Source organism: Muscardinus avellanarius (assembly GCF_963383645.1).
Source record: "Muscardinus avellanarius genome assembly, chromosome: 10".
Classification (NCBI taxonomy): Eukaryota; Metazoa; Chordata; class Mammalia; order Rodentia; family Gliridae; genus Muscardinus; species Muscardinus avellanarius.
In genome coordinates, this window is record NC_137796.1 from 53,750,743 (window position 1) to 53,822,831 (window position 72,089).

General features: G+C 41.1%; 2 protein-coding genes and 1 pseudogene across 4 annotated transcripts; 1 reads left to right on the top strand and 2 right to left on the bottom strand.

Moving 5' to 3' along the window:
- Positions 1-17,853: 17,853 nt before the first annotated feature.
- On the top strand, positions 17,854-24,353 carry LOC308268082 (cytochrome P450 2A13; the record flags this gene model as incomplete). 2 transcript variants are annotated; one of them, XM_080703128.1, is made up of 9 exons in its annotated part: positions 17,854-18,033; positions 18,277-18,439; positions 19,277-19,426; positions 19,650-19,810; positions 20,871-21,047; positions 22,052-22,193; positions 22,666-22,853; positions 23,492-23,633; positions 24,172-24,353. In XM_080703128.1, the coding sequence occupies 9 exons, from the start codon at positions 17,854-17,856 to the stop codon at positions 24,351-24,353; spliced, it is 1,485 nt and encodes a 494-aa protein (XP_080559254.1). The 2 variants fall into 2 exon arrangements, with proteins under 2 accessions (XP_080559254.1, XP_080559255.1); XM_080703129.1 differs by lacking the exon at positions 18,277-18,439 and having other exon boundaries at positions 17,854-18,046.
- Positions 24,354-25,304: 951 nt separating this feature from the next.
- LOC308268471 (double-stranded RNA-binding protein Staufen homolog 1-like) lies at positions 25,305-37,824 on the bottom strand (annotated as a pseudogene). The gene is made up of 6 exons: positions 37,815-37,824; positions 30,442-31,053; positions 29,336-30,044; positions 26,343-26,358; positions 26,027-26,136; positions 25,305-25,365 (listed from the first exon to the last, which is right to left on the bottom strand). The product of its transcript is annotated as a double-stranded RNA-binding protein Staufen homolog 1-like (transcript).
- An 804-nt stretch (positions 37,825-38,628) lies between these two features.
- LOC308268472 (cytochrome P450 2G1) lies at positions 38,629-47,974 on the bottom strand (the record flags this gene model as incomplete). Its single annotated transcript, XM_080703596.1, has 9 exons — positions 38,629-38,810; positions 39,921-40,062; positions 40,279-40,466; positions 40,751-40,892; positions 43,496-43,672; positions 43,916-44,076; positions 45,273-45,422; positions 47,043-47,205; positions 47,795-47,974. The coding sequence occupies 9 exons, from the start codon at positions 47,972-47,974 to the stop codon at positions 38,629-38,631; spliced, it is 1,485 nt and encodes a 494-aa protein (XP_080559722.1).
- Between the last annotated feature and the right edge of the window lie 24,115 nt (positions 47,975-72,089).

The window sequence follows — 72,089 nt, forward strand, 5'->3', positions numbered from 1 at the left end:
CTCCATAGTGGCTGAACTATTTTTTGCTCCCACCAACAGTGTAAAAGAGTTTGAATTTACCCACATCCTCACCAACATTTGTTATTTGACTTCTTTATGATTATCACTCTGATTGGGGTTATATGGAATCTCAGTGTAGTTTTGATTTGCATCTCCCTGGTTGCTAATGCTGTTGAAATATTTTTCATGTATCTATTGGCCATTTGTATCTCTTCTTTTGTGAAGTGTCTATTCAATTCAAGTGCCCATTTTTATTGAGTTATTTGTTTTTCTAGTTTAATGCCTTTTAAGTTCTTTATATATTGTGGATATTAGTCCTCTATTAGAGAGATAGTTAGTAAAGATCTTCTACCATTCTGTAGGCATTTTCTTTAGACTCTTGATGATTTCCTGTGATGAGCATAAACTTTTCAATTTGATGCTATCCCATTTGTTAATTTTTTTTTTGGGTGTACTGGGGTTCTTGGAAGCCCTTCTACCTTTGGGCTACACTCCCAGAGCTATTTCTTTTACATTTTTATTTGGAAACAGGGTCTCCTAAGCCAGCGCACGCAGCTGGCTTTAAACCTGCGCGATCATCCTTTCTCTGCCTCTCAAGCGCGGGGATTACAAGCGTGCGCCACCACGCCCGGCCCATTTTTTAATTCTTGTTTTAATTCCCTAAGCTTTGGGGATCTTGTTGAGGAAGTTACTAGTTTTGCATATATGTTGGAATGTTGAACCTATGCTCTATTCTAATAGCTTCAGTCTCTGGTTTAAATTTCAGGTCTTTGTTCCATCTTGAGTTGACTCCTATGCAAGGTGATGATAGATAGGGATTTAGTTTTATCTTTCTACAAATGGATAGCCAGTTCTCCCAGCACCATTTGTTGAAAAGGCTGCCTTTTCTCCAGCGTATGAGTTTGGCGCCTTTGCCAAAGATCAATTGACTAAGTGTGTGGATTTGTTTCTGTATCTTCTATTCTGTTCCATTGGTCTGTGTGACAGCTTTTGTGCCAGTACCATACTCTTTTACTGTAGCTCTATAATATAATTTAAAGTCAGAAATTTTGATGCCTCCTGCATGGTTCTTATTGCTTAGAATTGTGTTGGCTATTCTGGGTCTTTTGTTTCTTCATATAAAATTCATGACTGGCCGGGTGTGGAGGCGCACGCTTGTAATCCCCACGCTTGGGAGGTGGAGAAAGGAGGATCACGCAGGTTTGAAGCCAGCCTCGCTGGCTTAAGAGACCCTGTTTCCAAATAAAATATTAAAAAATAGGTATGGAAGTGTAGCCCAGAGGTAAAAGGGTTCCATCACCAGTACCACACACACACAAAAAAAAATCCTGACTGATTTTTCTGGGTCCATGAAGAATGGCATTGGTATTTTGATAGGGATCGCATTGATTCTGTAAATTACTTTTGTCAGACTAGTTTTTGTGTTTGTGTGGTACTGGGGGTGGAACCCAGGGACTTTTCTACCTCCGGGATATACCCTCAGACCTATTTTATACTTTATTTGGAAACAGGGTCTCACTAAGTTGCTGAGAGCCTGATTAAGTAGCTGAGGCTGGCTTTAAACCTGCGTGATTCTCATGTCTTAGCCTCCCAAGCACTGAGATTACAAGCATGCACCACCATGCCCAGCTCCAGAATAGTTATTTTGATGATATTTATTCTGCCTATCTATGAGCAAGCGAGATCTTTCCATCTTCCAAGGTATTCTTCAATTATTTTCTTTAGTGTTTTATAGTTTTCATTGTAGAGGTCTTCTACCTCTTTGGTTAGGTTTATTCCTAAGTATTTTATTGATTTTTAGGTTATTGTGAATGGAATTTTCTCTATTTCTCTGTGGACTTATGATTGACAAATAGAATTGTTACTGATTTATCTAAGTTGATTTTGTATTCTGCTACTTTGCTGAATTTATTCATCAGTTTCAGTTGTCTTTTGGGTGAGAGTTTTGGGTCTTTTAGATATAGAATCATGTCATGTGCAAAAAAAGATAATTTTAACTCTTTGTTTCCTTTTTGAATATCTTTGATATCTTTCTTTTTTCTTATTGCTTTGGCAAGAGTCTTGAGGACTATATTTTTAAAAAGTGATGATAGTGGGCATTTTTTTCTTGTTCCTGATTTTAGAGGGAATTCTTGCAGTTTTTTCTCATTCAGTATTGTATTGGCTTAAACTTTATTGTATATTGCCTTAATAATGTTGAGATATGTTCCTTCTATTCTGATTTTCTGCAGTGTTTTTAAAGTGAATGGGTGTTGAATCTTGTCAAATGCATTTTCAGCATATATTGATATGATATGTGGTTTTATTCTAAGTTCTATTTATGTGGTTAGTAACATATATTGATTTGTGTATATTGAATCAACCTTGCTTTCTTGGGATAAAACCAACTTGGTCATGGTGTACAATTTTCTTGATATGGTTTTAAATGCACATAGCTAGTATTTTGTTTAGAATGTTTGCATCTATGTTCATCAGTGATATTGGTATATAATTTTTTTCTTGGGGTTTTGGTATTGATGTGATCTGGCCTCATAGAAGGAGTTTGGGAGACAAGTTGTGGAGAGTTGGGTTTAATTGTCTAAAAGTTTTGTAAATTCATCTGGAAACTCCTCTGAGCCTGGGCTTTTATTTGATGCAGAATTTATATTGCTGTTTGTATTTCTTTACTTGCTATTGGTTGGTTTGGGTTTTCTACATCCTCTGGGTTAATTTAGGTAGGTTATATGTGCTTAAAAATATGCCAATTTCTTTCATATTTTTCAATGTATTAAAGTATACATTTTCAAAATAGTTTTTCATAATCCTCTGAATTTGCCCACTGTCTGTAATGGTGTCTTCCTTTTTCATTTCTGATTTTAATAATTTGAGTTGATTCTTTCTTTTGGTTAGGTTGGCTAGGGGTTTTTGATCTTGCTAATTTTTTCAAAGAACCAGATTTTGTCTTGTAAATCTTTTGTATTGTTTTTGATTCTCTATTTCATTTATTTTCTTCTGATTTAAATTATTTCCTAACTTCTGCTGGCTTTGGGATTAGTCTGTTGCTATTTTTCTAGGCAACTTTCTGTTTTTCTTATGTGGACACTCAATACTATAAAAGTTTCTTTACAACTGCCTTCAAAGTGGAACCCCAAAGCCAGTAGTAGACAGGAAATTATTAAAATTAGAGCAGAAATTAATGAAATAGAGAATTAAAAAATAAAGAAAATCAACAAAACCAAAAGCTGGTTTCTTTAAAAAATTAACAAGATTGATAAACCACTAGCCATCCTAACTAAAAGAAAGAGAGAATCAACCCTAATTATGAAGATAAGAGATGAAAAAGGAGACATTACTACTGACAGTGTAGAAATCCAGAGGATTTCAAAAACTACTTTGAAAAACTACTCCAACAAAAATGGAAAATCTGGAAGAAACCGACAAATTCCTAGATAAATACAACCTTCCTTAACTGCATCAAGAAGATATAGAACACTTAAATCAACCAATAACAATCAAAGAGATTGAAACAGCAATACAGACCTTATCATCAAAGAAAAGCCCAGGACCAGATGGTTTCCCAAGTGAATTCTATAAAACCTTTATAGAAGAGCTAACCCCAATACTACTCAAACTATTTCGTGAAATAGAAAAAACCAGGACTCTCCCAAATACATTCTATGAAGCCAACATCACACTAATACCCAAACAGAATAAAGACAGTTCAAGGAAGGAAAACTACAGGCCTATATCTCTGATAAACTTGGATGCAAAACTACTAAACAAAATACTAGCAACACACATCAAAAACCACATCAAGAAAATTATACACCATGACCAGGTAGGGTTCATCCCAGGGATGGAAGGCTGGTTCAACATATGAAAATCAATCCATGTAATTCATCATATAAACAGAATCAAAGACAATAATCACATGATCTTCCAATAGATGCCGGAAAAGCATTTGATAAAATCCAATATCCATTTATGATAAAAAAAAACACTGCCAAGAATTGGAATAGAAGGAACATATCTCAACATTATGAAACCAATCTAAAATAAGCCCGCCAGCAACATCATATTAAATGGGGAAAAACTTCAAGAATTCCCCCTAAAAACAGGAATGAGACAAGGATGTCCACTATCACTACTTCTCTTCAATATAGTACTAGAGACTCTAGCCAGAGCAATAAGGCAAGAAAAGGAAATCAAAGGCATACAAGTAGTTACAGAAGAACTCAAACTTTCACTATTTGCAGATGACATGATACTATATTTAGAAAACCCAACAAACTTAACCAAAAAGCTTATAGAACTGATCAACAAATTCAGCAAAGTATCTGGATACAAAATCAATCTTAAAAATTCAGAAGCTTTCCTGTACACCAACCATAAATCCACTGAAAAAGAAATTCAGAAAACACTTCCACTCTGGATCTCCCACAAAAAATAAAATACCTAGGAATAAACTTGACCAAGGATTGAAAAGATCTCTACAAAGAAAATTATAAAACCCTGACAAAAGAAATCAAAGAAGATCTTAGAAGATGGAAGGATCTTCCATGTTCATGGATTGGCAGAATAAATATCATTAAAATTGCCATCCTTCCAAAAGTGATCTACAGATTTTACGCAATGCCCATTAAACTACCAAGATCATTCCTCAAAGACATAGAAAAATCAGTTCTTAAATTTATCTGGAATAACAAAAAGCCCAGAATAGCCAAGGTAGTTCTCAGCAACAAAAACCATGCAGGAGGAATCACAATACCTGACTTTAAACTGTACTACAACGCCATTGTAATAAAAAAAAAAACAGCATGGTACTGGCAAAAAACAGATACATAGAACAATGGAGCAGAATAGAAGACCCAGAAATAAGTCCACACACTTTCAGTCAATTGATTTTTGGCAAAGGGGCCAAAAACATACACTGGAGAAAAGATAGCCTCCTCAACAAATGGTGTTGGCAAAACTGGTTAGCCATATGCAGAAAATTGGAAATTAATCCCACTTTCTCACCCTGTACAAAAGTCAACTCACGATGGATCAAAGACTTGGAAATTAAACCAGAGACCTTGAAGCTCCTTGAAGGGGGCATAGGTCCAACACTGCAACACAGAAGCACAAATAAACACTTTCTCAACAAGACCCCAAAGACACAACAAATTAAAAGAAGAATCAATACATGGGATTGCATGAAACTGAAGAGCTTCTGTTCAGCAAAGGAAACTGTCAAGAACCTCAATCGAGAGCCAACAGAGTGGGAGAAGATTTTTGCCACCTACACCACCGATAGAGGACTAATATCTAGAATATACAGAGAACTCAAGAAACTCAACACTAAGAAAACAAAGCATCCAATAACAAAATGGGCAAGTGAACTGAATAGACACTTCACAAAAGAAGAAATTCAAACAGCCAATAAATGCATGAAAAAATTTTCAACATCATTGGCAATCAGAGAGATGCAAATCAAACTACCCTTAGATTACACCTAACCCCAACTAGAATGGCCATCATTCACAACACTAACAACAAATACTGACCAGGATGTGGAGAGGTGGGAACTCTAAAACATTGTTGGTGGGATTGCAAATTAGTGCAACCACTTTGGAAAACAGTATGGAGAATCCTCAGAAAAATGGGAACAAATCTACCATTTGATCCAGCAATACCACTTCTGGGTATCTACTTAAAGGATAGGAAACCAAACTACCAAACTAATGCATGTGTATCTATGTTCACAGCTGCACAATTCACCATAGCCAAACTATGGAACCAGCTAAGATGTCCATCAACACATGAATGGATTACAAAACAGTGGGATATGTACACAATGGAATTTTACTCAGCCATTAAAAAAGCTCAATTATATCATTTTCAGGGAAATGGATGGAACTGGAGGACATTATGCTAAGTGAGATTAGTCAGTCACAAAAAATAAGAAATCAGATGCTTTCCAAAATATGTGAGAGTTAGGGAGAAATGGGTCATAGGAGGAACTCTAGATGAAAAAGAATATTCTATAGAGGAGCAAACAAGACAACCTAAAGGAGGAGAAATAAGGGGAGGAGAGGAAAATCTCTAAAACACACAATGTACTTAAGCATATCAAATTCAACCACTAAGCCAAGCAAGGGAAGGAGGGATGGGGAGGGAATGGGGTGGGAATTGGGTAGGGGTTAAATCAGTGATGTGTATATGTATGTACACATAGGGGTTTTTTTACCCCAATATTATGTATGAATATAGTACACTAATAAAAAATTTAAAAATATAGGGCTGGGGGTTAGCTCTGAGGTAGAATTCCCCTGGTTCCCTCCCCAGTACAAAAGTGTATTGAAAAACTTAATATTGTTAAAATGGCCATAGTATTGAAAGTGATCCACAGTCCAATGCAATCCCCATCAAAATACCAGTAACATTCTCCTTTGAACTAGAAAAACACCCTAAAATTTATATGGAAGCACAAAAGACTCCAAATAGCCAAAGCAATCCTGAGTGGAAAGAGCAATTCTGGAGGTATTGCAATATCTACTTTGAAAATATACCACAGAGCTATAGTAAAAAAAAATGCATATTGTCATAAAAATAGACCCGTAGATCAGTGGAATAAGCTAGAGGCCCTAGAAATAAACCCACATACATACAACCAACTTGTTCCTGACAAAGACACCAAAAATATGTATTGGAGAAAAGGCAGCTTATTCAATAGATAATTCTGGGAAAACTGGATAACCACATTTAGAAGACTAAAACTAGACCCCTATCTCTCACCCTTTACAAAAATCAACTAACAATAGGCCAAAAAACTTAAATGTAAAACTTGAAGCTTTCAACTACTAGAAACAGCATAGATGAAACACTTCAGGATAGATACAGGCAACAATTTCCTGAACAGGATTCTGATATCTCAGGAAGAATAGAATCAAAGATTGATAAATAGTATTATATCATATTAAATTGTTCTGCAAAGTAAAGGAAATGTCAACAGAGTGAAGATACAACTTACAGAATGAGAGAAAACGTTTGCCAGCTAGCCATCTGACAGAGGACTAATATCAGAATACAGAAAAAGCTTAAAAAAAAAAACTCAAAGAAAAAGGAACAAATTATCCAATAAAAATCTGGAAAATGACCAGGAAACTTCTCAAAAGAAGTACAGTTGGACAGAAAATATATGAAAAATGCTCAATATACCTAGCCATTGGAGAAATGTAAATAAATAGAGATAAATAAATAAATTGATATTCCACTTCACCCCAGTCAGAAGGGCTGGAGAATATCATCCCACATGAGATTAGTTGTTCTCAGAAAGTCAAAGGTGGCATGTTTCCTCTTCCATGTGGAACATAAAGAGAAAATAGGAAACATAAAGAATTTTAAATAATGTAGAGATCTGTAGGGTAGTTGAAGAAGGTTAGAGAATAGAGTTAGAAAGGGAAAGAGGGAGTATTGAAGAAGAAAACAGGTCAAACAATACTATGGCAATATATGAAGATATTACCAATCTCATTAATGTGTGGAGAGAAAGAAGGAGTATTGTGGTGGGGGTGGGGGGGTGAAGGAAAATATACAAAGAGACATCCTTGTCTTGTTTCTGTTTTTAGGAGGAATTCTTGCAGTTTCCCCCCATTTTATATGGTGTTGGCTGTGGGCCTATTGTATATTTCCTTTATGATGTTGAGGTATGTTCCTTCTATTTCAATTCATTTCAGTGCTTTTAGCATAAATATGTGCTAGATTTTGTCAAATGTTTAGCAGTTTTGTATCTAAGTTCAATGATATATGCCTGTAGTTTTCTTTCATTGAGTTGTCTTTATTTGGTTTTGGTATTAATGTGATGTTGGTTTCATAGAATGTATTTCCACTCTTCATAGGAGAGTCCTGTTTCTTTCTATTTCACAAAATAGATTGAGGAGTGTTGAAATTAGTTCCTCTCTAAAGGATTTTTTCATTTTTTATAAAATTTGTTTGGGAAACCATCTGCTTCTGGGCCTTTTGTTTGTTTGGTTGGTTTGGTTTGTACAATCTGGGCTTTTGTTTGATGGTAGGCTCTTTATTGTTAGTTCAATCTTTTTATTGATATTGACAGCTTTAAATTTTCTATATATTCTTAACTCATTTTAGGAAGGTTGTATTTATCTATAAAGTTGTCAATTTCTTCCAGTTTTTCATTTTGTTGGAATATAGTTTTTCAAAGTAGTTTCTGATAATTCTCTGGATTTCTACACTGTCAGTGATAATATCTCCTTTTTCATCTCTCATCTTGATAATTTGGGTCAATTCTCTCTTTTTTGTTAAGTTGGGCTAATGGTTTAACCATATTTTTAATTTTTTCAAGAAACCAGCTTTTGGTTTTAATGATTTTCTGTATTTTTTTAATTCTCTACTTCATTGATTTCTGCTGTGATTTTAATAATTTTCTGTCTTCTACTGGCTTTGGGGTTAGACTGTTCCTGTTTTTCAAGGGCTTTGAGGTATATCACTAAGTTATTTACTTGGTGATTTTCTATTCTTCTTATTTGAGCACTCAGTGCTATAAATTTTCCTCTTACTACTCTCTCCCAGGTGTTCCAGAGGTTTTTACTATTTTTTATTTTTTAAAAATTTTTATTGGTGGATTATAGTCATAGCTCTTAATGAGCTACAAGATGGTGGAAGCACCCAATTAGCCCTTATTCGATTCCTGTCCCCCTCCTTCCTCCTCCCTCCTTTTCATGTTTGGCTTAGTGATGATAAATTTGTTAATGTACATTCCCAGAGGTTTTGATATATTGTATCTTTTTTGTTTCTAGGAATTTCTTAATTTTATCCCTTACTTCTTCTATGACCCATTCCTCATTCAGCAGTTTGGTGTTCAGTCTCCACATGTTTATGCAATTACTCTGGGTCTTCTTATAGTTGATTTATAGTTTCATTCCATCATGGTCTGTAAAGATGTAGAGGAGCATGTCATATTTTTTTAATTTGTTAGTGCTCACTTTGAGGCCCAGGAAATGATCTATTTTGGAGAAGGTTCTGTGAGCAACTGAGAAAAAGGTGAACTTCACTGTAGTTGGGTGGAATATTTTGTATGTGTCTAATAGGCCCACTTGGTTTATGGTGTTTCTTAGGCCTTTACTGACCTTTTGTCTAGAAGATTGGCCCAGTAGTGTGAGAGGAGTGTTGAAGTCTTCCAGTTACTTTATTGGGACTTATGTGTGACCCAGTGTCACAATGTGTTTGTTTTATGAAAGTAGCTGCCCCTATGTTTGAGGCATATATGTTGTCTATCATTATTTTCTTTTGTTGGATTGTTCCTTTTACCAGTTAAAAATGTTCTACTTTGTCTCTTTTAATAATATTGGCTTGAAGTCCAACTTTCCTGATATAGTTGCTACTCCACTTGTCTTCAAGTTCTGTTGGCATGGATTACCTTGTTCCAGCCATTTACCTTTAGTTTGTTACTATCTTTACTTGTAAGGCGTGTTTCTTGTAGGCAGAAGATAGATAGATTCTGTTTTTTATTCCATTTTTCCACCTATGTCTTTTGATTGGGGAGTTGAGGCCATTTATGTTCAGTGTGATTATTGAGAGATGACTTTTATTTCTTAACATTTTTAGTTTTAACTTCTATTTAAGGTAGTTTGTTCTATGCTTAGTTCTTTGCTTGATGAAAATTCTTGTTTCTCTGGTTCTGGCATGTATTACTTATTTATTGTTGGCAGGTAATCTCTTTGAGTATTTTCTCTAGTGCTGGTTTGAAAAACATAAGCTCTTTCAGCTTCTGTTTGTCATGGAAGATTTTTATTTCCTTATCAATTTGAGATAACGTTTTGCTGGGTAGGAAATTTGGGGTTGCAAGCTGTTTTCTTTTAGAGTTTGGAATATGCTACTTTAGGCCCTTCTGGCTTTCATGACTTGGTTTGGGAAACCGGGAGTGATTCTAATTAGTTTGCCTCTGAATGTTACTTGGTCGTTTCTTTTTGTTGCCTTTAAGATTCTTTCTTTCGCTTCTATGTAGGTCAGTTTGACTCTATGTGGTGTGGTGAATCTTTTGTCTGATATTATCTAAAGGGGGTTCTATAAATTCCATGTACCTGTGTATTGATCTCTTTTTCTATGTTTGGAACATTTTCAAATATTACTTCTTTGAAAAGGTTGTTGATCCCTTTGTTTTCAGCTTTTATTCCCTCTTCTATGCCTATATATTATTCTTAGTTTAGCTCTTTTAAAATGGCTCCATATCTCTCCAATGTCCAATTCATGCTGCTGAATTGTTTTTTCTAAAATGTCTACTATGTGTTCATATTTGGAGTGATCATCTTCTAAGAGCAAGACTTTATTCTTTATGTGGTCTAATCTATTGTTTATAGTTTGTAGTGATGCCTTCACTTCAGTGATTGCATCCTTTATTTCTTTCAGGTTCTCTAAATTCTTTCAGAAATCATTTATCATTTCTACTTTTAAATTTCTGATCTGTCCTTCTGGTACTCTCTGCAATTCTGTGTTGTCAGGTTCTGTTATTGTGGGGTTGTGAAAGCTCATCGCTTCCTTGTTATTTCTTTTTCTCATAATTTCACAATTCTTAAGTTTCTATCTTTGTTGCTTTTGATAGATTTCTCTCAACTTCTAGGTGTCAGCTGGTATGTACAAGGGCATGTTGTGTTGTATTCAATGATGAAGGTTGAGTCAGGAGGAAAGTGATAAAGTCATAAATGCAAGAATAAAGTAAAGTTGCAGATAGGATTGAATAGGATGAGAGTATGCCTTTGGTAAGGTAATATATAATAGAAATTAGAGATGGTGAATATGTAGTAGGATTCTAGTAACCAATGTATAGTATTTAGTGTAGTGCTATGAAGTGGATTTAATACAAGGAAAAGAAAAGAAAGAATAAAGGATGGAGAGAAGCGAGTAGAAGAGGCTTAGAAAGGGGTGGGGAAGAGAGCAAACAAACACACAAATACAATAAAATAACAACAAACACAATAGAACAACAACAAAACAATCAACCTTACAAATATATGAATACTGATCAGACTTGTATCCTGCAGTCCTCCTGGGTCTGTGTATTTTTTTCAGTCATTTAAGGTTCACATTCTTGAACATGTTCCAAGCACTCTCATTTTCTCTGTAACCTATAAGTAATTATGTCAGTTTATAGCTCTGCTTTTTGATCTCCTTCAATAATTCAGACTAGGGCCTGATGTCTCTCTCTGTGTAGGTGTCGAGTGCCACTGGCACCTTTCCAGCCATAGCCTGGGTCTCTGAGACTCTCTCAGCCTATGCAGGCAGCCGGTATCAATGGGGCTGGACCTAATGTTAAGCACAGGTCCCCATGCTTTCCACTGATTCTGAGTCCGAGTCTCTCCCTGCCTGCATAGGTGGCAAGTGGCACTGGGACCAGACCCAGTATATATGTAGGAGTCTCTGTTCTCCACATCTAGGGCTGGGTTATTCTGATAACCATGATTACATGGTCTGTAGTGATCTCCCGAGATTGTAATAGGGTTCTGAGCCCTGTGGACTGTGGGTCCTTTTTGCTTGATTGGCCCTGGGAGCTATCTGCTAATCTACACCTCTGCTATGTCTGACTACAAAATCTCAGACCCTGCAAGACTATCACTGGCTACATGAGTCCCTGAAGCCATGCTGGGTAATCTCCTGTGCGGATGGCTGGTTCACTTACAGTGTTGTTGAGCACTGCTCTGAATCTCTGGAAAGCACTGTGAGCTCAGATGCCAGTGCTGCGAGTCATAGCCGGGGTCCATGCAGGAGGGGCTGATTGCTTATAATTCCAATAAGCTGCATCTGCTTACTTTGTTTCAAGTTGTTGAATTTTTTGCTGGGGGTCTCTGGCAGAGCCAGCACAGTGAGGCAAGATGCGCCTTCACAGCACCTGTGGCCGCAGCCATTGGAGGCAGGCAGGGTACTTTTCTGCTCTCGGATTTGCTTTCTATCTTTCTTCTTGCACTTTTCAATTGTCAGTACTCTAGTAAAAATTATACTGGTTTCTTTCTTTTGTCAGGATGCTGTTTTCTCTATGATAGAGATCAAGTGTCCGCCGGACAGATATGTGCTGCTTCCCTTGGTCACCACCTTCCCAGAAGTCCCATTTTATCTTAATTTTAAACATAGAGAAAATAATCTCATTTGGGACAGGATCATAGATTTCAGGTACATTTGTCCTGAACCAGATTTCTTCTCAGAGCTTGGACCAGGTTTGGGGGTGGGTAGGAAACACTGATGAGGCATATAATGGATAGGAGCTGGGAAGGAGATAAAGCTGCGAAACATCTCTGTTGTGTTTCATCCATCTCATATGTCCAAGACTTGGCTTATGTGGGTCTCTCTGTTTGAATTTCTCCCCTTTCTTCCCCTACCTGGAGAAATTATTCTGCAAGACTAAGTTCATTAGCATCTCCTCTAGGAGCCCAATTCTCAATAATATTAATTATTATTAATAATTACTAATGAATAATTATAGACTCATTGAGGACTTTCATATCTGGGTCTGCGCTCCCACTAGTCTAAGAAATCCCCAAGAACAGTTACTGGTTCACCATCTTGACGAAGCCAAAGTGATTATCTCTACCTCAATCTGCTCCTGATCTGTGTCCTCAAATCAGTAAGTGACATGACCATCTGTCTCCCATGCCAGACCTCGTCCCTAACCCTTACCACCACACAGCCAACAGCCAACAGGCAAGCAAGTAGCAATTAGTTCTTACTTCCATGTCTTTCTCCAGCCCACTGCCTCATCCCCATCCACATAGTCCCATCCACTGTCACCTGGGTGCGTCATTTCTCAGCTTACAGTATAATCCTCTCCCCAGATGATGTGAAGAATTATTCTGAAATACATATATGGCCATTTTATTCCCCTGACTAAAAACCTCCTGTGGCTATCCATTTCCCCAAGATTGAATCCAACTCCTCACCAAGCTGTGCAAGGCTCCAGATGGACTGGCTCCTGCTAATGGCCACAGCCTTGTAAGTGAACTGAAGTCCTCCAGGTGTTTAAGGTCTAATTTCATTCTGCTGTGCACATGCATAATTGCTTTTGGCTGGAACCCTATCCACTAATTCACCCTGTTCTTCCATGTAAAATCCCTCTAGTGACCCATCCTAAAACCACAAGGTCTAGTCTAGTACCGTTTCCAGGTTCCTATAGACACTTGTACTTTCCTCATCCTGGTCCAACCCCTCTGCTGAGCCTTCCCACCACACCATTGTCAATTATAGCTGTCATTGTCTGGTAATGAGTTTGTCTTCCCCTTATCAGTGAGTCCTCAGTAAGGCAGAGCCCAGGGCTCTCTGGTCACTTGTGTCACCCAGTATAGAGCTAGCATTGTTCAGTAAATACTGATTAAATGTGCTGGATCAAGCTTAGGAAATTGGAGGTGATGCTGTGGGAAAGAGAATTTTCTAAGAGAATATTTAAATTTATCCAGTGGAAAGTAACCAACCGTGGGAACATTCTAGGACACACCTGTTCCATTGCAGGCTTTTCAGCCAACAATAATCTTGAAAACAAGAAGGAGGTAAATACTCTGAAAAAAAATATTGGCGTTATTTGTTTTTTTTTTTAAGAAGATAAGTACAGCTGGGCCAAGATTACATTTCAGGTCAAACAGACTATCATAGGCAGATATCAGATGTTCCTGTGTATATAACATGGCCCTGTGCCTGCATTTATATGCAATACGAAGAAAAAATACCCATGTACTTATAAGTATTCACTCATTTGTGTGTACACACAGAAAAATATAAAAATATAGTCATGCAGCAGTCTGGACACAAAATACACATGGCAGACATCTCCCAACTGGCATATCCCAAAGTATGTGTGTATGTAAGAGACAAAGGCAGAGACTAGTAAGGTTTCAGTACACACCACACACACACACACACACACACACACACACACATACACACACACATAGACACACAACACAAACACACACATAGCAACACTCACACAGACTTGCACATATAGGCATTAACTGGGTTCCCACTTTTTGCATACAAATACACATCCCACAGAAACTCCAATCATTTTCTTTATCCTTTTTATAAACTAATCTATCAACATGGATATACCAAAACATACATGCACACACAAACCCTAAGAATGCACTCAGAATTACATATACACAGAGACACAAATAAGAATAAAATAGCAGAAACATCTTGGAGAATCCATTGAAAAATTGATACCAACATACAGACATCCAGAGGTACCTGGGAAGCTTGAGGGGAAGGGTAACTTGTGGAGAAAGAGAAAGAAAAAGATGAGCAGACAGAGTCAGAGACAAGAGAAGCCAGGGGGATGGACAAAGTCCTGTGCCAGCTCCAGGTTCATCCAGAACAATCTGCGTATCAAATGCTAATTTTCCTTTCTTAGCCACTGCCTAACAAAACCAATTCTCAAAGAGGCCACCAGGAGGTTCATTTCCTATTTACAACTTCAGGGGAGAACTCTTGGATGTGGTCAAGAAAAGACTGAGAAGGAGGTTTCCTCCTTTTTCTTCCTGTTTTCCCATGGAAAAAACTTTGGGAACTTCAGGCCAAAAAGATGCAAAAGTCAGGACAGGGCTTAGAGAAACTACAATCCATTTCCTTTATCCTACAGATTAATAAGATCTAATAACAACAAGTGAATAAAATAGCTCATACTTATTGAGCATTTTCTGCTTTGTACTAAAGAAGCATTAACTCTTATACTCCTGACCAAAACACCCTAACCGGTAGATGCTGTCCTTAACCCCATAAAGCTCAGTGAAGTCCTCTGCTCAGGTCACCTAACAAAGAGAAGATCAAGAGTTCAACCCATGACTTAACCTTGCTCTTCACAATCCATCTAGATAGGGACTCATCCATCCAAAAAGAACTTGCTGGGGCAAGGGGAAAGAACTTTCATGAGTTAACTCCTGGCTAGTTTATAAGCCACTCCTGAGACACTGCCATTGGCATGTGCTCCTGCATGTGATTTCAGAATTTGATCCTTCAGTACACATTCCAGGGAAATCAATAGGAGCAAACACACACGACCTTTCTCCCTGAGTACTTCTCCCATTCTAATGCTCCTCCCTACCGTTGAGGGGGGGGGGCTTCTCTAAACACCCAAGGCCCTTCCTAGTGCCAACTTCGTTCTAAACAATTTCTCAATATGTCTCCCTCCCTTCTATTAAAAAGGGGGGAGGGGCTCAGGTATGGAGCCAGCCCAGGTGCAGGCTGGTAATTAGGATTAGAGGGGTTGATACCTGCTGAACCTGTGCTAATCCTCTTTTCCACCTCTTCCCCCTTCAAAATAAACAAACAACTTTATTTTCTATGCTTTGTTTCCATATAACAAGTCTCAGAGTCCTGAAGCCCAGAGCAGTTTGAGCAGAACACCAGGCCTGGGAGTGCCAACTTCATCTACCTCCACTTGTCCAAATTCAGAGGCTCTGCAGAGAAAAGTGAAACTTTAGAAGGCACAACCATCAAAGCCTGCCCATTTCCCACCTACGGACCCTCCTAGGGTGTATTGTATGCCAGTTTCAAGCTCAGATAGGACCAACTTCAGCACTTAGGTATTACCATATCAGAATCTGCTGGCACCAGGCTCAGATTCTGCATAGTCATGCCAGTACATCCTCCTGCAATCAATTTAGTGACCACCTGCATGAACCACTCTCAGCACATCTTGGCACCAGAGCAGGCTCTGTTAACCTTCTCTCATTATCAAGTTAAGTGCCAACTTCCTCCCCACCTCAGTGCATTCTTGGAGGCAGTTTCAATGACAACCTGATTCCCCTTTCTTTCAAGGCCAACCAGATACTGATTTCCAAATCTGCAAGCATTAATCCCCACCCACTGCTGGTGCCAATCTCAGCTCCTACCTTCTGCTAAACTTGGTTCTCACTTGGACCCCAGGATGGGCTGGGCTAGACAATGAAGGAAAAAAGGAAGTGAGTGAAGATCTCAGCTCCCTCCCTCACTACCTCAGAGATGTTGACGAGGAACCGGCATCATCCTTACAAAGATCCAAACACGACGCACACAAAGACCTAATCATCTTAGAGTAGGAGAATTTCAAGGAAGGAAGGAGAGTAGGACCAACTCATCCATTTTCTGCTCCCATTGTCAGCATCCCACGTTCCTCTCTGTTCCTCACACTGGGGTTATTAAAATATTTCCTTCTGCAGTCCTTTCTGCTTGCTAATAACAGCCCTCCTGACACACCTGGAAGAGGCTTTATATTTTGGGTACTAGGAATTGAAGCTAGGGGTATTCTACCTCTGAGATACACCCTTATCCCTTTTTATTAGTTTTTTTTGCTTTGAAACAGAGTCCCAATAGGTTCCTGAAAGCCTCACTACATTGCTGAGGCTGGCCTCAAACCTGTGAATCTCCTGCCTCAGCTTCCCAAGTACTGGGATTTCAGGCCCAGAATTATAGGAGATTTTAAAAACCAACAGATGGGAACCTCCATTTCCTTTTCCCAAATGCTCCTGGTACACTAGTAGAGAAGCCAAAGTTTAGAGGCTATCTCAAAGCAGGCCACCTTTGGCTGGCACTGTGAAGGGCTACAGTGAGGGGAACACAGCATGAGAGAATGTGACTAGGTACACTTGGTGGCCTCAGTTTCCCCAGCCATCTTCCTGACTCATCTGCTCATTCAAGGTTGTATGGATCCCTTGTCTTTCCTCTCCACATTCCTCTTCATTGTTACTTCTCTCAGCACTGGCCTCCAGCCTATCTTAAACCTTCTCTGTCCCAGTTTCCCCTGACTCTTTCTGTCTCCCCATTCTTTCTCTAGATGTGAAGAAAAAGAAGATTAGGACAGACAGGAGTTTAAGACCTTTGGTCTAACAGCCTCACACATACGTGCTCCACATACACCCTCTGTGTTCTGTCCTCAGTTCACCCATATGCAAAATGGGAGACATTCTAATAATAAAAGTAGTGATAGAAATGATCCAATAAGTCTAATGAGCTTCCCCTAAGGATCTGGGTAGAAATTCAGTGGGGCTGAATTAAAATAGAACCCTTGGGACAGTTGAAATTCTCCACCATATTGGGAGTTACCAAAACCTATGCTAACTGTGATTCTGAGTTACTCTTTTCCAGTTCTTTGCAAAGTACCTGAGATGTTACTCTGTCTTATACCCCTTTCCTAGCCACTCATAGTAGTGGAAACTCTAAGTTCAGGGACATCCATCCTGATCTCAATTTGAAGCTCAAGTGACAGCATCAAGAGACAGCCTGGGGCCAGACAAGCAGGTCTATACCTGGGTTCAGGTATTTAGACCAGGATCCTTATGGACTTTCCATACACTTCTCTCCAGGAACTCCACATCTACAGGTCAGAGTCCTTCTCACCTCCAAGATACAGAAACCCATAACCCTGAAATAATCTTCCCTTCAGAGTCCCTTAAACCTATGTCTCCCCTCACCAAAAGACCTCAGACCCAGACACATATCCTGTCTCTTCTCAATAAAATTCAGACTGTAGGATTCTTCTGCCCTGAGACTCTAAAATCCATGCCTCTGGGTTCCCTTTGAACTCTGAGAGCCCCATATCCAATACTCAGGACCTCTGATATTCAAATATTACAAAGTCTTCAGTACTGGAGTTTACCTACTAATCCCATACCTTTGCAATACACAGCCCTGGAATACTTGTCTGGAGCCCCACACCCTGCTAATCTGCTCATAGGTCTCCTTCCTCCTTGCTTGCTGGTTGTATTCCAAACTAAGTGGGTGGTGGTGAGGGAGGGTAGTGTTGGGAGGTGGAGTTAGATAATTATATAATCAGAAGCAAAGGTCACCAGAGTGAACTACTCTGCCCCAGGAGTATAAAGGTAAACCATCCCAGCTGTCACCACCCTTGCTGCAACCATGCTGGCCTCAGGACTGCTCCTGGTGGCTTTGCTGGCCTGCGTGAGCATTATGGTGTTGATGTCTGTCTGGCGGCAGAGGAAGCCCTGGGGGAAGCTGCCTCCAGGACCCACACCACTGCCCTTCATTGGGAACTACTTGCAGCTGGACACAAAGCAGATGTACAACTGCCTCATGAAGGTGCCACATAGCAGTGAGCTGCATGTCATGGGGTGGGATGCTCAGTTTTGCTGGGGTTTTATGGCAAATGATTGACTAGGATAAGCCAGAGACTTATAATAGGGATTGGCAGCCAAATCTTTGGCAGAAAAGGCCAGATCTTGCGATATTCTGCCTCTTGACTGTTGCATCCCAGCATCTGATATCAGGGTGCTGGGCCAGTTCAGGTAAGAGCCCTCTAACCACTGCCTCCCATCCCATCAGATGAGCGAGCGCTACGGCCCCGTGTTCACAGTTCACCTGGGGCCTCGCCGGGTCGTGGTGCTATGTGGACACGAGGCAGTGAAGGAGGCGCTGGTGGATCAGGCAGAGGAGTTCAGTGGGCGAGGCGAGCAGGCCACCTTCGACTGGCTCTTCAAAGGCTATGGTGAGGGGCCACAATATGGGGAAAGGTGGCCCAGAAGAGTTGGTGGCCTCAATTTCCCTGATCTTCCCCCTGACTCATCTGCTCGCCAAGGTTATACAGAGCCCTTTGTCTTTTCTCTTCCTGTTCCTCTTCATTGTTGTTCCTCCCAGAGCTGGTCACTGGCCTGTCTTAACCCTTCTGTGTTCTTTCTCCCTGGCTCTCTCTTCCTGCCTCCCTGTTTTCTCATTAGATATCTCTTGTTTCCCTGGATGGATCCAACTCTTGAGATCTCCTTGCTGGAACATCTCCAACTTTATCTGATGGTTTTGTCTTCTTGACATCCTTGGCTTCTGTACCTTCTCAGGTTCTTTCTTCTCCTTTTCTTCTTACTCTTTCAAAATTTCACACAGTGACTTCTTCAAAATCTCCATGCCTGTATTCCCTGGTAACAATCTCTCCTCTCTCTGGACGTTCTGTTTTTCTCTCTTCTGAAGCTCAATTTAGAATCCTTCACAATTTATATTTCCACTTCCAAGCCCCCACAATCTCAGTGCCCCTCTTTTTCTCTCCTCCACTCCTTTTCCCTCTTTTGAGACTTCCTTCCCTACATTAGAATGTCTGTCTTCCATTCCTGCCACATATTCCTACTTACTTCTCTTCTGAAGATTTTCTTCCAATGTAAAATCTGTGTTTGCATCTCTTTGGGTGTAGCAGTCTCACCCCATACCCATGATTCTCTTATTCCCTCCTGCTCCTCACATCCCTTATCTTTTGGGAGCCACCATAAGGTTGGTCTGTGGTCTGCTTGCCCCCTGCCCTATCTCTGACCACCTCCTGCCACTGTGCTCACCTCCGCAGGTGTAGCATTCAGCAATGGTGAGCGTGCCAAGCAACTCCGGCGATTCTCCATCACTACTCTGCGAGATTTTGGTGTGGGCAAGCGTGGCATTGAGGAGCGCATCCAGGAGGAGGCAGGTTTCCTCATCCAGGCCTTCCGGGACACTCATGGTGAGTGGGGACCCCTGGATGAAAGGGAAGGAAAGAGAAACACTTGATAAGAAGAAACCGCACATTATGCACTACGGAGCAGGGAGGGATTCAGTTGGAGGTCCTAGCCTCTGGGTTAATGTGCTGGGAATTTGACTCATTTCCAAATTCGCACACTGGCATCAGACAGCCCACTTGACTTTCTTTTCCAATCCCGATCTCTCCCTGCCCTCCCCCTTCTTAGGAGCATTCATTGACCCCACCTTCTACCTGAGTCGGACAGTCTCCAATGTCATTAGCTCCATTGTCTTTGGGGACCGCTTTGACTATGAGGACAAAGAGTTCCTGTCACTGTTGCGTATGATGCTGGGAAGCTTCCAGTTCACAGCTACCTCCACTGGGCAGGTGAGCTCTTCCAGCCTGGCACCACCACACTTACCACAACTGCCCAGCTCCCCATCCCCACCCCAGAGGGCAACAGGTATACAAAACTGCTATCCTCCTCCAGACCAGGTCTCCTCAAAATTACCCCCCCCCAAGCTTGGAAATCTGAACAGTTGCACTAGGAGCCAGGACAGGTGCCCAATACCAAGTTTCCAAGGACAACTGGGTATCTCAACAGATCCCCCAAAAGAGAGCTGACAGGCTAGAAAAAGGCCCTCTACTCAGCTCTCTTACCTGTGCAAGTGTTCCCATTCCAGCCTGCTTTAATGTCTAGAAGATGCTTACTACTTAATCCTCCTAAATATCTGAATACCAAAACAAGCGTCCACCTCAGCCCCTGCTGAAAACCTGGTGCTGCAAAATCTAGGCCATCAAAAAGCATTTGTCCTCGACAAAGGTATATCAAACCAGCCCACTGGAATATTTAGACGAGTTCCTCCTATTCAGCCCATGCAAATACCTAGACACTTGGACAAGTACCACAACCAAGACACCAAATAAGTGTCTGGGACAGAACATTCCTAAATGCCCAAATAAATGCCCTCCAGTACAACTTATTCACACACGAAATTAGCCCCTTTAGCACATTTGAGGGCCTAAACAAGGGAATAGGTATCCCCCTTATTTTGTCACCTGAACACCAGGACTACTTTGATGCCTGAACCTGTTGGTAGGTCCCAAACCAAATACTTTAAGTATGTGGACAGAGGTTGACTGAATGCCTGAACATCTAAATAGGTGACCCCCCCATAAAAGTCCCACCTGAAAATCTCAGAAACTAGATGTCTTCCAACCTACATGTGTGCTCCAATCCATCTAACCTAAATTCTTAGAAAATGGAATGGTCCTCACACTTAACCAACAGGAAAACTTAGACATATATGGCCATACATCCCCACCTAAATACTGAACACCCGGACAGGTGCCTTAAACCCAGTGCCTCCCTTGCCATGAGAACTCCCATGGGATCCTGCTCACTGGCAACTGTCTTTTCTTTGGTTCTGCTGTCCATAATTCCCAGCTCTATGAGATGTTCTACTCTGTGATGAAGCACCTGCCAGGACCACAGCAACAGGCCTTTAAGGAGCTGCAGGGACTTGAGGACTTCATAGCCAGGAAGGTGGATCAGAACCAGCGCACCTTGGATCCCAATTCTCCACGGAACTTCATCGACTCTTTCCTCATACGCATGCAGGAGGTGCACCCAGAAGCTGGAGCAGGGCAGGGTGGGGGCTGGGGGAAAGCAAAGCCAGGCAGAGGAAAATGAGGCTAGGAGATGGGAAGCAGAAGCTCATTTAAAAGTATTCTCCTTCAAAAAAAAAAATCCTCACCATCTCAATCATAATTATACACCACTGTCCTGTCTTCTGAGGCATTATGCACAGGCAGAATGTGTGAATGAAAACCATTAAATAGCAGCCACTTCGATAGCACTGACAGGCATGATCTTAAGTATATATTTAGCGTCTACAACAGCTCTTGAATAAGGTTCTAGTATGACCCTAATTTTACAAATGAGAAAACTGCAGCCCCCCGAGAACAAGTGGCCTCTCTGAGGTCACACAGCAAGCAAGCAGTGGACCTCACCTCCATCTGTGTCTCTCTGACTCCCTGGCTTGTGCTTTAGCCACATGATGTCTAACTTTCCTACCCTAGTCATTAGATACACGTGTGTGGACAGGTGACCTGGCTTTGCTACGTGATATAGAAGTCACAACACTTGTCTACAAGTCAGTCTCCCATCTAAACAGAAAGGAGATGGGCTTTATGGAGTCTGAAGTTCAAGGGATCAAGAAAGGGGATTCCTAATAGGAAGTTTCAACATGTTTGGAAAAGGAATAGGATAATTTCAACTCAAATTATGCCTAACTCTCAGTGGCTCATTCCATCTGGGCATCTTTGCCAATTTTTCTCAGGTTTTTTCTCTCTCTTTCTTTTGATCTGAATACTCCATCACTGAAGCATTGACAACTAAGTTGATCATTAAGGGACAGACAGTCATCAGGGCAAAAAGTGTAAGAAGAGCATCTGGGGCAGCACACAGCCAGGAAAAAGCCTGGAGCCTGGAGAGAGCCTGGCAGATCTAGGGTCCCTCTTTCCACTTTAAGTCCAGAACTGAGAGGGGTGGGTCCAAGGAAAAACTCCCAGATGGTCCCCAAGGGCACGGGGAGTGGGCTTGGCCTGATGCCGCTCTCCCTGCAGGAGAAGAATAACCCCAACACGGAGTTCTTCATGAAGAACATAGTGTTGACCACGCTGAACATCTTCTTTGCGGGCACGGAGACTGTCAGCACGACCCTGCGCTATGGCTTCCTGCTGCTAATGAAGCACCCAGATGTGGAGGGTATAGCTGGAGGGGAACGGAAGTGGGGCTCACAGACCCTCAGCCTACTGCAGTGACCACACCTCTCTCAGGTTCCCGGCCCTCAGAGAGGCCCTGCTCTGCAGAGATAGGCAGTGTGTGGGGGAACATTGAGCTGATAGGCACCAGCCCAGTCTCACTAGATGTGAAAATATCAGAAGTGTGTGAACTGGCTAGTAAATTGCTCCTCTGCTGAGACCAGAGTGCCCACAGCCTGCTCCTCTGGCCATTCCCTAATACCCATCCCTTGAGGCTCCTGTATGATTCTGGCATGGCCAGGTTAACAGGACCCTGCACCCACAATGTGTGTGGTCATTGTCTGCTTTGAGTGGTCTAGGTGCATGTCAAACACAGATGCTTGTTATTCAACTAGTTTTCAATATTTGGATTATCACTCCTGTTCAAATTTAGTTTCCATCCCTGGATACCTAAACATATTCCTCTTCTCCTCCAGCCAAGATTCACGAAGAGATTGACCGAGTGATTGGCAAGAACCGGCAGCCCAAGTTCGAGGACCGGGCCAAGATGCCCTACACAGAGGCAGTGATCCACGAGATCCAAAGATTTGGAGACATGATTCCCATGGGCCTTTCTCACAGGGTCATCAAGGACACCAAGTTTCGGGACTTCCTCCTGCCCAAGGTTCTGCCCTGCCCACCCCCGAGGGACCTCAGTACCCCATCCCCATCAGAAGCTTTCCAGTCTCATCCCATTCCCTCAACCAAAGAATTCCTCAGCTACCATGTCCCTCAAGTCTTCCCATTCAGACTCCTGTATCCCAAGGCCACCCAGACTTGCTCTCCCAGGACAATCAGCCCTATGCTCCCAATCTTCCTGACTTAATAGATGCAAAGCTCATTCCCACAAGACCTTCAGGACAGGAATCTCATTCCCCAGTTCCCCGTACATCCTGCCCATGGGCCGGGACTCCCATGATGTTCAAATGTCCTGTCTTAAGCCCATGGGCCTCCAGGTGCCCCCCCAACCTCCAGCCTTGAGAGACATGAACTGCATGTTTCCCAACCATCCCTGCCCCAGGAGACACAGACCACATGTCCCTTGAACTTCCTGCCTCAAAGAACACAACCCCAAGCCCCCCAACTTCCTGGCTCAGAGACAGTCACTTCAAATTCCCCAAAGCTCCTCCCTCAGAACAATACAACTCCTGTGCCTCCTCTTCTCTTGGCCAGGGCACCCCAGCTCCTCATCTCCTCCCCCTGTGAACTTTCCGCTCACTCATCTCCCAACCTGCCTTATCTATCCCCTTCCTCCTCTGCCAGGGCACCGAGGTGTTCCCTATGCTGGGCTCTGTGCTGAGAGACCCAAAGTTCTTCTCCAATCCCAGAGATTTCAACCCCCAGCACTTCCTGGATGACAAGGGCCAGTTTAAGAAGAGTGATGCCTTTGTGCCTTTTTCAATTGGTAAGGGACCACCGCTTGCTGCTCACTCCAGCAGGGCCGCACCCCTCTTCAGCTTCAGCTCTCTTCTCTTCAGTCAGTGCCTTTCTCCAGCTAGGAAGTTCCTCTAGGAATCTGCTCTGTGGCCCAGCAGCTACAGCTCCCATAACTGTTACTACCCACATATCTGCATCCAGAAAAGTGGAAGGGAAAAAACAAACCTCATTCAGAAATGGGGGAAATCAGGGCTCAGAGTAAGTCAGAGGTCTTTCCAGAGGCGACAACCACTTCTTTCTCTTAGGAGACTGCAGCACAGCAGCCATCGCTCAGTGGGTGTGTGGGGAGGGGCATCTAAACTTCTCATGCTACCGCCTGGAATGGGTCACCCCGCCTCATGTACAAGGGACACTGAGGCTTGGGGAGGGTTAGAGCTTCCCCTGAAGGCCTCTCAGGCCACAGTACTGCGCCCTTCTCTCTGGAAGAATGCAGCTGTGCATTCGGTGTTGGGGCTGCAGTGAGAGTCAACTTAACCTCCACCTCCTTTCTCACCTCTCCTCTCCAGGGAAGCGGTACTGTTTTGGAGAAGGCCTAGCCAGAATGGAGCTCTTTCTCTTCCTCACCACCATCATGCAGAACTTCTGCTTCAAGTCCCCACAGGCGCCCCAGGACATAGATGTGTCCCCTAAACACGTGGGCTTTGCCACCATCCCAAGGAACTACACCATGAGCTTCCAGCCCCGCTGAGCCAGGGTGGGAGAGGGGCTAGAGGACTAGCGAGAGGGGGGCTGAGGGAAAGGCAAAAATGATGGGAAAAGCAGGGGGCTGGAAGGATGAGACAGGGAGAAAAAGCAGAACAGACTGCTCATCTTGCTAGAGAGAGCCTTCAGATGGGGAAGGAAGAAGGAACTCCATGCTGCGCTGTAAATGGTAATTGTAATAATAACAGCTCTGGTTGACTGAGTAAGAATTCTGTGTCAGCTCTGTGCCAAAGCACCACGCAATGCTTCACAGAACATGCATATACATCACCCCAAGATCTCTGTACTTCTTAAAGTAACACACACACACACACACACACACACACACACACCTTGGCTCACTTTATTTACTGGAATTTGATGCCAACAAAAGGAAAAGCTGCTCCCATGAAACTTACAAGTTTTATAACAGGCTATTTACTCTCAAGTTTCTCGATTTCCTTTGTCTCTGTTTTGCAACTTAGGTTTTATGAATGGGCTGCTTCCTGCTAACTGAAGTAGGGACAACAGTGAGCCCATGGAGTCACACTGTATTATAACAGACATGCTAGTGAATAACCCAGTGTCAAAATAATATCTTTCTTCCATGCATGTCTTAAGAGGTTCCTAGATTCCTTGACTTGGAAAAACATAAAATTGTGCAGCAACAAAACTATCCCATCCTAAAATTCAACATCTTAAAATCTCAAGATTCCCAGAAGCTTAGACTGAGAATCTTTGTATGATTGATGCTTGGGGTCCTGGTGCTCACAGTTTTCATCAGAGGCTGACCTGTACACACAGTGGAATAGCATTCTAAGCACCTCTGTGGGAGCAAACTCCAAGCTGAATGTTCCTCCTGAGAAAGAGTCAAGGGAGGAAGAAGGAGCTGGAGCTATCTGGGTCCTGCCAATGACATAACTACAGGGGAAGACAGAGTGGTCTTCAGGTCTTTGTCTTATAAGGATGAGGAGAAGGAAGAAATCATGTATCTAGTCCCATTATGCTCAAAGTTAGACCTGTAAAAGGAAGGCAACATATCATCAGGACATTACCAGGGGTGCTGAGAGAAGTCACATTTTAGCCCCCAGCACCCAGCTCACACTGTTCAGCATCAAGTTGACACTCTCAGCTCTGGGACTCTGGAAAGGCCAACTGCCCAGCTGTTCTGGAACTGAGACAGAAACAATAGCCCTGGATTCTGGCTCAGGGTTTGCTGCCAACTTCTTTGGGTCTTCTCAATCCCTTCCCTGTCCTCACTTCCAATCTGCATTCTTCCTCAAGGGAGGAAGATTGAAGCAGAGCCAGTGCTGGAGCGATGGAGAATCTCCCAGCTGCAGGGAAAGGTGATGGCATGGGACAATGCTCATGGCTGCTTGCTTTCACCATCTAATCTGCCAAGCCAGGAGTCCTGAGAATAAAATGACACATGCACACTCGTACACACATCAGTTCTTGCTACAGTGGCAGTAGCAAACTGCATGGGTTGAGTGTCTGCTATGTGCCAAGTACTGTGCTCAGCCCCTTATACTAATTTTTCAGGGCTGCCAAAGCAAAGTAACACAAATCGGGCAGCTTCCAACACAGAGATATACATTCTGAGAGTTCTGAAAGATGTAGGTCTAAAATCAAGGTGTAGGCAGTGTCATGACATTTGAAACACAAAGGAGAATTCCATACCTTTTCGTGGCTTCTGGTGGCTTGTTGAAAATCTGGCATTCCTGGGTTTCTAGGTGCATGACTCCAGTCTCCATCTTACTTATCACATAGCACTCTCCCTGGGTGGCTACCTGGGTGTTACAACCCAGTCATATTAGATTAGAGGTTCACTCTGCTCTAGAATGACCTCATCTTAACTATGTCTGCCATGACCTATATCCAAATAAGGTTATATTTATGATCCTGGAGGATAAGACTTCAACATATATTTTTGGGAAGGTACATCTCACCCCATAACAACTCTTATGCATGAACTCCTTCAATCCTTTAAACCAACCTGCACAGTCACATAACTAGGACATAACAAAGAACAGAAGTGGATGCAGGACAGTGAAATTACACCATACCTCTCTTGAGCCATCAGCTCTGCATTAGATGGAGCCTCTGCCCCAGAAGAATCTGGGATCAGGGGCAATTTAAAAAATGTACTTTTATTGGTGCGTTGTAATTATACATCATACCGAGGATTAAAGTGATAGAAACATACAGGCACACAGTGTTTGGTGCATTTCTCTCTGGATTCTATTCTGCTCCTTCCCTTTCCCATACATATTATTGAGATTGGTATTGATAATTTTGTATTTGTACATAGCACTGTTTGAACTGTTTTCTTCTTCAAGTCTCTCTTTCTCCCTCCCTCCCTACCCCAAATCTCCTTACATTGTTCTACTAGTATCTCTCCTCCTTTATCTGTAGCCCCTGGTATATTTAGTTTCTGGTAAAAGTCCATTTTACTCAGCCATAAAGGAGAACAAAATTATGTTATTTTCAGTAAAATGGATGAAACTAAAAACATTATGTAAGTGAGATTAGTCACTCTTAGAAGTGAAGGAAGCTAGGGGAAAATTGGTAAACAAAAGATATGGGGAAATTTTAAGAAGTTTTCTTGGGGAAAGCAGAAGGATGGAAATTCAGCTGTCATATCATCACTGACTCAAACTCATGATGTTCCACTGTGACTGCTCCTAAGACTCTTACAAGTCAGTGAAAAGAGGTTGGTCTTTCCATGAAATGGTGCTGGAAAAAACTGAACATCCACATGTGAGAAAATAAATCTGGACCCAGATATTACAACTTTCAAAAAATGATCTCCAAATATATCATAGAACTAAGTATGAAATGAATGCCAGATGTGGTGATGCATGCCTGTAATTCCAGTACCTGGGAGGCTGAAACAAAAGGATCACAGGTTCAAAGCCAGGCCCAGCTACTTATTGAGACCCTTCACAATTTAATGAGATCCTGCTTCAAAATAAAAAAAAAATAGGACTGTGGATGTAGCTTGGAGATAGAATGCCCCTGAGTTCAATACCCAGTACCACAAAATGAATAAGGAAAGAAAGAAAGGAAGAAAGAAAGAAAGAAAGAAAGTCAGACTACAAAACTTCCAGAAAATCTGGGTCACTTGGATTTAATAATAAAACATCAGAACAGCAAAAGTAAAGTGCATGAAAAAATGTTCAGTTTCCTTAAAATTAAAAATTTCAAAAATATTTAAAAACTTCTGCTCCATGAAAAACACTGTTCCACGAATGAAAATACAAGCTAAAATCTACCAGAAAATATTGGCAAAATATATTTCTTTTTTATTAGTATTACCATTTATTGGTGACAAACACTAAGTTTTACTTATATTCCATGGGAGAGAAAACATTCCAATGTAAACAATGTGTTGCAATCTCCTCAGGACAAGAGCAGACCTGTGTGTACACGTCTCAGCATGCCACAGCACAAGACCAAAATCAACACAGTTGTGTACATAAACAGTCATTCTTTTTGGCCCCACATGTAGACGTAGTTAACAGCATCAAGCCCTCAGGAAAAATCAACCTGCAGGCTTCTATGCACTACATGGAGATCATATCCTATAGTATATTTAAAGCTATATCCTCAAGAGCTATATGTAGGGGCACATTTTAAAAAAATAATCCTTAAGCCAGGTGTGGTAACGCATGCTTGTAATCCTCACGCTTGGGAGGTGGAGACAGGAGGATCGGGCTGGTTTGAAGCCAGCTGTGCTGGCTTAAGAAACCCTGTTTCCAAATAAAAATATAAAAAATAGGTTTGGGAGTGTAGCCCATAGGTAAAAGGGTTTCCAAGAACCCCAGTACCACCAAAAATAAATAAATAAATAAATAATCCTTAAAACAAAGATGGAAATTCATTTGTTTAAGTCCTGTTACATTAACAAAAATAAAATAGAAAAGGACCAAATGATCATCTAAAGTTTAAAATTCCTAAATTGTCCAATGTATACAACTGTGGGAGACTTCATCAAGGTTTTTGAGATGCCCAGGACTGTTTCAGCTCAACTAGTGGACACACTTGCAACACTGAAAGGTCCTGGGTTAGTCCAAGGAAATAAAAATGTTTAACCACATACATGTGGATATGATCTTTGCCAGTTAGATTACTGATAAAGTAAGCCTCAAACAAATTTCTAAACTGTGCTATATAACTAGATATAATTGAGAAACTCTCAAATAATTTTTTTTTTGTGGTACTGGGGTTCCTGGAAGCCCTTCTACCTCTGGGCTACACTCCCAGACCTATTTTTACATTTTTATTTGGAAACAGGGTCTCCTAAGCCAGCGCGTGCAGATGGCTTCGAACCTGCGCGATCCTCCTGTCTCTGCCTCCCAAGCGCGGGGATTACAAGTGTGCGCCACCACGCCCGGCTCAAATAAAAATTTTATATAGTGTCATATCAATCAAAAAATAATGCAACTAAGAATAGCATCGCTGTTAGAAGAGGAAGCAATGGTAACGGCGGTCATTGCTTGCGGTGGTGAGCCAGAGCGAGCTCTGTTAGGTTAGGTGAAGAGGAAGCGTTTATTTTCTCTGGTGCTTTCAGCTCTGGGCAGGTCTAAGGCCTCTCCTGTGTGGCTGTCCAGCGCTGTCCCAGTGTTTGAGGAAACCAGTATGAGAAAGAAATGTCGTGCTTTCTGTTTCTTTTGTCACACAGCAAAGAAAAACGAAAAACAAAAAATAAAAAATAAAAAAGACTGAGCACCGAAGTACCAGTACCGCGCTGCTGGTTTGCAGACTGCAGGCTCTCGCAGAGACCCTGCCCGCCCGCGTTCTCCTGGTCTCTGCTGCAGCCGCTGCCTCCTCATCCGCTGTGTCTCTCTGCCCACTGATGGTATCAGAAATTCCAAATTTTCAAAGCAGTTTCAGTATCAAAAATTCCAAAATTTCAAAGCAGTTTCAGTATTTTCAGTATATATGTTGGGATTTTAAAATGGCTCATGACCAGAAAAGGTTCAGCACCTCCCACACAGACACTGGTCTGTTTTTCTATCCTCGGTATCTCTGTATTTGTTGGCCCAACTCAGAAACTTCAAGATGTTCCCCGCGGCCATGCCGTGGCAGGACTCCACGTCCTTGCTGATGCCATAGCTGATCAGAGGTGGCTCAGAGGAGCAACTGATAAGAGATACAAATTTGTTCTTGTTGTTTTGGGGGACGTCTTTGCATTCAACTGTGGCCTTGGCAGGATTTGGTGCTTCCCTGGTAAAATCTTTGGTGTGATGTCCTGGGCTGACTCCCACAGCCTGGGCAACCACGGGCACAATGGGGAGAATCCCAGCAAGCAGCTGCTCATGACGAAGATAAGGCATCCTAAACTTACCTCTTTATTACTCGGTCCATTTTCATCCCCAGGCCTGGGCTCAGAGAACGTTACCTTTCTTACATCCCCTGCTTTCTATACTGATGTCTTCTCCTCTGACTTGAGGGCTGGCTTGGCCTTTGAAGCCGAGGATCTCCAGCATGTTTTCAGCTGCGTTGCATTTGGCCGCCTTGTTGGTTGCCCCCACCCCCCTTCTGCCGTGTGGTTTCCGACCTTCACCTGCATCATGAACTCCCTGCGGCAGGGAGGCCTTGCTCAGGGAGAAGCAACTACTCTGGTTCCTTCTCCTTGGCCTGCTGCATCTGGGCCAGTCTGCTGATTGGATTCATCCCCTGGCCATTTTCTGGGCTTGCCTGTAGCTTGCCCGTGGGCTTGCCTGCCTGCCTGCCTGCCTGCTTTCTTTCTTTCTTTCTTTCTTTCTTTCTTTCTTTCTTTCTTTCTTTCTTTCTTTCTTTCTTCTTTTTTGCGGTACTGGGGGTGGAACCCAGGGGTATTGTACCTCTGATCACACCCCCAGTCCTATTTTTTACTCTTTGTGGGTTTTTTTTTTTTGGGGGGGGGTCTGGGGATGGAACCCAGAGGCATTCGATCTCCGAAATACACCCCCTGCCCAATTTTTTATTCTTTATTTTGAAACAGGGTCTCACTGAGTTGCAGAGGGCCTCGCTAAATAGCTGAGGCTGTTCATGAACCGCGATCCTCCAGTCTCAGCCTCCGGAATGGTGAGATTTCAAGCGTGCGCCACCACGCCTGGCTTCTTGGCTTTCCTTTGATCCTGGGTTTCGCCTGCTAGACCCGACGCAGAGGCGGCAGCCTCCTCTGCTCCTCTAGGACGGCTCTGGCCAGGTTCCGCTTGGAAATCTTCTTGCTCTTCCCTTCCCCTTCCCCTAAGAGCCCCCAACTGAGACCCTGGTCACAAAGTTCTTCATGGAGGCTGGGCCACTCTCCCAAGCCACCTGTGTCAGAGGGAAAGACTCGAAATTCACAGGCAGGTTCTGTCGAAGCGCAAGCCCAAACACTTGGCTGATTTCAGATTTATTGAGATTGCTTTTCTTCCACTCATCTCCAGCCTCTCTGGTGGGGGCTCGCTCTGCAGGATCCTCAAAGCCGTAGCAGCAGCATCGTGTTTCACAGCTTTCCTTTCCCGGTAAATTGCTGTCCTCCAACAGAAAGTTCAACCTGATAAAGTAAAGGTGGAACTGGAAATGGGTCAAAGTACTGGGGTGGGCAGAGGTAAGCCTCTCAGGCTGTAGTTACAGGTGGACCGCATCCAACAGTAAGGCTCAATAGGCTTATACATTGGGGTTTTTTCCAAGTCTCACATAGTGCATTAGCTCAACAGTAGGAGTTATGCTTTCTTAGAGAGAGAGGGCGGGTGTTTCAGGAACAGTATTTCCATGCACATATCACTTGGAGTATTTCTGGATGCTCTCCATTCCCCGACTCCTACTCCATAAAATTTGGTGAGATTGGAAGTGATAACTATTTTCTGTAGCTTCCACACTGGAGACAAAATGTATGACCCTTGACTTTCTGAGAATGGTTGATCTTACTTAGCATAACATTTTCTTTCTTTTTCTTCTTCTTCTTTTTTTTTTTTTTTTTTTTTTTGGTGGTACTGGGGTTCCTTGAAGCCCTTCTACCTCTGGGCTACACTCCCAGACCTATTTTTTATATTTTTTTATTTGGAAACAGGGTCTCTTTTTTTTTTCCACCAAAGATTTATTACACACAGCATGAAACGAGTAAATCGGAGGTCAGACATGTAATTTTTGCCTTTATTTTTGCTAATTTTATACTGCCACACTCATGTACTCAGGTGGGTTGTTCCCTGGCTCTCCCTCTGATGATATATGCTGATGGATTTCATGACAAGATGAAATAATAAACAATGAGTTAATATCTTTCAGTGGTAAATTCCTTAGGTGATATTGCTTTAATCAAGGAAACTAAGCATAATGGGAGGCAGTTGAGTGAGTAGCAGTTTGAAAGAGATACATTCAGGAATCTCTTAAAAAATCATACCATGTAAATAGACATTTACCAACTTCCCACCAACTGAGTTGACACCAACTGCCCACAGAGATAAGTGATTTGAGTAAAACAATTTTAATATTAGGGTTTTTAATACAGAAATAAGAACAATGACAAAAATTCTAGCCAAGGAAATAGATAAAAAGAAAGAAGCAAGAGAGATAGAAAAAGATTATATATATATATATATAATCTTTTTGTATATATATATAATCTTTTTGTATATATAATCTTTTTGTATATATATATATATATATATATATATATATATATATATATATACAAAAAGAAAAGAAAGAATAAAATGGAAATGGAATGGGGATGATAGCTATTAGAATTTTTTGGTATTACTTATTTTTATTCATTATATCTACCCAGCTTTCAGTCCACCTTATTTCTTCAGTTGCATAGGTTCCCAAATTGGGTGATAGCAACCTCCCAGGAAGGGATGTGTGTGCTGGAATGAAATGTATAAGAGGACGCAAATTTGTCACTGCATCTTTGGGCCTATTTGTTTAAAGAAGGTAGATTTCTGGAGGGTGCTGAGTAATTGTTTTCTGAAAAGGGGGAGATAAGCCAATTAAATTTGGGATTCTATGAGTAGTAGTAAACTCATTCACTTTTTATAAATTACATCTCACCATTTGTATATTATCTGGTGTGACTGCTATTCAGATACTCTGCCTTCCTCTAGCAGAAGAAAAAGGAGTTGACCCTAGTTAATCCAACCAAAGGCTCTTTTCCTGGATTTTGAGCCATTTGGGTTCCAACTGAATGGGGCTATTGAGACATTCATGCTGTAAAGATCCATGTGAGCTGCCTGGACACTGGTTCTTCAGACTTCTCTCTTTATTTTTATTTTATTTTATTTTATTTTATTTTTTTAATTTATTTTTTATTGGTGCAATGTATTCATACATCATAGTGGTATAAAGAAACTACTTTTGTAGACATACATGCACATCTCACCCAGTTAGCCCCTACCACGATCCCCACCCCATTCCCTCCCCATCCATTCCTTCCCACGCTTGGCTTACTGGTTGACATCTAGTATTATAGCAATTTATACAATATTAACATTGATAATCTCACATAACAGTTTCATTTGTCTGGTACCAAACTTTTGATGACTTAAAGATAACATTTCAATATTTCTTTTTGCTTTCTTTCTTACCAGAGAATATTTTTTTCTTTTTATTTTTAGGTGAAACTATCATACATTTATTTATTTATTTTTCAGAAAAAATCTATCCTGATATGGAATATGGACTCTAGATACCCAAAACAGTCTCAAAGAAGAACAAAGCTAGAAGATGTATATTTTCTGATTTCAAACCATATAAAGCTACAATAATTGAAACAGTGTAGTACTGTTCTAAAGGCAGATATATAAACCATTGGAGCTAAATAAAAGCCTAGAGATAAATTCTTCCATACATTGTCAAGTTATTTTTGACAAGGTTTCCATGAACTTTTGGTGGAGGAAATACTAGTCTTTTAACTAAATATTGTTGAAAAATAATAATAAATGAAAAAGAATAAAATTGGACCCTTACCTAACACATATACAAATATTAACTCAAAATAGATAAAAGACCTAAATATAAATCTTAATACTATAAGCTTTTAGAAGAAAATCTGGGTCATAAAACCTCACAACATTGAAATTGGAAGTGATTTCTTGGATATGATTTCAATGGCACAGGCAACAAAAGAGTAAATAAACTCCCTAAAAAATAAAAAAAAATATTGTATATCCAAAGACAATGTAAACAGAGTTAAAAGTTACTGATCCTCTTCCAAGAGTTCCTCCTATGACCCATTTCTCCCTAACTCTCACATATTAGGGAAAGCATCTGATTTCTTATTTTTTGTGCCTGACTAATCTCACTTAGCATAATGTCCTCCAGTTCCATCCATTTCCCTGAAAATGATGTAATGGAGTTTTTTTTGATGGCTGAGTAAAATTCCATTGTGTACATATCCCACAGTTTTGTAATCCATTCATCTGTTGATGGACATCTTGGCTGGTTCCATAGTTTGGCTATGGTGAATTGTGCAGCTATGAACATAGATACACATGCATTAGTTTGGTAGTTTGGTTTCTTTTCTTTTGGGTAGATACCCAACAGTGGTATTGCTGGATCAAATGGAAGATTTGTTCCCATTCTTCTGAGGATTCTCCATACTGTTTTCCAAAGTGGTTGCACTAATTTGCAATCCCACCAACAATGTCTTAGAGTTCCCACTTCTCCACATCCTCGCCAGCATCTGTTGTTGTTTGTGTTTTGAATGATGGCCATTCTAGTTGGAGTTAGGTGAAATCTCAGGGTAGTTTTGATTTGCATCTCTCTGATTGCCAGTGATGTTGAGCATTTTTTCATGCATTTATTGGCCATTTGAATTTCTTCTTTTGTGAAGTGTCTATTTAATTCATTTGCCCATTTTGTTATTGGATGCTTTGTTTTCTTAGTGTTGAGTTTCTTGAGTTCTCTGTATATTCTAGATATTAGTCCTCTATCAGTGGTGTAGGTGGCAAAAATCTTCTCCCATTCTGTTGGCTCTCGATTGAGGTTCTTGATAGTTTCCTTTGCTGAACAGAAGCTCTTCAGTTTCATGCAATCCCATGTATTGATTCTCCTTTTAATTTGTTGTGCCTTTGGGGTCTTGTTGAGGAAATGTTTGTCTGTGCCTATGTGTTGTAGTGTTGGACCTGTGCCCTCTTCAAGGAGCTTCAAGGTCTCTGGTTTAATTTCCAAGTCTTTGATCCATCGTGAGTTGACTTTTGTACAGGGTGAAAAAGTGGGATTAACATCCAATTTTCTGCATATGGTTAACCAGTTTTGCCAACACCATTTGTTGAAGAGGCTATCTTTTTTCCAGTGTATGTTTTTGGCCCCTTTGTTAAAAATCAATTGGCTGAAAGTGTGTGGACTTGTTTCTGGGTCTTCTATTCTGCTCCATTGGTCTATATATCTGTTCTTTTGCCAGTACCATGCTGTTTTTATTACAATGGCTTTGTAGTATAGTTTAAAGTCAGGTATTGTGATTCCTCCTGCGTGGTTTTTGTTGCTGAGAACTACCTTGGCTATTCTGGGCTTTTTGTTATTCCAGATAAATTTAAGGACTGATTTTTCTATGTCTGTGAGGAATGATCTTGGTAGTTTAATGGGCATTGCATTAAATCTGTATATCACTTTTGGGAGTATGGCCATTTTAATGATATTAATTCTGCCAATCCATGAACATGGAAGGTCTTTCCATCTTCTAAGATCTTCTTCGATTTCTTTTTTCAGTGTTTTATAATTTTCTTTGTAGAGATCTTTTACTTCCTTGGTCACGTTTATTCCTAGGTATTTTATTTTTTTGTGGGAGATCCTGAGTGGAAGTGTTTTCTGAATTTCTTTTTCAGTGGATTTATGGTTGGTGTACAGGAAAGCTTCTGATTTTTTAAGATTGATTTTGTATCCAGATACCTTGCTGAATTTGTTGATCAGTTCTATAAGCCTTTTGGTTGAGTTTGTTGGGTTTTCTAAATATAGTATCATGTCATCTGCAAATAGTGAAAGCTTAAGTTCTTCTTTTCCTATTTGTACTCCTTTGATTTCCTTTTCTTGCCTTATTGCTCTGGCTAGAGTCTCTAGTACTATATTGAAGAGAAGTGGTGATAGTGGACATCCTTGTCTCGTTCCAGTTTTTAGGGGGAATTCTTGAAGTTTTTCCCCATTTAATATGATGTTGGCAGTGGGCTTATTGTAGATTGCCTTAATAATGTTGAGATATGTTCCTTCTATTCCAATTCTCTGCAGTGTTTTTTATCATAAATGGATGTTGAATTTTATCAAATGCTTTTTCAGCATCTATTGAGATGATCATGTGGTTTTTGTCTTTGATTCTGTTTATATGATGAATTACATGGATTGATTTTCGTATATTGAACCAGCCTTGCATCCCTGGGATGAACCCTACCTGGTCATGGTGAATGATTTTCTTGATGTGGTTTTGAATGCGTGTTGCTAGTATTTTGTTTAATAGTTTTGCATCCAAGTTCATCAGAGATATAGGCCTGTAGTTTTCCTTCCTTGAACTGTCTTTATTCGGTTTGGGTATTAGTGTGATGTTGGCTTCATAGAATGTATTTGGGAGAGTCCCGGTTTTTTCTATTTCACGAAATAGTTTGAGTAGTATTGGGATTAGTTCTCCTATAAAGGTTTTATAGAATTCACTTGGGAAACCATCTGGTCCTGGGCTTTTCTTTGATGGTAAGCTCTTTATTGCTATTTCAATCTCTTTGATTGTTATTGGTTGGTTTAAGTGTTCTATATCTTCTTGACTCAGTTTAGGAAGGTTGTATTTATCTAGAAAGTTGTCAATTTCCTCCATTTTTTCCATTTTGTTGGAGTATAGTTTTTCAAAGTAGTTTCTGATAATCCTCTGGATTTCTACGCTGTCAGTAGTAATGTCTCCTTTTTCATCCCTTATCTTCATAATTTGGGTTGATTCTCTCTTTTTTTTAGTTAGGTTGGCTAGTGGTTTATCAATCTTGTTAATTTTTTCAAGAAACCAGCTTTTGGTTTTGTTGATTTTCTGTATTTTTTTTTATTCTCTATTTCATTAATTTCTGCTCTAATTTTAATCATTTTCCATTTTCTGCTTGCTTTGGGGTTCAATTGTTCCTGCTTTTCAAGGGCTTTGAGGTGTGTCATAAGGCTATTTATTTGAAGATTTTCTGTTTTTCTTATGTGAGCACTCAGTGCTATTCTAAGATCTGTGGTTCCCAGTCTCTCATGGGCTGAATCCCAAAATATCCAAGGAAAACTGAGATCAAATAAATCTTCCTCTAAGTTATGTGGTCTAATCTTGGATTATAGCAACAGGAATGCTAAGACATTGTTTTTTCTGTGTGTGTGGTACTAGTGATTAAATACCCTTAAGGGTGTTCTACCTCTGAGCTACACCCCTAACTACTTTACTTTTTATTTTTGAAATGAGATCTCGCTAAGTAGCTAAGAGTCTCACTAAGTTGCTGAAGCTGGCATCAAACCTGCAATCCTCTTGTCTCAGCCTCCCAAGTACTGGGATTACGGTTATGTGACACTATGCCCAGCTGATTAGTTGCTTTTAGATGCCTGTGGAAAGCTACATTATGTTGTTCGGGTATTATCTTTTGTATTATATATAGGAGAAGGCTGTGTGCCTATGCTAAGAAGGCAAGGATAAAATGTAGTTACATTTTTGCCTGTTGAATTTCTTTTTCTCTTTGGGAACATTTTTTTTACCAGTTCTCTCTTAGTTTATTTTGTTTTGTTTTTTTATTTTTTATTGGTGCATTATATTCATACATCATATTGAGGTAAAGAAACTTGTGTGGATAAACATGCACACATCACCCATTTAGCCCCTACCCAATTCCCACCCCATTCCCTCCTTTTCCCTCCTTCCCATGCTTGGCTTAGTGGTTGACTTTGATATTTTTAAGTATATTGTGTGCTTCAGAGAGTTTCCTTCTTGGCCCCTCCCATCCTCTCATTTAAGTTGTCTTGTTTGCTCTTCTATAGGATTTACTTTTTCATCTAGAGTTCCTCCTATGGCCTGGCTGTATTCTTGATTACTGCCTTCTTAATGGAGTTAGATCATATCTCAGTGTATTTTGATTTGCATTTCCCTTATTGCTAATGATGTTGAATATGTTTATAAATGTATTGGTCATTTATATTTCTTCTTTTAAGAAGTGTCTATTTAGTTCAATTACCCATTTTTTTGATTGAGGTTTAAGTGTTCCGTTTTTAAAGATCTTCATATATTCTAGATATTAGCCTTCTATCAGAGTAAGATTAGCCAGTCTCAGAAAGCAAATGGTTGTATGTTTTCTCTTATATGTAGAAGCTAGAAAGAAATTGGGTAACAAAAGGAACTTCAAATAGAGGAGGAGAGACTTCAGTGGAGCAGTAGAAGAAGTTCTTTTGGGGCAGAGGAGTCTTGATGAAAGAAACAGTTAAAATAATGCTGATTCATATGAAAATATCATTACCAATTTGAATGGGGAAGGGAAGAGATTGGGGTGAGATCCCAAAGTAAACATACCAAGTGCCATGTCCAGGTAGGTTTCTATCACTCTGAACCTCCTTATAATTTGTAATTATAATACACCAATTAAAGTATATTTTTTAAAATGTCATTTAGCTTTGGTGGTTATAAATTGACTCTCAGCTTGCTCCTTGGGAGCAGGAAAGTGGTTACCCTCCCCCTATTGACCTGAACCTGTTTTGTTCACCCCTCTCACATAGGAAGGGGCCTGCATTGCTTTAGATGCTAGAAAGAGGGAAAGAGCATCAGTGGCATAAAATAAAACATAATATGAGATGGCCAAGCCAGTGATAAATCAGTGGAAGTGGGCTGACAAAAAAGATAACCAGTAACTAGAAAGTAAAAAAAACTCTTTTGAAGTTGGTCTTTTCTTTTGAAGTTATAATTTATGTACATAGCTCACACAATACTTGCTACATTAGGTAGTCTTGAGTTCTTTCTTGACTTTATTTGGGTTGGGGGTTGAAGATGAAAATAAGCAGAAAAGAATTGTGGACTGCATTTTGGTCAATATTGGGGCAAAGTACAGCATAAAGACATAGAACTTACAATAAGGGTTTGCCTCAGACAGAAACTAAGGCAAAGGTAGTTGAGTGAACTTAAATCTACAGGTTTATGCCGAAATCTTGGACAAGATATTACATTTCCAGTGGCTGTAGAAGACATACAGATGCATATTTCCAGAAGAGGTTGACTGACCTCTGATCTCATCATAGTAAACTTTCGAAGTTTGTGAGAATTTGGGAAGAAGTGAAGGGGGATATTCCTGGATATTTCTCCGATGATTCTTGTCTTGTCAAGTAGGGTGTGCTCAGAGGGCCTTGAGGCAGAGCTTATAACTTGGGGGGATGTTGCCAAAGCCTGAAATCTTAGGAGTGATATCAATGTCAGCAGGCGGCACCAGTGAATATAAGGAGAAGTTCTGAAGGATGGAGGTGAAGTAGAGGAAGAGTTCCATGCGGGCCAGGGACTCCCCCACGCAGATGCGCTTTCCTGTGAGCACAGAAGAAGGTGGAAGGGTGTATCACACCTGCCAGGTCATGAGGGCTGTGGGCGCGACCACCTCGCTGAGCCTCAGTACCCTTATCAGCCTCTCAAGAGTCATAACTATATCCACTGCACAGGGTCATTGTCCAGGCACAGTGGACTTCTGTTAGCGCTCAGCTAGGAGCTGCTGCTTAGAGGAGCTCATGGCTGGCAGCAACTTCATGCTGGCTCAGATTCTACGATTCTAAGATGGAATGGTTCTAAAGGATTCATAAATTTGAAACTTCGATTTTTAATTGTTTGAAGGTTTTACAAAAGCCCAGTGGCTGGCAGATATTAGCAAAATAATAAAATGAATGTTTACACCATGGTTCCCATTTAAAATCCCATTATACTAAGAATATGAATCACCAAAGAACTTTCCATGGGGCAAATCTGCTGTGATGTTTCTGTTTGTATGCCAACAAACTATGAATCCTTTGAATGTTTAAAAATGTTCAAAGCCGGGCGTGGTGGCGCACGCTTGTAATCCCAACATCTGGGAGGCTGAGACCAGAGGATCGCAGTTCGCGGACAGCCTCAGCTATTTAGTGAGGCCCTCTGCAACTCAGTGAGACCTGGTTTCAAAATAAAGAATAAAAAATAGGGCAGGGGGTGTAGCTTGGAGGTCGAATGCCCCTGGGTTCCATCCCCAGACCCGCAAAAAACAAAAGTTCAAAAATCAAAAAGAATATTATGTGAAAAATAAATGAAATTCAAATTTCAGTGTCCATAGAGTGTTCTGGGCTCACACATATTCATTTAAGTACCATTAATGGTCCTTTCCATAATACAATGCTGAGAGTGAGTTGTTCAGACAAGGATCGTATGATTAGAAAAGCCTAAAATATGTTTTATTTAGTTCTTAATAGAAAAAAGTTAAAAATTCTTTAATTAGTGCTATTCTATTCTGAACAAACTTGTCTGATGCGTAGAGTCAGTGCCTAATATTCCCTGGTTCTGGGATTCTAGGATTTGGTGATTGTATAACAGAGCCCTGAACTTACCATTCTGATATAAACTTCAAGAGATGGTCCTAGCACTTACCTGTGGGGAACCTTGAGTATAGAAACCTACCAGAAGAAAAGGGCACAAAAGCTTCATTCTTTTTGAAGCGTCCATGTTCATCCAGGAAGTGTTGGGGATAGAAGGCATCTGGATAGCGGAAGTATTTGGGGTCTTTGAGAGCTGAGCCAAGCAGAGGAAATACCTCTGTGCCCTGGTGTGAAGAAGGGGACAATTAGGACAAATTAGTGTTGGACCATGGGGGAAGAGAATCAGGAGGATAGCCTGAAGCCAGACAACCCTGGACCCATAAGGTCTCATCTACTTTTGGAAGCTAAGCAGAGTCAATTTAGTTGGTTCTTGGATGGGATGAGCAAGAGAGAAGGATTCAGTGGAGGGTGAACAGGCAACAATGAGGGTGCAACCACACCTTGGGCAAAAAGTATCCTCGGAAATGAGTGTCCCGGATAACATTGTGGGGAACGCCCATGGGCACAATGTCTGTCAGTCGCTGGATCTCATGGATGACTGCATCTGTGTAGGGCATCTTAACCCGGTCATCCACACATGGGATCCGGTGTGTTCCAATCACCTGGTTAATCTCTTCATGGATCTTGGCTATAAGAGATCAGAAAACAGAAAAGGAGAAAAAGAGGTCAGAAAAGCAGAAAAGGACAGAAAATAAGAAATATTCATAGCTTTAAACTCCTAAGTTTTAGCAGTCATAGAAAGCAAATACAGGCATCTGGTTTGAAGATTAAATTAGTGGACTTCCAAGCCATAAATGTTAAGTGTCCTGATCCTGAGGTCCTGAAGGGCGAGGAACCTAAGGCTGTGGGATTCCAGATTGTTCTCTCCCTGTCCATGAGATACTAAATAGGCAGATCAGGTTGGGTGCTTACCTTCCACCTCAGGATGCTTCATTAACAGCAATAAGCCATAGCGTAGTGTAGAACTCACTGTTTCTGTACCCGCAAAGAAGAGGTTCAGAGTGGTGAGGACCAAGTTCTTGAGGTTGAATTCTGTGTGAGGATTATTTTTATCCTGAAAGTAAGCGGGACAGGAAGAATCACCCCCTTATGTCTTTATTTTATTATTTTCCCCTTATGCATAGGGGAGATACTTGTGAAAATAAAAGAGATGGGTAAACAAACTCTGGAAGAAAAAATAAAACCAGAGCAAAGGTTCTGGAGCTGGAAAGTGCCTGGTGTGTTAGAGGAGCAAGACAGACCCATATGGTTGGAGTGGAATGAGCAAACAGAATGGAAGACAAAGAAATAAAAAGTCTTATATAAGGTTTGAATGTTTGGGACACTAAAGTATATAAATTTAAGCCACTGAGTACTAATGTTCTGCAATACAAAAATATAAATTTCTAAAATTCTGTGAAATGAGCTGGGCATGGTGGCACACACTTGTAATCCCAGTACTTGGAAGGCTGAGACAGGAGGATCACAGGTCTGCAGTCAACCTGCTCAATTTAGTGAGGCACTCTGCAACTTGATGAGACCCTGTTTTCAACTAAAAGAATAAAATATAACTGAGTGGGGGGGTAGCTCAGAAGTAGAATGCCCCTAGGTTCCATGGTTTCATCCCGAGTAACATACACACACACACACACACACACACACACACACACACACACACTATAAGAAATGATACAGAAGTCTTAATTTTCTAAATTTCTACATCTGTAAGACTTTAAACTTTTCATGTTAAAGTTTAAATTTAAGTTTAAAGACACTTCTAGGTGTTTTAAATTCTAAGACTCTAGACACTCATTTTACTTTCCTACAACTCTACATATTTGGCAAAGAACCATAAGTCAAATATGCAGCTACAGAATAGATCATCCAACAGAAGCCAAATTCACATTCTTCTCAGCTGCTCATGGAACTTTCTAAAAAAATTTATCAAATTTAGCCTATAAATCAAGTATTAGCTAATTCAAAAACGTAACTTCTTTCAGCTTTTCTAATTATAATGGACTGAAATTAAAAAGAATTACATAAACACATGGAGATAACACAAGTTTTTTTTTTTTTTCAGTAGTAGGGATGGAACCCAAGGCCATTCTACCTCCAAATGACACACCTAGCCTTATTTTTTTATTCTTTTTATTTTGAAACAGGATCTCAGTGAGTTGCAAAGGGCCTCACTAAGTAACTGAGGCTGATCACAAACCGCGATCCTCCTGTCTCAGCCTCCCAAATACAGAGAGATTACAAGCATGCGCCACCACGCCCGGCTTTGATAACACATTGTTGAATGAAGACTTGATAATAGAAGAAATACGGGGAGAAATTAAAAATTTTCTAAAATCAAATGAAAACCATAATATAACTTACCAAAATCTCTGAGAAACTATGAAGTCAGTTTTAAGAGAAAACCATAGCATTGAGCATCCTCATAAAAAACCAGAAAGACCCCAAATAAATAACCTATTGATACATCTCATGGACCTAGAAAAACAAGAAACTAACACCAAAGCCAGTGGAAAGAGGAAAAATTTGAAACCAGAACTGAAATTAATGAAGTAGAGAATAAAAGAATAATACAAAGAATCAATAAAACAAGAAGCCAACCTAACCAAAAAAAGGAGAAAATATCCAAATTGATAAAATTAGAGATGAAAGAGATATCATCACAGACAGCACAGACATACAGAGGATCATTAGGAATTATTTTGAAAACTTATATAACAATAAATTGGAAAACCTAGAAGAAATCGACAAATTTCTAGACACATATACCTGCCTAAATTTAACTAAGAGGATATAGAAAATCTAAACAGATCAATAAAAAGCAGAAATAAAAAAGCAGAAACCTAAACAGAGCAATACAATGCTGAAACAGTAATAAAAAGCCTTATGACAAAGCAAAATTCAGGACAAGACAGATTTCTACATGGATTTTACTGTTCCTTAAATTATTCCATAAAATAGAAAGGGATAGTGAGGTATGGTGGTATATGTCTTTAATTTCAATTCTGAAAGGCTGAGACAGGATGATCACAGGTTCATAGCCAGCTTCAGCAACATAGGGCCTCTACAACTTAGTGATATCCTGTTTCAAAATAAAAAATAATAAAATAAAATAGGCTGTGGGTATAGCTCAGAAGTTGAGTACTCCTGAGCTTAATACTCAGAACCACAGAAGAAAAGAAAGAAGAGAGAAAGAAAGAAAAAAAGAAGGAAAGAAAGAAAGGAAAGAAAGGAAGGAAGGAAGAAAGAAAGAAAGGAAAGAAAGAAAGAAAGAAAGAAAGAAAGAAAGAAAGAAAGAAAGAAAGAAAGAAAGAAAGAGGAATTAGGGAATACCCTCCAAACTAATTCTGTGAAACAAATATTACCTTGATACTAAAACCAAATAAATATACTTCAAATGAAAGAAAATTACAGACAAACTAAGGGCTGATGTGTAGCTCAGTGGTAGAACACCTCTGAGTTCGTTTTCTAGAACCCACCCGAAAAGTTTATTTTAAACATGTAAGGGTTGATACTTTGCAGTTTCTAAATATCCTATACAGATAAAAATAAACTGCAAGAGGCAGTAGTTGCTTTTCCCCCAACATTTGTAGATGGGTTTAAGGCTGCAAGTTTCTAGGGACTGAGAAAAAGAGATAGGACTGGGAGAAGAGGAACAAGTACCTGGTGCATCCTGATGAGGAAGCAGTCAATGAAATCCCGAGGGTTTTGGGGGTCGAGAGATGCTTCATTGATCTTGACTCTGGAAGCAACGAAGTCTTTAAGCTCCTCTATCAAGTAGTAGATGCAGTTATGTCTTCCTGGCAGATATTGCATGATTCCGGAATACATGTCATATAGCTATGGAAAATAGAAAAAAGAGATTCACTAGTGATGGGCACTGGGGACCAGGTGGGTTGAGTCTGGAGTCAGGGCTGGGCTAAAAATCCAGATCTGGGTCAGAGAAGTTGGCATGGCCCTTTGCCTTTTGGAGACTCAGGCATATTGACGGTTGCCTCCCAGGGTTGTGGGAAAGATTGAGTTATAGGCAAGTACTTGGTTAACTGAGGTTGGCTTATGGGAAGGGAAGGAGTGAATGGGTACCTGTGCCCAGGGGGTGCTCATCTCAATGAAACTCTCGTTGATCATACGCAGCAGGTTCAGGAACTGCTTGTCCTCGTAGTCGAAACGGCTTCCAAAGACAACTGAGCTGATGACGTTGGAGACAGTGCGGCTCAGGAAGAAAGTAGGATCGATGGGGGCACCTGGGTGATAGAAATTGCCCATGTTGGAGATAGTAATTAATGATTTGGGGTGTGAACTCATTAAATAGTGGATTGGATTTGAGTCCTGGATCTACTGCTTAAAAACAGGTGTGAATTACTTGTGTTTGAATCTAGTTTTCTCAATCTGTGAACTGATTGAAAAACCACCTCATTAGATTTATGAAGATTCACTAGACTTATCCATTCTTAGAACAGTGTCTGACATGTACTAAGCACTCAAGAAATGCTGTTGTAATTCACTGCTGTTTTTGTTTTTGTTGTTATTATTACTCAAATGTGATTGTGGTGGAGAGTCCCAGATATGGAGCAATAGTGATGGTAAAAGACACATTTATAAAAGGAGAAGGGGATACTGTTGTAGCTCATTGGTAGAGTCCTTGCCTAGCATATGTTGAGGCTCTGGGTTCAATCCTCAGCATTTCAAAACAAGACAAAACAAAAACAAAAAAGAAGAAGAAAAATAAGTAGAATGCCTGGATTTTTTTTTTTTTTTTTTTTTTTTTGCAGGTCTGGGGATAGAACCCAGGGGCATTCAACCTCCAAGCTACATCCCCTGCCCTATTTTTTATACTTTATTTTGAAACAGGGTCTCACTAAGTTGCAAAGGGCCTCACTAAGTAGCTGAGGCTGTCTACGAACTGTGATCCTCTGGTCCCAGCCTCCCAAATGCTGGGATTACAAGCGTGCACCACCACACCCACCCAGCAGAATGCCAGGATTCTATCTAGCTCTAACAATGATTCCATTTTGGCTATTTAAAAAAATCCTTCCCTAGGTCTCAGCTGTAGAATCTGCAAAATGGGATGGTGGTTTGGTAAGCAGATTTGAGAATAACTTTTTCAGAGCAATATGTATATTCACAAGTATACACTTTTATAAATAGCTTCTGGAGGGTATATGCCCATTTATGTAGACTTTATAACTCATCCATGGAATCCAGATGAGGAAATTCTGCTTAAGCTAGAAGTATCTCTATTTTACCTCTTATCTATTTATCTTTTTATTTCCTGGACCCTGTGTCTTTTCTTTCTAGACTCTATCAGTTCTACACCTCATGTTTTAGTGGAAACTGGACTAATTTAAAGTATACCAAAAATGGGTAAAGACTTACAGCTCTGCAAGACAAAAAAGTTCTAAATATTTTTTTCCCAACAATATGTGTGTGGCACCCATACCCTTTGTCTTCCGGAATTCCTCCAGCAGGTAACCAGCCTCCTCCTGGATTCGCTCCTCAATGCTCCGCTTGCCCATCCCAAAGTCCCGAAGGATGTTCAGGGAGAAACGTCGGAGAATCTTCCATCGTTCTCCATTGGCCAGAGCTAAACCTGCCAGGATCTCAGTTTCAGGCTCCTGCCTCCCCTCCCCACAAGGGTAGGGTCAGATTATAAAAGCTTTTGGCCCTGCTCTTGAAGAAGCCCTTTCCATCCTTCCAGGATCCATAGGAACACTAAGATTCCCTTCTTGCACAACCCTCAAAAGCAGTCCAGACTTAAGGTGGAAGAAAAGGCAATCAGATGGGAATAAACAGGGAGGATCAAGTAAAATTTATTATAGGATAGATATATGAAACTGGATAAATAACTCAATGAATGCCTAGGGAGGAGGAGGTATGGATAGAAAGCTAAATAGAAGAAAAATTGAATTCTATTTTCTATATGCCACTTGAATTCTCTAAATCTGCATACAGAGAGAGAGAGAGAGAGAGAGAGAGAGAGAGAGAGAGGAGAGAGAGAGAAGAGAGAGGAGAGAGAGGAGAGAGAGGAGAGAGAGGAGAGAGAGAGAGGAGAGAGAGAGAGAGAGTGTGTGTGTGTGTGTGTGTGTGTGTGAGAGAGAGAGAGAGAGAGAGAGAGAGAGAGAGAGAGAGAGAGAGAGAGAGAGAGAGAGAGAGATGTGGCTCACATTTGTACACAAAAGGCATTCTTAAGTTCTAAGACTCATTTGGAATTTTCCAGATATATGGATTGGCAAATTGTTTGAAAATTTAGTGGAATTATTTTGGTAGAGTAATGAATGGGAGAAAGAGTTTATGACTAAAATAAATGATGAATTGATAGATGAAAGAATTAATGGATGATGAGAAGTAAATATATGTGTGTTTTGAGATGAACAGATAATGCTTGGAAGAATGGATGGGTAGATGAAAAGATGAATAGGTGTACAACTGATAGAGGTATTAAATGGATGGATGAAATCATGGATGCACGGGTGGAGAGAAAATTAATTTATAGATGTAGACATAATAGGATGGAAAGATGTTTGTACACAAACACAATTGCTGACTTTGTTGCTGGATTTTATGGAGCAATGGACAGAAGGAAGAAAAGCTTACATAGATCAATGATAAATAGAACAATGAAAATAATTAAGGGAGCCTTCTTGGGACTGAAAGTTGTGTGTACTCAGTGGGGGATGTGTAGGTGACATTAGAAGAGTCTTTCTAAATGAGGAGGCCAAGACCTATGTGTTGAGGTATGTAAGGAAGATGAAAAATAAGGTTGGCAATGAAGACTTCAGTGGATATACAAAGAGTCTTATATACCAATTTGTGAAAAATAAGAATAGAAATAACATAGCAAGCACTTTGAGAGTCAGCAAAGTGTTTCTGCCACTTATTGACAGTACCTTCCTTACCACCATTTTTCCATTTTGCAACAAACATTCGTAGAATATTAACAGTTTTCTCAAAGGAGTCTATGCAGTAATTTCTGCAGAGTACTTATTAAAGAACTTTTAACATATTACTGAATATATTACAATGGCTTCTGGTTTTGTTCTTGTTTTTTTTTAATTGGTGCATTATTGCCCTACATCTTAATCAGGTACAAGATGGTAGAGGTATACATGCACACATCACTCATTTAGCTCTTCCCCAGTTCTACTCCATTCCCTTACCCCTCCCTCCTTTTCATGTTTGGTTTAGTGATTGACTTTGATATGTTACCTACCATGCCCTTGGAAGTTTCGTTCTATTGAAGCCATCTCTCCACGGCCACTGAAGTCATCTGCTTGATCTACCAGAGCCTCCTTTACCAGTTCATGTCCACATAAAACAACTACTGGCCGGGGACCCAAGTACACTGTGAATATGGGGCCATATTTCTCCCGGAGCTGGAAGTCAATGAAAACCTCAGAAAAGGGCATAGCTTAGAGCATAATGTATAGATCATACAGGGATTTTAGGGGATAGAGAGTTCAGGAGTATATAAATGTGAGAATAACAAAGGTTAATCCTGGGCTTGGAAGGACTATGGGAGGAAAGGCATAGAGATCTTCAATCCTTTCATTGTGGGCAAGAAACATGCATAAACATCCATTTCTTTATCTGGAAAATGATGGACCTGGGCCATCTGAACTCCAAGATCCATGCCTTTCTCTCCAAAAAGCTAAATTGCTAAAAGCTGAGGATTTTATGATACTGAATCTCAGAGGTATAAGACAATATGAGTACAGTGGTCCTTGTTTAAGAATATAAGGTCCCAAAGTCCTGAGATTATGATTCCTAAGTCCTGAGATGACAAGTTTTCTCCAATGCACTAGGAATTTGTGTTTCCAAGGTTTTAAGGTTCTGAAAATTTCAGAATTCTAGTTTGGGAAGTATGTTTCTAGAAGTCTGCATTTGAGAAGTCATTAGATTCTCTGTGTGTTCAGCTGTAGGATTGTTGCTCTTAGCCCTATGAGAGGAGACAGATAAACTCACCTTCATGAAAGACTGGAAAGTGGCATCAGTGCGAACCTGGAGCACATTCCCCAGGAAAGGTATTGGTGTGGGTCCTGGGGGGAGCTTCCCGCGCTTGTTGATTTGCTTCCAGGCAATGAGGATGAACAAACAAGTCAAGCAGAGTGCCAGAAAGATGGTGAAGGCCCCTCCCAGCGCCATGGCACCTCATTGAAGGACTGTGTCCTGGCACTGTATGCTACCTAAATATGTTCTGGGAGATCCGCTTATACTGAAATCTGAACACCCTGAGATTCAGATTTTCCGGGTATTGGTGACAGGAGGAAACAATCTGCTTTATGGGAGTGAGGGTTATATAACTTGTACTCTCTTATCTGAATAAAGGTGAATTGAATTCACGCAAGAGAAGCTACAGATGCCATTTCCCTTTCTTCATAGCTCTAGCTTCTCAGTTCTCCCTCAGATCAACCCCTAGTTCAACATTCCCTGCAGCAGTCGAACGTCTGGTTTTGTAGAATTCAGAGAATTTAAGATTCACTCTTCAGCTTCATCTTTTCTTTATTGGGCAAATCATCAATCTTCTTGGCCTCGGTTTCCCCATCTGTCTAGCTGGGTCACCATTCTGCTTTAGAAAATCTTGATCAAAAATGCGGATAACTTTTTTGTTCATCTTTTAGTAAAGAGTGAACCTAATTTTTTTTTTAATTTAAAAAGATGAAAATTTAGAGTTATATGAGAAGTAAATCAATGCTTTTCTGAGAATTTGTTTTCTACTCAAGATAATATAGAATAATAATTATCAATGATGATTTGTTGGTTTACCAGAACTCTGTGTGTGTGTGTGTGTGTGTGTGTGTGTGTGTGTGTGTGTGTGTGAAGACTTTGAAATTTTAACTTCATATTTTAGTATAGCCATCTCCTAAATGTGTGGCCCGGGAGTCTCTCTGTGCCCAGGGTCAGCCCCATGCATGAGAGTCTTGTTTCCTGTGTTTCATCCACTGCCTTTCCAGATTGGTCAAGTGAAAATAAGAATGCTGCGCACAGACCCTATGTTCTGAGTCCTGTGCCAAGCATCTACATGCCACAGTAATTAAGGCCAAGGCAATTGGCTTTCCAGGACCTGGTGTTGTGCTCCTGTGACCCATGGGCTCCCTGCTGGCCCCAAGAACAAGAGACTTGATCAAGAGCCTTGCCAAGTCTTATTGTCACCACGTAGCAGGACCACACAGCATGCCCACACCTGTCGATATCCACAGCACTTTCTGGGCCCGTGTGTGCACCTGGACAACTGGTGTGGCTGGCTCAGTTCATTCTTGCAAGGTAGCGGTCACTGCTTCCACATGACCTTCTTCCTGTGCTGCATGAGTGAGCTTCCTTCCTTTCTACCCTGCCTTGGCCAGGAAGGGATACTATCAGTGGCCATCTTCATCAATGACAACTAAAAGTTTCATAGCAAAAGCAATTTCATTGGCCCCACAGTTCTACCAAGCAAAAACACTGGAGAACTTTGCCTCTGACTTGCACACATTTTTTTTTTTGGTATGCTCATTAGAAGGAATTTAAAGATGGTTGTTGATCACTTACGTAAATTTTTGTATTAATTTTTATTAGTGGATTATAATGGTACATCTTATTGGTGGGATTCATAGCGATACACTCATATATGCATATAACATTATTTGTTCTCTTTCCTTTCCCAAATAGTCTCTTTCACTATTTTCCTGGTCTCTCTTATTTTTGTTTTATTTTTTGGTACTAGGGATTAAATCTAGGGACATGCTACCTCTGTGCTAGACCCCCAGCCCTATTTTATTTTTTTATTTTGAAACAGGGTTTCACTAAGTTGCTCAGGGTCTCACTAAGTTGTAAAGGCTGACTTCAAACCTGTGATCCTCATGTCTCAGCCTCCCAAGTATTGGGATTAGAGGCATGAGCCTCCATATCCAGATCAGTCTCTCTCTTATTTTAACTGAAGATAAAATAAAAAAAAAAACCCAAAGGCACCTCATGAAAATGTTGGTTGCATTTTTTTTTTTTTTTTTTGGTGGTACTGGGGTTCCTGGAAGCCCTTCTACCTCCGGGCTACTCTCCCAGACCTATTTTATTAAATTTGGAAACAGGGTCTCTTAGGCCAGCACAACTGGCTTCGAACCTGTGCGATCCTCCTGTCTCTGCCTCCCAAGCGCGGGGATTACAAGCGTGCGCCACCACGCCCGGCTTGGTTGCATTTTTAATTGTAATGGGATGCTCTAGCCTTTAGCAGGAGATGAGCTGTACTTATATTTGGACTTTTTAAAAAAGCTTTGTTCAACTGAAAGTAAACTACAGAAATCATGAAGGAATGCAAGAAACTTTATTGAATAGTAGTATATGATCCTCATCTTTAGTGTTTATGAGACTATTCAAAGTGTAAATATCTTTATACAAAGAACCATGTAATAATAGGAGCCATTTGTTGCTTATGTGAAAGCTTACCTGCTTGCATCAGTGGTAGTAAGTAATAAGAGTGGACTAAAGTTGCTCGAAACTTATATAACTTTGAGCCCATGGAAACAACAATGCAGTGTTTCTTAATTTAAATGTGTTCTGGAGCTTGCTTGCTTTTTTTTTTTCCTTACTGGGGAGGGAACCTAGGAGCATTCTACCTTTGAGTTACACTCCCAGCCCTATTTTTTATTATTTATTTTGAAACAGGGTCTCACTGAGTTGCAAAGAGCCTTACTAAGTAGCTGAGGCTGTCTGTGAACCGTGATCCATATGCCACAAGCATACACTAAAAGATATTAATGACCTTGTTACCAAAATCCCACTACCATGTATAAAGACAATTCACTAATAATAATAGTTTTTTCTGTGGTACTGGAGATGGAACTCAGGGGCTTTCTACTTCCGAGCTACACCCCTAGTCCTATTTTTCATTCTTTATTTTGAAACAGGGTCTCAATGAGTTGCAAAGGGCCTAAGTAGCTGAAGCTGTCCCTGAACCACAGTCCTCCTGTCTCAAGTTTCCCAAATGCTTGGATTACAAGCGTGCACCACCACACCCAACTTACTACTACTACTATATATACATATATATAATTTTTTTGGTGGTACTGGGGTTCCTGGAAACCCTTCTACCTCTGGGCTACACTCCCAGACACCTATTTTTTATATTTTCATTTGGAAACAGGGTCTCTTAAGCCAGCAAGGCAGGCTCTCAACCTGCGCGATCCTCCTGTCTCTGCCTCCCAAGCGTGGGAATTACAAATGTGCGCCACCACGCCCGGCTTCTAATAAATTATACATACATATATATATATATATATGTATATATATATATATATATATATATGTCTCCTCCCAAGCACAGGGATTACAAATGTGCACAACCACACCCGGCTTCTAAAATTATATATATTATATATGTGTGTGTGTGTGTGTGTGTGTGTGTGTGTGTGTGTGTGTGTATGTGTATGTGTATATATATATGTGTGTGTGTGTATCTATATATGTATATATGTATATATTTGTGGTACTGGGGTTCCTGGAAGCCCTTCTACCTCCGGGCTACACTCCCAGACCTATTTTTACATTTTTATTTGGAAACAGGGTCTCCTAAGCCAGCGCGCGTGGCTGGCTTCCAACCTGCGCGATCCTCCTGTCTCTGCCTCCCAAGTGCAGGGATTACAAGTGTGCGCCACCACGCCCGGCTTCTAATAATTATATTTTAAAAATAAAATATAATTTCATGAAGCATACCACTTCTATAGTGTTTTATCATCTCAGAGATCTCCTGCCATTGTTATAATTGTCCCATGTATTAGCATATTTCCCCTGATGTGCTTTGGAAGTTAGTCCATACATTTCTTAGGCTTTCTACTAGAATAAATTCGAGTGTGTTTTATTAGATTGTGAAGAGTAGACTGAGACAAACTTCAACTGATAATGTCATTGTTTTCTTGCTATGTCTTTTTTAAATATGCTTTTATTGGTGTATTGTAGTCTCACATCATAATGAAGTTCAGAGGGATAGAGACATACATGTACATAGCACTTGGAGAACTGACCCTCAGCTCCCTCTCTACTCCCTCCCTTTTTTCACTCCCTCCCCTTCCCTGTATATGATTTGAGATTGGCATTGGTAATTGTATATAGGTACATAAATCAATGGAAGTGTTTTCTTATTAATTCCCCCACCCTCCCTTAGACCCCTCCATTGCTCAACTGGGGTGTCCCCTCCATTATTTAAAGCCTCTCTTGTATCCTGATTCCTCCCTAGCTTCCACACATGAGATAAGACATGTGAACTTTCACTTTCTGTGACTGGCTAATTTCACTTAAAATAATGTTCTCCAGGTCCATCCGTGTTCCTGCAAATAATATAATTTTGTTCTTCTTTATTACTGAGTAGAATTCCATTGTGTGTATATCACATACTTTTGTTAAATAATAATGTCATTCTTACAGAGTTAGAAAAAAAGCACTAAAATGTATATGGAAGAGCAAAAGGCCTAGTACAGCCAATACAATTTTGAGCAATAAGAACCAGGAAGGAGGCATCACAATTCCCGATCTCCAATTATACTAGAGACCTTTAGTAACAAAAACAGAATGGTATAGGCACAAAAACAAACACATAGACCAAAGGAATAAAAGGTGCAGAGGAAAACATCATATTTATAGCCAGTTGATTTTTTAAAAAGAAACAAAAACTGTTCACTGAAGGAAAAACAGCTTTTTCAACAGATGCTCCTGGGAAAATTGGATATCCATATCCATATATAAAATGAAATTAAATCCTTAACTTTTACCTTCACAAAAATCAACTTGAGATGGATTAAAGACCTAAAAATTAGATCAGAAACTTTGCAATTACTAGAAGAAAACATAGGATCAACTTTTTAACATATAGGCACTGGTAGTGATTCTTGATAAGACTCTCAAAGCTCAAGAAATAAGACTGAGAACCAACAAGTGGGATGACATCAAATTAAATAGCTTTTGAACAACCAAGGAAACAATCAAGACTCTGAAGAGAGAGCCTACAGAATGACAGAACATCTCTGCCAGCTAGTCCTCTGATAGAGGACTAATATCTAAACTATATAAAGAATTCAAAAAACAGCAAAAAAAAACTAAACAAGCAAATAAAAATGAACAACTGAAGTAATTAGACACTTCTCAAAATGTACAAATGGATATCACCTGTAAGGAGAGAGTTTAGCGGAGACCTAGGAGAAAGGTGGTGTTGGAAGCAGTCTCCGCGATGGCGGTGGAGACTTGTATTCAGGAGAAGCAGAAATCGGATCCTACCAACCTTATTTTTTGGAGAAATTACACCAAACATCAAATGCTACCATCGCGCATGCTTAGGAACACTGGACAACATTCAGAGTGGAAAAAGAGCTTGGGAAAGATTTGAAATAGTGGAGGCAGTGGCAATGGCAGTGGCCAGTACTCAGGGGAGGCAGAGATCTGATGCATTACATCTAGAACCTTTGAAGTAATAACCCCAGAGGCAGAATGCTACCACCACGCACCCTCAAGAACGTGGGACAAATGGCTGGGCGAAGAGGGTGCTCGGATTGGACCCTGCCGAGGGGTAAGGCCAGCGATGGACACAGCAAAGCTGGGATTGGAGCCTGTCGTGAGGCAAGGCCGGCGCTGGAGCCTATGAGGCCAGGATCAGAGTCTGCTGAGGGATTAGGCCGGTGCTGGGGCCAGTGAGGCCGGGAATGAAGCCTGCTGTGGGGCAAGGCCAGTGCTGGGGCCTTTGAGGCAGGGATTGGAGCCTGCCAAGGGGTTAGGCCAGTGCCAGGGCCAGCGAGGCTGGGATCGGAGCCTGCCATGAGGCAAGGCCGGTGCTGGGGCCTCTGAGGCTGGAATCGGAGCCTGCCAAGGGGTTAGGCTGGTGCCGGGGTCAGTGGCCAGCATCGGAGCCTTCCGTGAGGCAAGGCTGCTACTGAGGCCTTTGAGGCTGGAATCGGAGCCTGCCAAGGGGTTAGGCCGGTGCCGGGGTCAGTGGCCAGCATCGGAGCCTTCCGTGAGGCAAGGCCACTACCGAGGCCTCCAAGGCCAGGATCAAAGCCTGCCGAGGGGTTAGGCTGGTGCCGGGGCCAGTGAGGCCGGGATCGGAGCCTGCTCTGAGGCAAGGCTGGTGCTGGGGCCTCCGAGGCCGGGATCAGAGCCTGCTGAGGGGTTAGGCCAATGCCGGGGCCAGCAGCCAGCATCGGAGCCTGCTGTGAGGCAAGGCCAGTGCTGAGGCCTCCTAGTCTGGGATCGGACCTGCCAAGGGGTTAGGCCGGTGCCGGGGCCTGTGGCTGGCATCAGAGCCTTCCATGAGGCAAGGCCGCTACTGAGGCCTCCGAGGCCGGGATGGGAGCCTGCCAAGGGGTTAGGCCGGTGCCGGGGCCAGTGAGGCCGGGATCGGAGCCTCTGAGGCAAGGCCGGTGCTGGGGCCTCCAAGGCCGTGATGGGAGCCTGCCAAGGGGTTAGGCTGGTGCCGGGGCCAGCAGCTGTCATTGGAGCCTTCTGTGAGGCAAGGCCACTACTGAGGCCTCCGAGGCCGGGTTTGGAGCCTGCCGAGGGGTTAGGCCAGTGCTGGGGCCATGAGGCTGGGATCAGAGCCTGCCATGAGGCAAGGCTGGTGCCGGGGCCAGCGAGGCCGGGATCGGAGCCTGCATGAGGCAAAGTTGGTGCTGGGGCCTCCGAGGCCAGGATTGGAGCCTGCCAAGGGGTTAGGCCAGTGCTGGGGCCCACGGCCGGCATCGGAGCCAGCTGTGAGGCAAGGCTGCTACTGGGGCCTCCGAGGCCGGGATCGGAGCCTGCCGAGGGGTTAGGCCAATGCCAGGGCCAGCGGCCAGCATCGGAGCCTGCTGTGAGGCAAGGCCGGAGCTGGGGCCTTTGAGGCCAGGATCGGAGCCTGCCGAGGGGTTAGGCCAGTGCCAGGGCCAGCGAGGCCGCGTCGGAGCCTGCTGTGAGGCAAGGCCGGTGCTGGGGCCTCCGAGGCCAGGAGAGGAGTCTGTCGAGGGATTAGGCCGGTGCCAGGGTCAGTGAAGCTGGGATGGAGGCTGCCTTGAGGCTAGGCCAGTGCTGGGGCCACTGAGGCCTGAATCGGAGCCAGCCGAGGTGTTAGGCCGGTGCAGGGGCCAGCGAGGCCAGTATCGGGGCCTCCTATAAGGCAAGGCCGCTGCTTGAGCCAGCGAGGTCTGGATCAGTCCACCGGGTAGCCAGGCCACAACTGGGGCCGTCAAGAGTGGGATCGGTACTTGCAATGTGGCATGCACAGAGAAATATCGCAGAAAATAAAAACCAGATGCTTCCCCTAATCAGCAATAACTAGGAGGAAAGGGGCAACAGGAAGATGTCGAGCTATAGAAAGGGCCCTATAGTGAAGCAACTAAGGTGACCAATCAGAGGGTATGGAATAGGGGAGGATGGAGCCTTTTTAAAACACAGGAGGTACATAAACAAATGTATCAAAGTTAATCACTAAACAAGCATGGGATCGAGGGAGGGGGAGGGAATGGATGGGGACTGGATGAGGGCTAATTGGATGATGTGTGCTTGTATATCCTCTCAAGTCTTGTATTCCAATGTGATATATGATTACAATGTACCAATAAAAATAAATTTTAAAAAAGAAAAATATAGAGGCGATATTAAAAAAATATACAAATGGCCAATAAATATATGAAAAAATTTCAACATCACTGGCAGTCAGAGAAATTCAGATCAAAACAACACTAAGATTCCAGGTTACCCCAGCTAGAATGCTATTCATGAAGCATAAAACCAATGATAAATATTGGCGAAGATATGGTAAAATAGGAATTCTTATACACTGTTTGTGGTATTATAAATTAGTATATGCCTTGGAGGAATCAGTATGAAGTTTCCTCAAAAGACTGGAAATTGAATCACCAGGCGACCCAGATATACCACTTTTCAGTATCTTTCACAAGAAATTAAAGTCAGAATATTATAGTGATACATGCATATTCATATTCATTGCAACACAATTTACAATAACCAAATTATGACACTTCCTAGTTGTCCATCGACAAATTAATAGATAAGGAAAATATGGTATTTATACACAATGGCTTTATAATCAGCCATAAAGAAGAACATATTATATCTTTTGAATGAAAATGATGGAGCTGGAGAATTTTATGCTAAATGAGATCAGCCAATCTCAGAAAGTTAAGAGTGTGAGATAAGTGTTATGAGATAAGTTTTATCTCACATGTGGAAACTAGAGAAGAGTAGGGAAAAAAGAGACTTTGGTTAAATGAAGAGAGAGACCAGTAGGATAGTGGAAGGGGTTGGGGGCTAGAAGGTGGGGTGGGGCAAAAACATTGAGGAAAGTAACAATTCAAATAATATTAAGTCTATATATGAATGCACCACTACCAATCTCACTAAGATGTACAGGCAAGATGGGGGAATCCATGGGGTTGGGAGGAGGGTTGCAGAGGAAAATACAGCAAGTGACATATGTCACTTTGAATCCTACTATGATGTATTACAATACACCAACAAAAACATTTTTAAATAAAGAAAGAAAATTTGGGAGGGGGAACTGGAGTCCCAGATGACTCTCAGACAGGACAGAGATGAATGCTTTTGGACATTTCTGTTTGTGTTCACAGAGTTCCAGATGGTAAGGATCACCAGAACAGACATGCAGCAAACAGGAAGAATTTAAACCTCTCAGATCTCCATGGCATCAGGAAGAAGGAATTATCCTTGGTCAGGAGGCATGCTTACTTGGGTTCCAGTTTCTTCAGGAGTATAAACACCTTTGGATTAAATGTCCTGGGAATCATATATCACAAGGGAACTTGCCATGACCACTCAGTTATATAATTTTTATCCTCCCCTCTGAGTTTACATTAAAACCAAGCTCTTAGGGCCATTCTCTTGTTATCCCCATCGCCCCCTTTCCACACATGTTCACACCCTCTAGTTTGGTCCTTTGATAGTGTGTCCATAGTTATGGAAAGCTCTGAGGTGAGGAGGACCTAGGTTCAAGTCCTGTCTCTGCTACAGTCTTGGTGTGTATGATCTTGAATGAAAGTCCTCATTTCTTTGAGCCTTGGTTTCCATTTTTGTAAAATGAGAGTAACTTCCTGTTGAGATTGTTACATGGAGTTAATGTGTTTAAAGCCATTAGTGCAGTGCCACTACCCTGATTCAACAATCTATTATTCACTCAGGCTTCTTAGCCGTTTGAATTTTAACTTCAGGGAGGAATTATGGTAAGTGGGGGGTGGTGGTGAGAGAAATGAGGCCAAGTGGTAGGCTGAGGGGACACCCAAACACAATCAGAGTCTGTCTATCTGTCTCTCTCTCTTTCTCTGCCGTTTTTGGTAGCTTTCTGTACTCTTGAAAGCTCTTTATCTTGTTCTCTTTTTACTTCTACTAACTCTTTACCCAAATATGCCCCCGTCTAGCTCCCTGTGTTTGGTAAGGAATAAAATGTTTGTGTGAGGGTGATGGTGGGTATGGGACAGACTTTAGCATGGATTGTTTAGCAGGTGATTGGTGGACAGGGGAGGCAGGGATGTTTCTGAGCATCCATTTTGTCCCAGCACTCTGCTAGGTTTTTCACTTTTAAACTCAGCAGATATGTTTTTGTGTGTCATTCTCATTTACTTATAAACACAGAAACTTACCCAGGGCCACCCAGGCAAATCCATTACAATGGATTTACCTATTTCTGGGATTAAAATACTTATAACTCAATTATATCAGTCCTGAGTATTAATAAGTAGGCTCCTTAGGGGATATTTTATATCTACATATAACACTCATGCCGGGCGTGGTGGTTCACAATTGTACAGGGAAGCGTACAGACCGTACAGGTAAGAGCTGGGATTAACACAATTTATGCCTCCAGAAACTTCCTCCTGCTAAACAGCAAAAACTTCCTTTCTGGCTGAAATTCAGAACCAGAAGACTGGGAAGGAGGCCAGTGCTCAGAAGTCTCAGTACTTAGAAACTTGCTTCTACAGGCCTCATCCAGCTGAATAATCCCCCAAATTTCCACTGGCACATTGATTCTGTTGTTTTGTGACTTTTCTGGATGTTGGAGGAGAGCCTGGTATCTATCCTTCTTGTCTGGGGAACCCTACCAGACTGTGTTTTTTGTCTCTAAGTCTGGGGCCTTCCACATTCCCTCTGTTTCTGTGTTATTAATTTTTAGACCATCCTAGGTGATAGAAGCAGATATGTGATCTCGCCAACAAATCTAGGAAGAAATGAACTGGAGAAGATTACATGAGGCCAAGTTAATAGACTGAGGAAGAGAGAGGGCTAAGAAGAGTAAGAAAAAAAAATTCATTAATGATCTCATCATCCCTTAATGTGTCCATCAGCATTCTTGCAGCTATAATCTAAAGATTGTCCGTGTAACTTAGGAAAGATTTATTTTCTAATGGTTTAGGGATCAGTCCATGTGAGGTTAGGGGCTACAGATCTCAGGCACTGAAGAAAGGGAAAGCACATGGACTATGCTCACATTATCGAAACTGGGAACAAGAGAGTAAGGAGGAAGAACCGTATATATAATTTCCAAGGCTACACCCCTGGGGACAACCTCCTCCAGCCACACCCTACCAGCCTACCAGGTACCACCCTGGCAAATCCATTACACTGGATTTACCTATTTCTGGGATTAAAATACTTAAACTCAATTTTATCAGTCCTGAATATTAATAAGTAGGCTCTTTAGGGGATATTTTACATCTAAATATAACACTTGCGCTGGTCGTGGTGGGGCACGCTTATAATCCCCGCGCTTGGGAGGTGGAGACAGGAGGATCGCGCAGGTTTGAAGCCAGCCGCGCTGGCTTAAGAGACCTGTTTCCAAATTTAAGAAAAGTATAAAATAGGTTTGGGAGTGCAGCCCGGGGGTAGAAGGGTTTCCAGGAACCCTAGTACCACCAAAAAAAAAGAAAGAAGAAAGAAGAAAGAAAGAAGAAAGAAGGAAGAAGAAAGAAGAAAGAAGGAAGGAAGGAAGAAGAAGGAAGGAAGGAAGGAAGGAAGGAAGGAAGGAAGGAAGGAAGGAAGGAAGGAAGGAAGGAAGGAAGACACTCAGTTTTCCCACCCCCAACCCAGGTTCATAACAGTTACATAATCACCCCCATTATATTTCTTCCCAAAGGCAGGGAGCCAGAAATGGGTGTATCTGAGTAAAGTAAGATGAGAATAAGAGAAAGAGCTTTCAAGGGTACAGAAAGTAACAAAAAGGGAAAAGGCAGAGAGAAAAAGAATTTGTATGTAGGTGTGTGGGATGTAAAAGAACTAGAAAGACACATAGAAAGAAAAAGTGTCTGAGCTAAAAGACAAGAGAGGAAGTAAGGAAGAAAAGGGTGAAAAAGAGTGTAAGTGAGACCTTGAGGCCTTCAGCAACTTAGTGAGGCCCTGTTTCCAAAATCAAAAAGGATGGGGAAATATCTCAGAGGCGGAATGCCCCATATTTAAACCCTGATACCGCAGGGCATGGAGGCGCACGCTTGTAATCCCTGAGCTTGGAAAGCAGAGACAGGAGGATCGTGCTGGTTGAAAGCCAGCTGCGCTGGCTAAGGAGACCCTGTTTCCAAATAAAAATAATATTAAAAAATAGGTCTGGGAGTGTAGCCCGGAGGTAGAAGGGCTTCCAGGAACCCCAGTACCACCAAAAAATAAAATAAAATAAATAAATAAATAAATAAATAAATAAATAAATATCCTCAGTACCATAAAATAAAATAAAATAAAATAAAATAAAATAAAATAAAATAAAATAGGGCTGGAGGTGTAGCTCAAAGGCTGGACGCTTCTGGGTTCAATTTTCAACCTGATGGGGGAGAGAAAAAGAGAATGAATATAAATATGGATATGAATGAATAACTGGGAACCAAAGAAACAGGGAGAAGCAATTTGAGAAAGACACAAGGCACAGGGATGTAAAGACATAAAGACAGAGAGATCTGGAGCCATTAAAAGGTCTAGACAAGCAAGAAATGAGATTCAAGGAGGTGAGTCAAATAACTACAGAGATTCTGTAAAGGGATGTCTGAACCCCTGGAGATGGTCACACAACATGGGGCCCTGCTGGGCCTACCTGAAAAATATGAAGTATTTTTGGCTCTGATGAAGGGACACCTGTTATTTATTCCACAAATATTTATTGTAAACCACATTATGTGCCAGACATTGTTCTAGAGAGTGAGGAGTCTACAAAGAAAATAATCATAACAACAATAAAAAAAAATAAGAACCCTGCCATCACGGAACTGTCATTTCAGCAGAAAGAGACACTGTCAGAGATTCTAAAGACAATAATTGTTCCTAGAGGGTGCCACGCTTTCTTTTATCATTTTTTGTTGCTGTGTTGTTGTTGTTCCCTTTTCCAGTGAATGCTTCTCTCTTTACCTTTCAATGATTGACTTTTGGAAATCATCTCCTTAAATAATCCTTCCTTGCCTAACTAATCTAAAATTCTCACCAGCAGACAGTACAGTATCTTTCATATTTCTTTGCTCAGTTTTCTTCACAGTATTTATAACTATCTTAGAACATCTTATTTGCTCAGTATGCTACCTGCTTTTAGTCTGTCTCACCTGCTAGATTTACAAACTCCACAAGTGGAGGGACTTTGATTTTCTTATTTTTTGCTCTTGTCCCCATGGCTACATTAATATGTAGTATGGGCTCACTACACCTTTGAGCAGTAATGATCACACTGAACATCAATATGATTATGGTTTCAATACACTAATAAAAGTATATTTAAAATATCACATGCAGGATGCTGGGGACACAGCATTGACAAAGATGGTCCCAGGTCCTCCCTCAGAGTTACAGAGTAAGGAAGACTGGTCATCCCTGAGCAGGCTGTCTTTTCTCTTGTCTCCCTCCTGCTGATGTGCACAGACATTAGCCAGCCATGAGCCATATATTCCATTATACAGACATATCCCAGTACTCAGCTCTTCTAGGTCACACTGTGATATGACCTATCTGCAGTGAGGAAGACATGATTAAGGGTAATGGCAGTGGACTTCCACCATCCTAGGAGACATCTAGGAAGAGAGTGGGGGAGGAATGGAGATATGAGAGAAAAGGGACAGGAGAGGAAGAGAGCAAGCTCTCTTGCCCAAAGTTAAGCTACAAGAAGATGAGAGGGCATGAATGGTCATTAATTGTAGAACATTCTTGTTTCTCTACATAATTACTCTTACTAGTGAGTTTTAAACCTCTTGATAGTTTCATCATGCTCATTACCATCTCTTTCTTTCAGTCTGAAGAATTACCTTGAGCATTTCTTGGGGGACAGGTCTGGTGGAGCTATATTCTCTCTTTTTTGTCTAGGAATGCCTTTATCTTTTCAATTTTTTTCTATTTGTCTTGATATATCTTTTCAACTGAAAAGTTTTCAGTTTGATTTTAATTGCTTCCACCTCTCTGCCAAATACCTCTGTTAAAGTATTGAATTATTTCTCTTAAAACTCACTGAATATCCTTAAAGAAATTGCTTTAAATTCTTCATTCAAAAGTTTTCCCATACTGGCCACATATTGTTTTGGGACTTTATTTGGACTGTTTCTTTTTCTTTTCTTAAATACTTTTATTGGTGCGTAATAGTCTCACATCATAATGTACATTATAGTGATAGTGACATACATGCACACGGGACTTGTCAAGCTTTCTCCCTGGACTGTTTTTGATACCTTATAATATTAGTTGGGGTCATGGTTTCATGAAAGCTTATGATTTGATAAGGCTTTTAAAAAATTATTTTATTAATACCCTGCCATTATATATCATAGTGAGATTCAGTTTGATAAAAATGTACCTGCACATAGTTCTTTCTGTATTTCCCTCCACATAAACCCCTGCTTCTTCCTCCCCACACAAGTTAGTGAGATTGGTAGTAATACTTTCACATATTGCCATATTATTTGAACTATTTCCTTCTTCAATTCTCCCTCTTCCCCTCTCTAGAGCCATCCTGATGCTTCTTTTTGTGAGGCATCATCTGGGTAGTGAAAAATTCATATTCATTCCATTCTTTATAATCTGGCTTTAGGCCTGGCTTTCCAGACATTCTAAACAAGGTATTTATTTTCTCTGGACCTATAAGTGCCACAACCTTGCCTCCCTTGGAGTCTGAGTGACCCTGCACGCATGACGTGGCACACTTCAAGGAAAGCAAGCCTTTAGGAAGGATGGTTCCTGGTCAGACTACTCCCTGTTCTTGTACGTGCTTTCATAGCTATTGTTCTTTTGGTAATGATTCTATTAACTTTTCACACACATTGCTCCGGTGATGTAGAATGAGGTCCCGGAATCAGGACTGTGGGAGAAACTGATTCCGTGGAAGATAAGTTTTCTGGTAATATGTTTGAGCTCTCAGACGTCCCCTGCCTTGCTCCAAGCTATAATAAAATTGGCACATTAGTCGATATATTACAACAGCAAGATATACTTCAGAAAAGCCCAAAAGAGAACTTAGTCATGCAAAAAGCTAATCAGTACCATTTACTGGAGATGAGGTAAATGAATCGAGAGAAGCTCTTCGATGGATAGGAAATCAATTGATAAAAGCACAGTATCGATTATCTCTGAGATGTCATTGAAACATTAGTCAATTTTGTGTTAAAAAGTCAAATTCTCAAACTCTGGGTGTGACTCCTGTTCCTTCCGGAATTTGTCCTCTAAAACCCATCTACAAGGCCAGGGGCTGACCTTAATCACAAGACCAGTGATGTCACAGGTCTTCCTTTTGTCTTGCTTATGATTGGTAATTCACATGTCCTTCACTTAATACCCCACTATTGTTCTTTGATGCTTATACTTTTCTACTAGGAATTTCACTGGTGAAGGGTATAAGATTTTGGTTTTAGAGAATAAACTTTGTCAGTTGCATGAGAGGCAATTGTCCGAGTCTGTCATTTCAGGTCTCTCCCTCCCAAGTCCCGGAGATGAATCTCCACATTAGCACTGTAAATAGAAACTTGAAGCGAACCCCGTACAAAAGAGGGAGGGGTCCGCTGCAGAAGCAGCAGAAAAAGCCGAATCCTTGCCCACTTTCCAAGACCCCTGTCCCAGCGGTCCCGTTCCTCCGGCCGAGCTGGTCCGTCACATATAAGCATTTCCAAAATGTTGGTTCTAGATGGCAGCTGAAGACCAGATTTGGCATGAATACACTGTTGGTATGTTGTTGCTATTTCCATACTAGAGGAAGATCCAAGCCTGGGTTTGTACCAAATTGACAGTTGGTGTGTTGTTCAACGTGACCTGGGGGAGTACCTAAAATGGATAACCCATACTCAGAAGTCTCTCCCTAGAGCTAGGATAGACCCACATGCCTCATCTACAGTCACCAGCCTCTGTTGGGGCACTACAGGTTTCTCCCCAACTCTGTACAGAATCGCCATGGAGGGACCAGTCCCAGGCTCCTATTTCATAACTGTGGCCACCAATACTGCATAGCTGTGTTATACTCTGGACCCAAAACTCACCTAGACCTTATCATCAGTGGGTAGAACCAAGCCCATAGTGATGGGTTGGCTGATGTTTTAGCCTAATCAAAGAAAATCCCAGGACAAGAAATTTTCCCAATTGAATTTTATAAAACCTTTATAGATGAACTAATCCTGATACTCCTCAACCTATTTCGTGAAATAGAAAGGAACAAGACTCTCCCAAATACATTCTATGAAGCCAAATTACATTAATACCAAAACCAAATAAAGACAGTTCAAGGAAGGAAAACTACAGGCCTGCATCTTTGATGAAATTGGATGCAAAACTATTAAACAAAATACTAGCAACACACATTCAAAACCACATCAAGAAAAGCATACACTATGACCAGGTAGGACTCATCCCAGGGATGCAAGGCTGGTTCAATATACGAAAATCAATCCATATAATTCATCATATAAACAGAATCAAAGACTAAAATCACATGATCATTTCAATAAACACTGAAAAAGCACTTGATAAAATCCAACATCCATTTATGATAAAAAAAAACACACTGCAGAGAATTGGAATAGAAGGAACATATCTCAACATCATAAAGGCAGTCTACAATAAGCCCACTCCCAACATCATATTAAATCATGAAAAACTTCAAGAATTCACCCTAAAATCAGGAACAAGACAAACATGTCCATTATCACCACTTCTCTTCAATATAGTACTAGAGAACCTAGCCAGAGAAATAAGGCAAGAAAAGAAAATTAAAGAAGTATGATAGGAAAGAAGAACTCAAACTTTCACTATTTGCAGATGACATGATACTATATTTAGAAAACCCAACAAACTCAACCAAAAGGCTTATAGAATTGATCAACAAATTCAGCAAAGTGCCTGGATACAAAATCAATCTTAAAAAATAAGAAGTTTTTCTGTACACCAACCATAAATCCCTGAAAAAGAAATTCAGAAAACACTTCCACTCAGGATTTCCCACAAAAAATAAAATACTTAGGAATAAACTTAACCAAGGAGATCTCTACAAAAACTTATAAAACATTGAAAAAAGAAATCGAAGAAAATCTTAGAAGATGGAAAGATTTTCCATATTCGTGGATTGGCAGAATAAATATCATTAAAATGGCCATACTTCCAAAAGTGATCTACAGACTCAATGCAATGCCCATTAAATTGCCAAAATCATTTCTCACAGATATAGAAAAAAAATTCCTTAAATTCATTTGGAACAACAAAAATCCCAGGATAGCCAAAGTAGTTCTCAGCAACAAAAACCATGCAGGAGGAATAACAATACCTGACTTTAAACTATATTATGAAGCCAGTGTAATAAAAACAGTATAGTACTGGCACAAAAACAGATACATAGACCAATGGAGCAGAATAGAAGACCTAGAAACAAGCTCACACACTTACAGCCAATTGGTTTTTTACAAAGGGGCCAAAAACATACATTGGAAGAAAGATAGTCTATTCAACAAATGGTGTTTGCAAAACTTGTTAAACATATGCAAAAAAATATAAGTAAATCCTACTTTCTCACCCTGCACAATAGTCAATTCAAGATGGATCAAAGACTTGAAAATTAGACCAGAGACCTTGAGGCTCCATCAAGGGGGCATAGGTCCAACACTGCAACACATAGGCATAGGTAAAAACTTTCTCAACAAGACCCCAAAGGAACAACAAATTAAAAGGTGAATCAGTACGTGGGATTGCATGAAACAGAAGAGCTCTGTACAGCAAAGGAAGCTGTCAGATACCTCAATCAAGAGCCAAAAGAATGGAAGAAGATTTTTGCCATCTACTCCTTTGATAAAGGACTAATATCTAGAATATACTGAGAACTCAAGAAACTCAGCACTAGGAAAACAAATAATCCAATCAAAAAATGGGCAAGGGAACTAAATAGACACTTCATGAAAGAAGAAATTCATTCAAATGGCCAATAAATGCATGAAAAATGCTCAACATAATTGGCAATCAGAGAGATGAAAATCAAAGCTACCCTCAGATTTCACCTAACTCCAACTAGAATAGCGATAATTCAAAACACAAACAACAACAAATGCTGGTGAGGATGTGGAGAAGTGGGAGCTTTACAACATTGTTGGTGGGATTGCAAATTAGTGCAACTACTTTTGAAAACAGTATGGAGGATCCTCAGAAGAATGGGAACAAATTTACCATTTGATCCAGCAATACCACTTCTGGGTATCTACCCAAAAGAAAGGAAACCAAACTACCAAACCAATGCATGTTTCTCTATGTTCATAGCTGCACAATTCACTATAGCAAAACTATGGAACCAGCTAAGATGTCCATCAACAGATGAATGGATTACAAAACTGTGGGATATATACACAAGGGAATTTTACTCAGTCATAAAGAAAAATACAATTACATCATTTACAGGGAAGTGGATGGAACTCGAGGACATTAAGCTCAGTGAGATTAGTCAATCACAAAAAATAAAAAATTGGATGCTTTCCCTAATATGTGAAAGCTAAGGAGAAATGGGTAACAGGAGGGGAACTCTAGATGAAGAAGGAGATCCTATAGAGGAGCAAATAAGGCAACTTAACTGAGGACATGGGAGGGGGAAGAAGGAAGCTTTATAAAACACATGATTTACTTAAACAAACAAATCAAAGCCAGTCACCAAGGCAAGCATGGGAAGGAGGGATGGGGAGGGAAAGGGGTGGGGATTGAGTAGGGGCAAATTGGGTGATGTCTGCATGTATGTCTACACAAGTCTTTTAACCCATTAAGATGTATGACTACAGTGCACCAATAAAAAAATTTTAAAGATCTAATAAAAAGAAGTAGCTGCCAAAGTAGTGACTTTCTTTTTTTCTTTTTCCTTTTTCCTTTTTTTTTTTTTTTTTTTTTGCAACACTGGGGATGGAAGGAACCCAGGGGAATTCTACCTCCAAGCTACAGCCCCAGCCCTATTTTTTATTTTTCATTTTGAAAAAGGGTCTCACTGAGTTGCAGAGGGGCTCACTAAGCAGCTGAGGCTGTTCATGAACCACAATACTCCTGTCTCAGCCTCCCAAATGTTGGGATTACAAGCATGCAACACCATGCCCAGCTCAAAATGGAGACTTTCTAAGTGATAGCTTCTAGCTGAGCACTAATGGTAGGAATGCACCGAGTCTTAATAATTGACCTCCACAGTGGATATAATCATGACCCTCTAGATGCTGATGAGGCAGCTGAGGCACAGTGGGGTAATCAGGCCAGAGAGTGCCCTGCCCTCAGGACCTTGCAGGCAGATCCACCTTTTCACTCTCTTCTGTACCTATAGAAAAGCACATCTTCCTGGGAGAAGATGAGGCCCTTTTCCTCTGCTTCACTCTCTTTCTTTCGCACTTCCTACATTATCAGTGCCACCTGTCAACATGCAATCATCCACCACAGTCTGATAGGAGCAACATCTGGATCTTTGAGTTCTGCTCCACTGTCCACTGAGTGCCACCTACTGGCCAAACACCCCAAACTAGCTCTGCTGGAGCATCCAGGTGAATTCACCCTCATCTCCCCCAAATTCTCACAAGTACTACTTGCGAAAGCACTACTGTGGTAGGACCACAGGTAGGGGAGGTTCACTAAAAAATGTACAGCTGCATGCCTTCTACAGCCAGTAGAAAACCAATGACCTGTTCAAGATTTCATATCTTTGTGTTACGCTGTTGTGTGCTCTGATATTGAGCCAAAATATAGGCACAACCCTTGGTTATTATTTCCACCACAAAATAGCAATAATAGACTAGAATAAAAGCAGCCAGAACTTCAGGCATTTGTATGTAGCATGCTTATTGTGAAACTTGTGCTGATTCACTTAGGACAGTACAAACATTTTAAGTGAGCCTTGAGACTTTGGGTAATTATCATCTCTCTGAGACTAACAGTGGGGTCATTTCATTTACCAATGGCAACACCCAATCCTCTACCAATTTGCAAGCTCATTCCCTTGCTCACTATCTTTATGCCTTCAGAGCTGTCTTCAGTCCTGTCTGGAGATGTCTTGTAAGAATAGGGACTCTTTTCTAAGCTAAGTGGATACTAATGGTGCTGCACCTGGGGACAGTCAGCTCACTGATCATCTTGCAGATGAATGACAAATTCTACCCAAATGGAGTTCTGAGCACCACATCTCTATGTGTCCACTCTGAAACCAAAACATACAAACACACATCTTTAAATCCTCACATTCCTTCCATACATGTAGTACTTTAAAGCTACAACCATTTTGAACATTACTTTTCTTTGACAGGCTGCTGAGTGTACCAGTATTGGGAATGGCTTAGGAAATTTTGAGAAAGCTATGATTATTAATATATTTCAAAAATTGGGTGAGGGGCAAATCTGTGCAAGGACTTGGTTTCTGCCTAAAATCAGGCAACACCAATGTAAATTAACCTAGCTCAAAGTAATTAACCAGTCAATAGGAGAGGAGAACTAGGCCTTTCTCTATCTAAAGACAGATCTACATGATAAACTAGCTAAGATGGTAGGAGGGGTCTACCTTCATGAAAGTAGGCACCTTACCACACCTTATTGGGGGAGGTACCTTACAGGGTAAGGGGAGGTACCTTACAGGGTCTTTCACTACGTCAGTTACGCAAACAAGATGGAGGTCATGGGTATAAAAGGTGGAGTCCACGTGTAATTCCTTTGGTGTATTCATTTCGAGTCACCCCCCACCATGCCACTTTGGCATGGGGCTGCATTTGTATTTTCTGTATTTCTATCTTTCTAATAAACTTCTTTAAATCTTCAGCAACTCTCCAAGCTATGAATATTTATTCTTAGCTTAGGACAAGAATCCATGGTTTTTCTTCTGTTTGGGGTCGTTTTGGGTTTTGTTATGGGTTGGAGGAAAGTGTGTCTGGGACCCTAGCAGGGGTCCCCGGGGAACGGCTTCCCCAAACCATACTCTCCCAATCCGTAACACTGAGGGGCTGGACAATATCAGAGATTGATGTATTGCCATTTGGAGCTTCAGGAATTATCACAAAGTTAACTATGTTCCTTATGGGATTGACCAGAAGATCTTAAGATTTTAAAAAGAGTTGAGTGGGAAAGCCCCCATTTGTTTTCTTAGCAGTGAGTTTCTTGAGTTCTCTGTATATTTTAGGTATTAGTCCTCTATTGGAGGAGTAGTTGGCAAAAATTTTCTCCCATTCTGTTGGTTCTCCATTGAGGTTCTTGATAGTTTCCTTTGCTGTACAGCAGCTCTTCAGTTTAATGCAATCCTATATATTGATCCTCCCTCCTTCTCGTGTTTAGCTTAGAGGTTGACTTTGATATGTTTGTGTATGTACATTATATACCTTAGGGAATTTTTCTCTTCCCTCCTCCTATCTCCCTCAGTTAGGTCACCTTATTTACTGATCTATGGTTTGTCTTTCTTCATCTAGAGTTCCTCCCAGGACCCTTTTTCACCCTAGCTTTCACATATTAGGGAGAGCATCCAATTTTTTACTTTTTGTTACTGACTAATATCACGTAGCATAATGTTCTCCAGTCCCATCCATTGTGTACATATCCTATAGTTTTGTAATCCATTCATCTGTGGATGGACATCTTGGCTGGCTCCATAGTTTGGCAATTGTGAATTGCACGGCTATGAACATAGGTACACATGCATTAGTTTGGTAGTTTGTTTTCCATTCTTTTGGATAGATACCCAGAAGTGGTATTGCTGGGTCATATGATCATTTCATTCCCATTCTTTTTTTTTTTTTTTTTTTACAGTAGTGAGGATGGAACACAGAAGCATTCTACCTTTATTCTTTATTTTGAAAAGGAGTAGTTGGCAAACATTTTCTCCCATTCTGTTTGTTCTCTGTTGAGGTTCTTGATAGAGTTGTGTTTTAAAATTTTCGGTTAAAATTTTATAACAAAGTGTGCTATGAGAGTGCAGTGTGGTGTAGTTGCTAAGAAATTGGTTAAACTAATAATGCTGATCAATAATATTGTACAAGAGTATTTTTAAGTTAAATAGTCCTAAATAAGTTTAAACTTTAAGTCTACCTATTAGTTAAGGTCATCCGCCCTAGCCAAGGTCATCCACCCTAGCTGAGAGCATCTGCCCGACCCAAGGTCACATACCTTAGATAAGAGACCCTCTGCAAGTGACCTTCTCTCTTGTGACCCTGTTATCTTCAGAAACATCTGTGTGCTTTGTGTAGCTGCTTTAATGTATAGAGTTGTAAATGTTAAAAGTCAAGGCTGATGTAATAAGAATGACTTTGCAACACAATAGTAGATAAGATACCCTTACCCCTAGCCTATTATCTTAAAAATGGTCTGTACAAGTTACCTTATTGGATGGAAGCTGTAAATTCAAAAAGCATCATCGACGATATAACAGAATGACTTGCAAAATGTTATACAACTGTATAAAAATTCTCCCCAAATGGTGGTCGAGGCCCTTGCCGCTTATATAGAGACACATGTGCTTGGGTCCAGGTTCTGACCTGTAATAAAGTGTGACCTGATGGACTAATATTTGGCTGTGGACAGTTATGCTCGCTACAACAATAGTTTCCTTTGCTGTACAAAATCTCTTCAGTTTAATGCAATTCCATGTGTTGATCCTCCTTTTAATTTCTTATGCCTTTGGAGTTTTGTTGAGAAAGTGTTTTTTTTTTTTTTTTTTTTGTACTGAGGATGGAACCCTTCTAACTCTGCGCTACACTCCCAGGCCTATTTTTATATTTTTATTTGGAAAAAGGGTCTCTTAGCCAGCAAGGCTGGCTTTAAACCTGTGCAATCTTCCTGTCTTTCTACCTCTGGGCTGCACTCCCAGGGAGACCTATTTTATATTTTATTTGGAAACAGGGTCTCACTTAGTTACTGAGAGCCTCACTAAGTAGCTGAGGCTGGCTTTGAACCTGCATGATCTTCCTGTATCAGCCTCCCAAGCGTGGGGATTACAAGTGTGCGCCACCACGCCTGGCTTTTTTTTTTTTAACCAGTGCCTATATGTTGTTGAAGTATTGGACCTGTACCTTCTTCAAGGAGATGCAAGGTCTCTTGTCTGATTTCCAAGTCTTTGATCCATCTTGAATTGACTTTTGTACAGTTTGAGAAAGTGGAGTTTATTTCCATTTTTCTGCATATAGTTAACCACATTTCATAGAAATTTGTTTTTGTAAGTCAACCAATTGATTACCTAACCACGTTACAGCTTGTTGTAGATCCTGTACTCTGTATCCCACAGAATGTGGGAATCCTTTTGTCAAAAAATGTACAAAGTCTTGAGTTTGTACAGAGGTCTGCAAGGCTATTCTGCTACATAATAATCCATTTTATAAATCATTTAGATTGATGTAATAATTGTTTTAGAACATTAGACAACAATCCATCCATGGGCTTTTCCTCCCATGGTCAGGTAAAATTTACAAGGAGCCAAATTCTTATTTGAGATTTTAGCAAAATAATTAAGTGTGTGATGCATTAAAATGTACTTACTGGTTTAAACAACTATACAATTGGCAATCCCAACAATCCACACTATATAAAGTTACATTCATGTAAAACATACCTCCAGCAAGATCAAAAGGCATTTTAACACAAGCTTGTACGAGAAGAGAATGATTGCAATGAAAGGTATATTTACTAGGTATGGATCAAGTAAAATTTCCAATCCATGTCTGCAAGCTTTTCATGGCAGCAGCAAGCTCCCAAAGATACATTGTCCCATTCAGGTGATATGTGACTATGGTCATGGAGGAGCAAGGCCTCCATCATGCCATGCCATAAGTCCTGGGGGTTTGTGATGTACTATGTTGTGATTAAACAAATGCCATCACACAGAAGTATTATACTGACACCAATTAGTTGTGTCCATGCTGTTTTTATTCTGAACAATTAGTTGTAAATTGGCCATGAGGTCCCCAATCAATGAAGTTATAATTTGCATGTGTAATTATTTTTCCCAGCTTTCCCAATTCTCGCGGGGGTTTCAGCCCCTCCCTTGCCCTGCAGAGGTCATGTGACACAAAGTCACATGAGTGCAGGACCCAACTTATCATCCCCGCCTTTTGATGGTAGGGATGATGACTGGACCCTCTAGCTTCTTCCTGCTGTCAAGGGGCGTCGTCAGGGGCCCCAGGCCAGGAGGAGTCAGGAGTCCAGTCCCCCAGAAGGGGGTGCAGGTGGGTGCATAGCTACAGTGCGAATTGGAGGTTACCCTGGACAGCTTAGTGATGTGCGCTTGAGGAGGCTTGAACAGGCAAGGGCTATTAAAGAAAAAAACAAATCATGAGATTGAGCAGGTGACTAAAAAGGAGACTGGCTTACTCAGTACCTGTAGAGCTACCCTGAGCTGACAAAGAGGATGGAGGTTGAGGGATCCAGGAGCCGTCAGTCTTCAGCCAGGCTGAGTAGGGCCAGCGGCGGGGCCTGGTCTGGAAAGGTGCTCCCCCTGTGTTGAGGCACCTGGGGCTCATCCTTTTCCAAGGGCACTGTTCCAGTGGCCCTCCTGGCCACACGCCGGGCACAGTCTGATTGGTGGGCGTGGCTTCGCCCCACTTCAGGCAGGCTCCTGGAGGTAGTCGTCGTTGCAGTCCTCCACACCTAGGTGGCGCTCCAGAGGGCTGAGCCGCCACCGCCAGCCGAAGGGCAGCTACCAAGGATCTGCTTTTTGGCAAAGTCGGAGTGTACGCTTCATCTCCGCCTGTTTCTCTCTGGAATTAAAAATTTAGATGCCATGTTAAGGTTCTGTCAGCTGCGACGGACCTACACTCACACACAAAGAGTGCGTCCCAGGGCGGGTGTCTGGCAAGAATGGCAACACAGACTCCCCACGGGCAGAGGGTGTCGC